This window comes from Leiobunum rupestre, chromosome 5, assembly GCF_980474605.1.
Source record: "Leiobunum rupestre chromosome 5, qqLeiRupe1.1.hap1, whole genome shotgun sequence".
Classification (NCBI taxonomy): Eukaryota; Metazoa; Arthropoda; class Arachnida; order Opiliones; family Sclerosomatidae; genus Leiobunum; species Leiobunum rupestre.
In genome coordinates this window covers 3,373,563-3,445,651 of record NC_143388.1, presented here as the reverse complement: position 1 = coordinate 3,445,651, position 72,089 = coordinate 3,373,563, and the positions used below count along the sequence as shown (strand labels likewise).

Sequence of the window (72,089 nt, the reverse complement as noted above, 5' to 3'; positions counted from 1 at the left end):
CCACCGGGATATCCGGTGCCAGCTGTGCCGGGTTATGCGGGCTGCTGTGTGCCCGCCGTTCCCCTTTAGGAGCTCTCTCCAATGGGCTTGGCTCCCTACCTTTCTCGGTAGGGTGTCGACTGGCGTTGCTAGAGCATCCGCTCTCTATCCCACTGCTGTGTGCGAAGTGGCGAGCTGGTCGCCCCATTGCTGCTCCTTCTGCTGGGTGGGGTTCTGCTACCCATGCTGGTTTTGTCACCTGTCCGAGCATGTGGACGCTGGCGTAGGGCATTCTGATGAGACCGGCGGTGTAGTAGGCTGTATGATCGCTTGGAGCACCGGGATATAAATTTCTGACCACATGTAAAAACATTAACATGACCGTGTTATAAATTTACGGTTTTCATAACAATAAATAATCCCTTTAATCACTTTCTAAATACTTTGTGTAAACATATCTAATACCTTCTTTATGGTACAGGGTCATTTTACATGGAGCTTGAAACACTAGGTAAGGTGGCAAGACTAGTATACCTTAAGTACATTAATTATAATGTCCATACTGAATAGTATCACGGTTAATATGTGAAATAAAAGAATTAAGTTAACGAAGAACCTGTGAGTTAAAAATAAAAATATCCAGGGATTATTTTTATCTTTAACTCACGGGTTGTTCTTAGTAAACTTTATTCTTTTATTCATTACCTTAATTGCTTTAACAACTTAATTAAAAAACTTTTTGCGGAATTTTTTGAGGCCTACACTTATGAACTTTTTTAAAGCTGTCGCTTGCTTTTCTGCTTTAACGGCTTCTCTTAATTTATTTTTTTTTAAAGAACCAGAATGCTTGTATTTCTCGGACATCTTAATTCAATTCAACGTGACTCAATTAATATCTATCTAACAAAAACTATTAAACTGAAACTAATAAATGGCTTTCTGCGCGTGCGCGTAAAATAGAAGAGAGAGACTAACGGTAACCACGGACACACGACAGATTAAATCGTACTGATAGACTGCTTAAGAACTAGCCATCGAAAACGATTTAAATGCATTTTAGAATATTAAATGCAGGTTCATAATAGTCTAAGAAACAAATAGAATTCTTGAAAATGGCCTGCTAGTTTATTTATCCTAAAGCTGGATAAATGACAACGAAATAGCTAGCAAGTACATATAAGTACTGTATTACTTTGGGGTTCCTTCTATTCTTGTGGCCCTAAATTGGTTAGAGTGTGCAATAACTAGTGGGTTTACCGGGGAGTCTGGGTCCGGCTCTTGTAACCCATAAGGGTGGTGGCGCACTGGTAGATGTTAGCTCTGATCAAATGGTCCTATCTCCACCTCCGACTTTGACCAGGTTTGGCTGGAAACTGAGCTTCGACTGAGGCTAACGGAGAGGGTCCGTTTAAACTAGCCACCTCGGCGGATTGGGTAGCCTGCTGTGGGGCGACGGGCCTCCGTGTGAGGGCACGTTGGTCCTGTTTCCCGGCCTTTTGGAGTCACACCGCGATCTCCGTGGTCAGCTGTGCCGGGTTATGTGGACTGCTGTGTCCCGTCGTTCCCCTTTAGGAGCTCTCTACAAAGGGTATGACTCTTTACCTACGTAGGTAGGGTTTCGGAAGGAGTTGCTATAGCATCCACTCTTACTCGCACGGCTGTAGTGAGAATTGGTCCGCTCATTGCTGCTGCACCTTCTGCTGGGTTGAGTAGCTTGCGTCAAAGGTCCGACCATCAGTAGTAGGGTACTACTACCCGAGGGGCTATCGACTTCCCGTAATCGGTGTACACCCTAGCTGTAATGATTACGTATTCTTCTGCAATCCTTTGTACTCATTTGTAATCCCGTTATCATTTGTAATCTTCGTACTCATCTGTAATCACTGTAATCATTATGAAATAACGCGTACTCATCTGTAATCACTTGTAATCATTTGTAAAGTGCGTAATAATCTGTAATCACGCTTATTCATTGGAATTATCCCGTACTCAATTACTCATCTGTAACAATTTTAAAGTTTTGGGTTGCCTATGTTCTCATCGTAATCATTCTGTACTCATCGTAATCATCTGAACTCATTAATGATTACGTAATCGGTGTACAGGCAAATTCTTACTGGCTAGACCCACGCTACTACCCATGCTGGATTTGTCACCTGTCCGGGCTTGGGGACGCTGGCGTAGGGCACTATGATGATAGGCCTCCGGTGGTATGGCCCCTGTTGCTAGGTACACCGGGCTAAAAATTCTGACACACTTATATTCTTGTAGTATCGCCCAACCACCTTTTCTTCTTCATATTATATACCCTGGTTTATAATTAAAATACCAGGGAAATGCTTTATCCGTCAGAACTAAGCACCGTAGTTTTATGGTTTATTTACTATTTTAAAATAAATAGTCGCAAAAAAACAATCATCGACGATGTTGGACATTTTGGTTGGGAAAACGGTTTGTATTTCTAAGTAGCTAAGGATTTTTCAAATTATGTTATGCTTTCATTAAAATTTTTATAAAGAAATCCAATTCTTGGTAAACTAAAAAGGCGCACAACTCAATTTTGGCGCCCCTCTCAAAACGGCGCCCCGGGCAGTTGCCCGGGTTGCCCGGCCCTTAAGCCGCCCCTGGCTACCTCTATCTGTAAACTTACCAAGATAAGAAATGGCATATAATGAGATTAGATAACTAGATAACGATCATTGATAATAAATTTCTAATCGTAAAACGCTAAACCTGTAAATCTTACATAAAATATCAAAAAATAGACAATTTTTTTGTTAAATACTAGTAACGTTTTTGTTACACACTAGTCTCAATTCCATGTGAAACTCTTTCAGTTTATTTAAGTTCCTTTTGAGTTACAAAATCGGGTTTTAGAAATATAGTTTTCCTATTTAATTAAATATAAGTATTAAAATTAGAATTGCTATATTAAATTATGCATTTGTACTTTAAACAATACCTGTATTTGAAATTATATAACATAAAACTAATGTTTAAAAATAAAATGTTACCCGTGCGTGAAGGGGGGAGGGCACTATCCGTGTCTCAACGTCTGACGTTATCATCTGGGCTATTTGACCATCAAAATTACCAAATACACGTATATTTGAACATTTCCTTGACTATATGACCGAAAAGTTGTTTTAATCATAGACTAAAAACTTTGAAATTTTAAAAATTACTAAGAAAAAACTTCAAATATTGTGGAACTGTCCTGTACATTTAAAATTTTAAAGAAATGAATAAAAACCACTATTGCACAGTAAAAGAGTTTTGTTTTTTAAAACGCTACGGCCGTTTCGGCGCACTAACCGGCGTATTCGCCTGACGACGACTAAAATGTTTTTAGTCTATGATTAAATATATCCTTAATAATTTGAAAAATAAATATATATATATTATTATTGCATAATAAATATAGACCAACTAAAATTAATGATTCTTATCATTGATTTTAAATCTATTTAAAGTCATGGCGTTATAATTACAAAATTTAAACAAATAAAGAAACTGTAAAAGTTTTGGCTTGAAGAGGGACCACGGTCCGAAAGCTCGCCGTGTTTATTTTAATTGTAAATAAATTTTAAAATTTTAGTCATGAAGTATCTCGACTCTTTATTATTTTAAATTTTTAATGATTCTTAACTAATTAAAAAAATTAATACATAATAATGTTATGTACTAATTTAATTTAATAACTGAAATTATTAGTGGTTTAATAGTTTTTTCATAATTTTTAGTTAGCGTTATATTGGTTTTTGTATTTGTGTGTGTATTGACAATATAATTACCAAAACATGCATATAAATGTAACATTTATTTTACATTAAGTATTTATATGCTTTAAATGCAGTCGAATCTTCTTTAACTAAGAACTCTCTGCATAATTAATTTTTATAAAGTAAAACAATACCCTTATTAATAGTTAATTAATAAACTATATAAATAATTATGCTTTATATGCGTTAAGTAATGTTTTTACTTCCATATTAAGCAATTTTAAATACCATTATTGGCTGAAGTACATTCCATAAATATAATATAGCAAATATAATCTTAATAACACTTGAAACTTTTAGTATTTTGTATAATAGTTTCCATTGATGGCTATAGATGTCAGCAAAGCATCTATTAAAATAGATTTATCGCTAGTTATAATACAGTATTTTAAAAATCTTTATTTTATGTAGAATTGAGTTTTGCTTTTAAAACATTACTGCAGTTAAGTTAAAAATATAAACATAAGGCATCTAATTTAATTATTTTTAACTGATTTGAAAACCTTGATATATTTTTATTTTCCCAACGCGACCATAATTAACATTTTTTCTAAAAAAATAAAAAATTTAACATTAATTATATTAAATCAAAATAGCTCATTATTGAAAATAGAAATAAGGTAAGTGAAACTATCAAATGGTAAGTTTAACTACCCTAAATTAGCTTGAAATTAATTTAAACAATATCTAATACACTATTTTGCTGTTAAAAATAAACTAAAATAAACTGAAAGAGTTTGTTCAGAAATTGATATTAGTGTTTAACTAAAAGAAATAGCGTTTAACAAAAAATTGTCTTATATATGTTAAAAATAATAGAATTTAAAATACACATTTTTAAAATTTAACTACACCAGCTCCAAGTCAGCTAGCGACTTTTCTTTTTTTAAGTAACTACTAACTACAATTAAAATCAAAGGATCTGCTATATTTTTCATGCTTTGCAAACAATTCATTAAAATCTCGAGTTTTTAAATATATGTAAAACACGAAGGAGCAGATCTTTTATTACAAAATTTCAAAAATTATATTTAATTTAGTTTATAATAATTTTAAAACCAATAATATAGGGAACTCAAAAATTCAAAAACGATAAATCCAAAAAGTTACTTACTTCATCCTTTCTCCCAGTTATTAATTTCGTTTTACACTTGGTTTACGTTTTAATTTTATTTTGCTATTCTAGAAAATTCCATAACAAAGAACACGCGAATAATCTAGCTAAAAGGCGCTAGAACAAACAGCTTCTGCCTTTGTCTAAGAAGTTTTAATACACACAGTACGAATAAGGGACGTGCAAGTTACTCTGTGGCCAAAAGAGAGGTGCCAGAAATAAGCACTAGTTCGGAAAATTCACAGCGTTCTCCTCTGATGGCCTTGAAACTCAACAAATTAGAAAAAGACCCGCGGTTATTCGGCCAGTTTGCCAACTATTTGAAAAAACCAAATGCATTTTTCCTATATTTTCGAATATTCGACTATTTCATCAAGAAAAACGAATATTCACGAACTTTCCCAAGTGCTATTCGATTCGACGAAACGAATATTCGATTTGGTATTCGATTGAATTATTTGGTCCAACCAAATATTTTGCACACCCCTAATAAAAACAGATATAATTGGACTGAAAATATTGCAAGATAGTTGGAAGAATGCTGAGAACTAGAAAGATAAAGTGAAACACGCGAACTAAAATAATTACGCTTTCTATGCGTTAAGTAATGTGTTTACTTCTATATTAGGCTATTTTAAATACCATAATTGGCTCAAGTACATACCATAAATATAATAAAGCAAATAAAATTTTGATAACACTTGATAGTTTAGAATTTTGTAGAATATTTTCCATTTATGGCTATAGATGTCAGCAAAGCATCTATTAAAATAGATTTATGGCTAGTTAAAATAAAGTATTTTTTATCAATGAACGTTATCTAGTTATATTATCTCATTTAATGCCATTTCTTTTTACGTTTCACGGATATTTACAATATCCACATATCAAAACCAATATATTCCAAATGGGTCGAAACAAATATATTCAGTGTCCGAGTTGCGAGAAACGAATACGTAGCTATAGATTAAGAACCCATAAATGTAAACGTACATCGTGTACAACGTGCAATAAATCGTTTAAATCACAACTGAGTCGACATATTAGACGTTGCAGTCTAAGCCCACACAAAGTAAACTTAGGCAAAGTAGAAATTGATAAACAACGAGTCCTCGCAGAAGCCGTTGCTCGATCTGGACTACCATCGCATCTCTTTGGAAATTTGACAAGTGGTTGGGTGGAACAAATGAAAACCCCTAAATGAATAAACAAAGATATAGAACTTAGACCATGGCAGAAAAGTTTATTGGAACATTTAATTCTCTCAGACCGAAAAATAATATTTGTAATAGGAAAAGATGGAAATGAAGGAAAATCGTGGATGTTAAATTACTTGAAATCCCGTAAGCCCAATTTTACACATTGTCAGCAAGTGACAGTTTCGGGGAGTGAAATGCTTTTTCAATTGAAAAAAGTTTGCTCTTGTGTGAACCACTTTTTCTTTAACACCTTGAGAAGTACAAAAATATGGGACGAACACTTGGCAGTATTTGAAAGTTTAAAAGATGGTGAAATTTTTAGTACGAAATATAATTGTGTAAGTAAAAATATTAGTACTCCAAATGTAATTTCTGTATTTGGAAATTGTATGCCTGAATCTTCCGGTTTTAGTTCTGATAGAATTGTACGATTTTATATAAAAATAATTATTTATGTAAATATTAATTATGAAATATGTATAGTAGAAATGTTAATATAAAATTTGCATAATTGAGGACGTGTGAATATAAAAATAGTAAACTTAAGGTTGTTTTTGTTTAATTCCCGATTTTTTTAGGTATATGTTCATATTATAGCCGTCCTCAGGTTATCTATATAAAAACAAATGGTTGTATAAAAAAATGATAAGAAAGAATAATAAAATTGTTGATTTAGAACAGAAAAGGTATGTCTGTCGAATGTTTGAGTTTTCTTAAATTTATATCATATACATTTCTACATGGTTTTATTTCATTGTAATAAAGTCTCTAACACTTATGAATAGATAATTGTATAATATGCAATTAAGTTAAAAATATAAACACAATGCATCTAATTTAATTATTTTTAACTGACTTGAAAACTTTGATATATATTTTTTAAACTGTGTTTTGATGTTATACAATTTCAAATGCAGGTATTGTTTACAGTACAAATGCATAATTTAATGAAGCAATTCTAATTTTAATACTTATATTTAATGAAATAGGAAAAATTTATTTCTAAAACCCTATTTTGTAACTCAAAAGGAACTTAAAGAAACTGAAAGAGTTTCACATGGAATTGTGGGTAGCCATTAGCACGTTACAATGTGGTTTTTGTTATGGAACCAATGACAATAAACTATAAACTTGGCTTATCTTTGTTAAAAAAAGTCTCTTATTCCCCAAGAACATGTATATTTATCGAGAATGTACTAACTCTATTTTATATTTTGAAGGAAGGGCGAACTAAAATTTATACTTGTTTACGAAATTAATAAGCGTATTTAAAAAAAAAACATTTATTCTTAACAAATGCATTCATGTTAGGATATGATTTATGGAAAATGTACTTTCATGGGTTAGGCTTAGAAATTTAGTCTTAGCTATTTACACTTTACAGGTTTTTAGGTCTAGCTTTAATTTTTTACTTATTGGAAAATGATTTTCAGCGTATTATCATAAGTAAAATTTTAGTCCTGTAAAAGAGTTGATACAATAGAACTTTACGTTAATACTTTTATTACTATCTTTTCTCCTTCTTTCCTAATTTTTATACATGTCTTAACCCTTTTTCGATCTTTTTTAAAACTCACTCCGCGAGACTCCTCGCGACATCTCGTTATTACCAAATCCACTCGTTAATCTCGCGCGTTTCTTTCTTACACAAATTATCACATATCATCATTAATTTTACGACTCAAGAACAATTCTAATTATATTACATATCTCCCCCCCCCCCAAAAGTCTCTCAAAATAATGTTAAAATCGATTTCAAACAAGTGGCGGGGTGAAGAGTTTAGAAATTTCGGAATATGGTTCCTGTTGACTTGAAACTTCTGTATCCAAATCTGTATTCACTTTCTCAACGAGGAAACGTTTGGGTAACGTTGTATTGACATGACATTTCTTTAACCGATTATGATGGACTACGGAAATCTTGTTATCGCAATCTCTTTCGATTTTGTAATTGACCGGTCCGATTGTTGGTATTACTGTGAACGGCCCAGTCCATGGTTTAAGAAATTTTTCGCTTTGCCCTGGTGGACAATATGGGTTGTTTAGCCACACGCGGTCTCCAATCTGGAAAGGTGTGAATTTGACGCGATTGTCGTATTGTTTCTTTTGGTACGCTTTTCTCTTGAGAATTTCCGATAAGACTGCGCGATTCACGTTTTTCATTTCGTTTTCCATATTACGAAGATATATATCTGTAGTTTGTGGAGACTCGTTATTAATTTCGAGGTAAAGGTCTGGAGGAAATCGCGCCTCCCTGCCCGTAGCTAATTTGAATGGGGTGAATCCGGTTGAACTGTGGGTACTTCCTCTCATGGACATAAGCATAAACGGAAGCCAGACATCCCAGTCGTTCTGTTCCTTAGAAATGTACATGGTTAATTTTTCTTCCAACGTACGATTCTGCCTCTCAGATAGGCCATCGGATTGAGGGTGATAAGGTGAAGTTCGGTTTCTTTTGATTCCTAAATTTTCACAAAAAACTTTGAACGTTTCAGACTCGAAATTTCGACCTTGATCGGTGATCATCGTTAATGGTATACCCCAAGAAGCGACATAGAGAAGTAGCGCTGATATTATAGTTTCCGTCTTCTGATTCGGCAACGCATAAGCTTCCGGCCATTTAGTAAAATAATCAGTAATTGTAAGAACGTAGACGTTGCCTTTCTTGGTTTCCCTAAGTGTACCTATTACGTCTATCGCTATTTTTTCAAACGGTTGTCCCACAGTTATGTTTACCATTGGTGCAACCTGGTAATGATGCGGTGATTTAGTTTGAGCGCATGAAACGCATTCCTTGCACCATGTAGTGATATCTTCAGCCATTAGCGGCCACCAAAAACGATATTGAATAGCCTTTAAGGTCTTCACGTTTCCACGATGAACGGAATAAGGAGCGTCATGGTACTCGTGGATTAGCTCCGGATTTAACTTCGCAGGTACAACAATTTGAGAAACCGTAGAATTAGGTTTCTTTCTCCACAGTAATCCATTTTCCAGTTAAAAACTACTTGAGTTTTTCCAAAAATAAGAAAATTGTCGGTTGTGATCTCCCTTTAAATCATCGGGTTTTGGTCTGATTCCTGTTAACAATATTCTTTTCATTTTCTCGATGTTTTTATCTTCCGATTGAAAGTGTTTAAGTTGTTCCGTAGTTATCTTAGGTAGACAGTAAAACGTAGCGTTGGTGGTCAGAGGCAAACCGGTTTCCGTAATATTTAGTGAGCTTTCCGACAAGGCGTCGACGTTGGCGTGTTTTTTTCCGCTTCGATATCGTACTTCATATTTGTACTCTTCAAGTTTCAGTATCCATCTTGCTAACTTCCCTCGTGGTTCCTTCATATTTCGAAGCCAAACCAATGGATTATGATCACTTATTATGACAAATGGACGTCCGAACAAGTACTGGCGAAACTTTTCAATAGCATACATCACAGCCAACATCTCCCTCTCAACCGTTGAGTAATTTCTTTCACTCTTGTTCAAGGATCGACTTTCGTAAGCAATAACTCTTTCTTTTCCTTGCTGTATCTGTGATAAAATTCCACCAATACCATAACCCGACGAATCGGTCTCAACCCGAAATTCTTCCTTGAAATCAGGATAAGCTAAAACTGGTGGTGTCACTAATAGATGTTTCAGCTTTTCAAACGCTTCCTGACAGTCTACCGACCAATTGAATTCCATTTTCGGTTTGAGCAACGTGAAAAGCGGCGCCGCAATAAACGCGAAATTCCGAATGAATTTACGATAGTACGACGCGAGTCCGAGGAATGATTGTATATCATTCGTAGAACGTGGTTGTGGCCAACTTAAGACCTTCGATGTGTTTGCCGGATTAGGTTTAATTCCCAGACCAGATACCAAATGTCCCAAATATTCCACCTCATTTCGACAAAAAGAGCATTTACTGGGTTTTAATTTAACGCCATTCGCTTTAAAACGGGCGAAGACCATTTCTAGTCGTTTTAAATGTTCGGCAAAGGTAGTTGAGAAAACTATGACATCGTCCAAATATATCAGGCAAATTTCCCACTGCAAACCACGCAGAACGCATTCCATTAACCTCTCAAAGGTAATAGGTCCATTCAAAAAGTCCTTGCTTTGTAATGAAAGCGGTTTTTTCTTTATCATGATTATCCATTTCAATCTGCCAATAGCCCGAGGCTAAATCTAAGGTAGTAAACATTGCTGCTCCCAACAAGCAATCCAAAGTCTCATCAATTCGCGGCAAAGGATAGGCATCCTTCTTTGTAACGTCATTCAAGGACCTGTAGTCTACGCAAAACCTCCAGGAATTATCTTTTTTCTTCACGAGTATTACGGGAGCAGACCACGGACAGATAATTCCGTGATTCAACTTAGAATTTAGTTTTGTATCTACAATATCTTCCTGTGAAATTGGAACTCGATACGGTCGTTTTTTAATTGGTTGGGCTTCCCCAGTATTAATTTTATGTTGGACGCTCTTGACAAGTCTCAGGTCATATTCATTTTTCGAGAAAATACTATCATATTGTTGTAAAAGTTGTTTGAGCTGTTGTTTCTCTTGAGGTCGCAATGTAGTACTTTCGAGATCTAAGTGTTCAGTAACGTAGTCGTTTGTTCCCTGTTTTGGGGTGCAGTTTTTTGGTGTACATCTGATGTCGGTAACCTCATGTAACGTACCAATAACGCAGTCCTTGAAAAGTTTGTTTGAAGAAGAACCCGTATTTATTACTCTAACATACAATGAGGAATTTGTTGTAACTACGAGACTTCTTCCGACATCCAGAGTGTTGGATTGACGAAAACTGTCAACGGGTTCAATCATACCACAGCCATTTTTAAAATGATTTAACTGTAATTGTGGATTATCGTTTATAATTAATCCCTTAACAATCATTTCGTGGTGAGCTGGAATTTCCACTTCTTCGGCCAAAGCCACTCTACATATTATCGTGTCAGTGGAGTGTGAAGACCTTATTAATGGTAAAGTGACATCTTGCATACGTAATATTTTCTTTTCAAAATCAATCTGCACTTTCAACTGTTCCAAAAGATCGCATCCAATGATACAATTATTAACTAGTCCGTCGGCAACGTATACAGGCCATGTTTTTTTAACTGATCCAAAACCATATACAATTTCCGTCACTCCCAGAATTCGTATTGCCTCTCCGGTGATTGATAATACCCGAGGTTGGCTTTCATCGCCAGGAGTTTCGAAAATTATTCCCAACTCGCGAGCCATTGATGATCGAAGGATGCTAATTGACGACCCGCTGTCAATTAAGCTTGACACAGGGCGTTTATTGATCTCAATCATTGAATAATATGTGACTCCAGAATGTTCTTTCACCTGCATCGCGTGATTCGGGGCGTCCGCGACCGTGTTAACGTCACTGCGATTATAAATGGTTGGACCCCTCGGACGATTTTCCCGCTCAATGTTCCCACCATGACTCTCCGTAACGTTTCTCTCCGTTTGCCAGCGATAATGACAGTCCCTTTTCCTGACAAAAGTAGCAAGTTGGACGTGGATCGTAATATTCCGGTCGGGACCAACCATGCTCTGGTGCGGCATAACGTTGCCGATATGATCGCGAAATTCTGCGACGTGGAGACCCATAACGCGAATGAACCAAATTACTACAAGTCACGTAGCTAGGTGCGTAGACACGGGGTGTATAATATTGATTAATTGGTGGATTCAACAAATGATACGAATGTTGGGCCGCGTTTGTATCATGATGATACCTTTCCAGACGTAATGCGGCCACTTCAGTAGCTAGTTGAGATACTGTAGTTCGCAACGAATCCAACTCTTCCTTCCCTGCCGAGCCGGTAACAGATGCTATTTCACTCAACCCCTGAAGTGTTTCTGGTTGGCGATAACGAGGATCATTTCTTCGTATTTCATGAAGCGCTTATAAACGTTTCGCGGCTAATAAGGCTTCGTTAAGATTATTAGGATTAGTTTGATGTACTCCGTCTTGTAGGCTAGGTTGTAATCCATACAGAAATTGTTCAAACGTTAGCATGTCATACGCCTCTGCGTCCAGTCCGGGATTGTCCGTTCGACTAGTCTCCTAAGGTCTTGACAAAAATCGTCTAGATGTTTATTTGGTTGTTGTAGTCTAGCGCGAAATCCCATTACGTGAATTATCTGGCGCTCCGGTTGTGAAAACGCTTCAGTCAAAGCTTGAACCAAATTTACATGTGTTCTTTTGATGAGGTAGTAGTTTATCATAGATGTTAAATGCTCGGCCGCTAAGAAAAGTAGGCAGAACTTTGCTTTTCTTTCCCTCATGCCATTCATTAGCAATTGCGCAGACTTCAAAATACTTTAGCCACACTCCAAAATCTCCATCCCCGTCAAATTTTTCTGGTGAAGCGTTTAGGTTCAAGCGAACAACATTGAGTTGAGGTTCCTGATGACGAGGCATTGTTTACAGTGAAATATTTTATCCCACTTCTGCCACCAATGTAAAAGAGTTGATACAATAGAACTTTACGTTAATACTTTTATTACTATCTTTTCTCCTTCTTTCCTAATTTTTATACATGTCTTAACCCTTTTTCGATCTTTTTTAAAACTCACTCCGCGAGACTCTTCGCGACATCTCGTTATTACCAAATCCACTCGTTAATCTCGCGCGTTTTCTTTCTTACACAAATTATTCAACTTAACACATATCATCATTAATTTTACGACTCAAGAACAATTCTAATTATATTACAGTCCTAACAAAGTCCACCAGTTAGGAAATGGTTTATGGATAGGAAAATATTTATAAATACTAAAGACAGAAGCAGAAACTAGGAGATCAGAGGAAAAAGGACCAACGCGATCGAAAATAATAATAATAAAGCCTTTAAATACGTTTTGCGTTCTTTATTGCATACTATTACCAGATTTTAGTTTGGGCTTACTGTATTTAGTACCATGGCACCATCTAAACTTTGAAATAATCCTTAATTAAATTTATTGATAAAAGGGCTCAAGTGATGGCACTTCCCCTATTTCCCGTGACGTACCGAATCTCACGTGACTCGTTCATTTTTCTGTGCGCGCGCACGTTTAATAAGATAACTGATCTTTGAGCAATGGGTTTTTTTTCACGTAAAATTTCATAGTACTAAAAATTCTCGATAGGGGCTCGTGACGTACCGATTCTCACGTGACTCGTTCATTTTTCAGTGCGCGCGCCCGTTTAATAAGATAACTGAACTTTGAGCAATGAGTTTTTTCCACACGATAATAGGTTCAGAAAAGTTTCGTTAGAGGTCCTCCTCCTGATAAACCGTCAGTGGGGTTTTTTTCCACTGGTACTTAAGATATGACGTCAGTGTAGTCATGGGAATCAATTCTTAGATGCAGTTTTCGTTATCTCCATAAAGAGTCTTATCTACACGTCACTTAGCGTTCTTTCTTTCAGTCATAGGGAATTGTCATTAAAGGTCACGCAGTTTTTGCTCCATTTTCAGCCGTTCGTCAGCTCTATTTTACGGCATAGGCTTAGGGTTTCCGACCGTCAAAGAGAAAAAAAAGTAAGTTTCTATTTTATTATATTTAAAATGAAATTTTTATGCGTTCTTTTATATATTAGACAGAAAATTAGGCCTAAATTAGGTCGTGTAGGGGTACGATTAGCGTAGAAAGTAAGTTACTATTTTTATTTTGTAGTAAACTATATATATATATATATATATATATATATATATATATATATATATATTAGACAATTTTCCAAACAATTTGCATATTTAAAAAGCGTTTATATTGAGAATTTTAGCGTGAATGTATCATTTGAAACTATAGAACATATTTTGTCTAGATCAACTATGGAAAATGAAACGTATCGACTTGAAACATTTCGTCACTGGAAAAACCGGCACGTCACTAAAGATAAACTAGCGAAGGCTGGATTCTACTATATTCAACGTGGAGATGATGTACGATGTTACAAGTGCCATGGAATCTTAGGAAACTGGGAATCAGGAGACGTACCAGAACTTGAACACGCTGTCCGTCAAGGGATAATTCACCCTCGGAATAAAAGTATCTCTCGCAAGAATGGGACATTCCACCTACGCCAAAAGCAACTACTGTCGCTGACAAATGCATCTCACCTGTACCTGAAGAAGAAGACGACGATTGTGACTGTCCCTCATGTGATAGATGGTACTGCTGTTAGACACTACAAATACGTAAGTTAGAAGTTGTAATTAAAGTATTTATACAAGTTGCTGAAGGTAGTTCGTTTCAACCCTTTAAATGAAATTGTATATATCCCTTACGAATTAATTACAATGATATAGATAAATTACGATTTAAACGGATTATATATAATATCGGATTAGTCGTAGAACCAATTTTACGTAATCATGTAAACAAAGTTCTAAAATAAAATAATTAAATTTAAAATAACTTGTTTTTATTGCCTATAGATTAGAAATTAAGGGGATTGGAAGCGATAAAGAAATTATAGAGTTTCGGATTTATAGCCATAAATTTATGGAGTTTGGGGATGGGTGGAAAAAATTACGGCTCTTCGTTTTCCAACTGCATTTCTGATGTACCCAAAAATGGACCAAATGTGCCCTTAAAATGACCAAAGTCACCATTTTCGGCCCTATGTACCCTATTTTGGACCAAAAGTACCCCAAACTGGACCTATTAGGTTTATTGTAATGTTAAACTCCCACAGAGATTCCCCTAAAAAGAATAAATTGGCGGTCCAATTTTGGGTACATGAATTATTTCGGATAAGCAGAGAGAATCTTCCTATTACAGTCTGGGGATTGGGGAGGGTGGAATGGGTAAAGCAGATAAACAATAAATCTTCCTATTACAGTCTTCGGATTGGGGAGGGTGGAAAGGGGAAAGCAGAGAGAAATTCTGGAGAACGGGAAGAGCAGAGAGAATCTGGTGATTAGATATTCGGGTGATTAGGTATTAGAAAATATAGCCATAACCCAGCAAACACAAATCGTCCCTGGGACGTCCCAGCATGGTCCATAGAGCCCAGCTTGGTCCCGTCCAAAATTCGTCCTACGGGACGAATAATGGACGTCCCATTTTAGTTCTCGTAGTACCAATTTCGCGACATCCGATATTCAGCCCAATCGACGTCGCATGGATCTCCACTATTCGTCCGAAATGTTTCGTCCATCAATGCTATCTAGAGGTGCGTTTATCAGCAATTAATTTTAATTTTTTTCACCTGTATTTGTATTTGAGCTGATAATGATTAATGAACCACAAAATATTAATTTTATGAAGAATATTATTATTTAAATTAACGAGTTTATTTAACATGAATTAATGAAATTACGTGTTAAATCAAAACTACTTAATTATTTAATTAATTTTATCTGTTCTTTATTTTTATATTTTTTATATTATTATTTTCTTAATTTTTATTTCCATTATTTTCATTTGATGAATTATTTCTACAATCACAGCCAATTACTGCAAAAAAGCTGATCTAAGTTGGCCGATATAAGTCCTTTTAAAATATCTGGTAGCCCAGTTTGTAGTTTCTTTTGTACGACGCCATTACTCGATAGTTTGGAATCGGTCACCATAAAGTCCATAATGCGTTCTACACAAACGTTAAAGATTATAACATAGTAATCTCTAGTATTGCTGATAATATATCATAAGAGTAAGTATTTTATTAAAAAACTGTTTGATTTTTTTAATGATTTTAACTCGATTTTTTAATGTCTTTTACAGAGGTAGGAAGAAAATATGTTTGATCAAAGTCTATTCATTTTGGACCTGTACATGTTTCAATTTAACTTTTTAAGTTTATTATTCATTACTCTCACTGAACGGTTCGCCTAAAGCTTTATTTCATACTGTTATATTTTATATATTGAATTTGGAATTCCAAAAGTAAGATTTGCGTTGAATTCTCCGAAAGTAAGGGAAGGTTCGCTGTTTTTAAAGTTCATTTTGGACCTGTACATGTTTCAATTTAACTTTTTAAGTTTATTATTCATTACTCTCACTGAGTGGTTCGCCTAAAGCTTTATTTCATACTGTTATATTTTATATATTGAATTTGGAATTCCAAAAGTAAGATTTGCTTTGAATTCTCCGAAAGTTAGGGAAGGTTCGCTGTTTTTAAAGTTCATTTTGGACCTGTACATGTTTCAGTTTAACTTTTTAAGTTTATTATTCATTACTCCCACTGAGTGGTTCGCCTAAAGCTTTATTTTATACTGTGATAATTTATATAGTTAAGTTGTAATTCCAAAAGTAAGACTTGCGTTGAATTCTCCGAATGTTAGGGAAGGTTCGCTGTTTTTAAAGTTCATTTTGGACCTGTACATGTTTATTATTCATTACTCTTACTGAGTGGTTCGCCTAAAGCTTTGTTTTATACTGTGATAATTTATATAGTTGAATTGTAATTCCAAAAGTAAGATTTGCGTTGAATTCTCCGAAAGTTAAGGAAGGTTCGCTGTTTTTAAAGTTCCTTTTTTACCTGTACATGTTTCACTTTAACTTTTTAAGAGTATTATTCATTACTCTCACTGAACGGTTCGCCTAAAGCTTTATTTCATACTGTTATATTTTATATATTGAATTTGGAATTCAAAAAGTAAGATTTGCTTTGAATTCTCCGAAAGTTAGGGAAGGTTCGCTGTTTTTAAAGTTCATTTTGGACCTGTACATGTTTCAATTTAACTTTTTAAGTTTATTATTCATTACTCTCACTGAGTGATTCGCCTAAAGCTTTATTTCATTTTGTTATATTTTATATATTGGATTTGGAATTCCAAAAGTAAGATTTGCGTTGAATTCTCCGAATGTTAGGGAAGGTTCGCTGTTTTTAAAGTTCATTTTGGACCTGTACATGTTTCAATTTAACTTTTTAGGTTAATTATTCATTACTCTCACTGAACGGTTCGCCTAAAGCTTTATTTCATACTGTTATATTTTATATATTGAATTTGGAATTCAAAAAGTAAGATTTGCTTTGAATTCTCCGAAAGTTAGGGAAGGTTCGCTGTTTTTAAAGTTCATTTTGGACCTGTACATGTTTCAATTTAACTTTTTAAGTTTATTATTCATTACTCTCACTGAGTGATTCGCCTAAAGCTTTATTTCATTTTGTTATATTTTATATATTGGATTTGGAATTCCAAAAGTAAGATTTGCGTTGAATTCTCCGAATGTTAGGGAAGGTTCGCTGTTTTTAAAGTTCATTTTGGACCTGTACATGTTTCAATTTAACTTTTTAGGTTAATTATTCATTACTCTCACTGAGTGGTTCGCCTAAAGCTTTATTTTATACTGTGATAATTTATATAGTTAAGTTGTAATTCCAAAAGTAAGACTTGCGTTGAATTCTCCGAAAGTTAAGGAAGGTTCGCTGTTTTTAAAGTTCATTTTGGACCTGTACATGTTTCAATTTAACCTTTTAAGTTAATTATTCATTACTCTCACTAAGTGGTTCGCCTAAAGCTTTATTTTATACTATGCTAATTTATATAGTTAAGTTGTAATTCCAAAAGTAAGATTTGCGTTGAATTCTCCGAAAGTTATGGAAGGTTCGCTGTTTTTAAAGTTTATTTTGGACCTGTACATGTTTCAATTTAACTTTTTAAGTTAATTATTCATTACTCTCACTGAGTGGTTCGCCTAAAGCTTTATTTTATACTATGATAATTTATATAGTTAAGTTGTAATTCCAAAAGTAAGATTTGCGTTGAATTCTCCGAAAGTTAAGTTAGGTTCGCTGTTTTTAAAGTTCCTTTTTTACCTGTACATGTTTCAATTTAACTTTTTAAGAGTATTATTCATTACTCTCACTGAACGGTTCGCCTAAAGCTTTATTTCATACTGTTATATTTTATATATTGAATTTGGAATTCCAAAAGTAAGATTTGCTTTGAATTCTCCGAAAGTTAGGGAAGGTTCGCTGTTTTTAAAGTTCATTTTGGACCTGTACATGTTTCAATTTAACTTTTTAAGTTTATTATTCATTACTCTCACTGAACGGTTCGCCTAAAGCTTTATTTCATACTGTTATATTTTATTTATTGAATTTGGAATTCCAAAAGTAAGATTTGCGTTGAATTCTCCGAAAGTTAAGGAAGGTTCGCTGTTTTTAAAGTTTATTTTGGACCTGTACATGTTTCAATTTAACTTTTTAAGTTTATTATTCATTACTCTCACTGAACGGTTCGCCTAAAGCTTTATTTTATACTGTGATAATTTATATATTGAATTTGGAATTCCAAAAGTAAGATTTGCGTTGAATTCTCCGAATGTTAGGGAAGGTTCGCTGTTTTTAAAGTTCATTTTGGACCTGTACATGTTTCAATTTAACTTTTTAAGTTTATTATTCATTACTCTCACTGAACGGTTCGCCTAAAGCTTTATTTTATACTGTGATAATTTATATAGTTAAATTGTAATTCCAAAAGTAAGATTTGGATAGATTTTAAAATTAAGCTTTGAGAAACAGTAATTTCTAGAGTACATTTTTCATTCGATAGTCTTAATTGGTTTTTAAGGAATAGTATTAAATGGCTTAGTTTTATTTTGCTTGTGATTTAAAAATTAATTTTATTGTTTTTTTAAATTTGTATAAGGAAGGTTATTTAATTTTTTAATAGTTTAATTCGAAATTTATATGTTAACTGCTAATACTTGCAGAGTTCGTGTTATTACAATCAAAATGTAAACTTGTTGCTGGATTTTTTCCATTATCTTGTATTTTAATGTTTTGAATAAAATTTTTATATCAAGTTTGGCTTTTTAAATTATTTGTTCAGAATACGATATCCAATGAACGTCCTAGTTTCATCCCTATTGAGCCATGATTGAACCAAATTAAAGGCCTAAAGACATCTCTAGGTTTTATAGAAAGACATCCAGGGGACGACCGCCGTAATCGCCGTTGGACATTCGAAAACTCGTCCCCGGGACGTACTACGGCTATAGACAAACCGGACATTTGGACGTCCTTTAACGTCCAACCGACGTCAACCCCGGATTTTGGGATGTCCTGCGGACGAAGGCAAGATCCGAGTGTGACGTCTATCGGATGTCCATAGGACGTGTTTGTGTTGGCTGGGAAATTTATGGAGTTTAGGGAGGGGGAAAGGGGGCGGGATAAGCAGAGAGTGAATCGGGTGATTGGAAATTCTGGTGAATGGAAACGATAAGAAAAAGCGATTGGGGATGGGAGAGCAGATACAATCTGGTGATTGGAAATTCTGGTGATCGAGAGGGGGGTAAAGTAGGGAGAGAGGATCTTGCTGTTACCATCTGGTGATTGGAATAAGATATCAGACTGATTATTCCAATCACCAGACGGTAATTCCCCTCTCTCACCCGAGCCGAGCTTGAGCCGAGTCACTTTTCTTCGAGCCTATGTCGAACCGAGTCATAAATTAGTTGAGCGCATATCGAGTTGGGCCTTAACTTCACCTCTCTCACCTTCCGCTAGTGCAAGTCGTCCCTTTACTTCAAACTCATTTTCTACGGGAAATCGCGGATGAATACATAAATTAAACTATTTAATAAATAATTAAACTATTTAATAAATAATTAAACTAATTAAATAGTTTAATTACTTATTAAATAGTTTAATTACTTATTAAAAAATAATTAAACTATTGATTTAAAAAATAGACGCATACTTTCTATTTCGAGAAATAAATAAATAAATAACGACTAACATTGTAAGATTACTTCCTGTGAGACGGGGACTCGAACTCACAACCTCGCGGTATATGATCATACTACAACGTCCTTAACCTCTCGGCCGATTTCGCCTTCAATACCGTTTCGAATTTCTTTTCCAGAAATTACCATGTTATCCAAGGCTTAGCTAAAAATCGAGCTTGTGCATGGGTAATTCCATGCCAAATCACCCGTTTTCGGAAAAGGTTTCCCACGGCACCATGCGCGATTTCGACGTTACTTTACACGTTAGTAATATAGATAGTTTTAGTGGGAAATACAAATTTTTAGCCCAAAATTCAACGTAGTTTTTAAAATATGATTTTTTGAAAAAATGATGTCTAGGGTGTACATTTTCGAAATGCCGAAAATCTTGGTATGTGCGTACGAATAACTCAAAACGTATTCAAGATAGACCCACGAAACTTTTTATACTATAAATATAGGTAACAGTGAGTAACTAGAAAGTTTTTTTCCGAAATCTATAAATTAAGTTTTAAAAAAAAAATATTTGAAATGGCGATTTTAACTGAAATTTCGTTTTTTGAGGTATACTAAAGATGATGTTGTCGCCAAGATATTAAATCGGAGATAAATATGAGAGTTGATATTATGTTAAATGGACCCAATGAACACGAAAATAGCGCTGAAAGAAATCTCAGGAATTTAGTTTTTGAGTTATAGCTACGTGAACCGACCTATTTTTTTGAAAAACTACCAAACATGGTAGTGATTGCGGCAAAATTACGGTACGTAGGGAGTTGAAAATCAAAAAAAAATTGCCACCGCTAAAAAGCAAAGGTTTTAAGCTACAAAATACGTAAGTAAAAAAGTTGTTTATGGGAGACCTAAATAACCAAAATCAAGATTCAATTTTAACTTATTTCAACTTGCTACGTAAGTTCCAAAACTTCGCACACGTGGCGCGGCAAACTATAACGTTTGTTTCTAGTTTCTACTCTTAGATATTCCTTTTTTACGGATTATGTCGTGGGCTTATCAGATTATAAACAGATAAACTAAAGATTTGGTCTGCTACAAACTTTCAAAATATCGTCTAGTCACAGTATACAGGGTGTTAACTAAAAAACGATACAGAGCCAATTACTCAAAATGTGTTTTATGTAAGAATTTGAAATTTGCAGGTTACATAGAGGGTGCAGGGGGACAAATGACAATGGAAATTTCAATGACCTTGAACCAGGTCTTCAAGGTCATTCAAATTTTATCTCTAGAATCGTTAGGATTAAAAGAATGGTTCCAATTCGAAATGTGTTCTACGTTTAATTTAAGTCTAAACAGCTAAAATGGATGTTTTTAACATTTTGTGTACACCACATGAACATTTCTTCAGGTTTTTTGTATTTGGGAGGTTTTCGTTAACTTTAGAATTTATTTCAATTACTTATTTAGTTTCTTTTGTGTTTAAAACATTTAAACTAAACAAATGTTAATAAAAGTATTTGGTACGTCTTAAATCAATTAATTAACGTTTATTTTGGAGTTTTATTGGTTTATTTACCTCGGGTAAAATGTAATTTGACTTAAAAAACCTTGGCGGGCATTTTCCTAATTAGAACCATTCTTAAGTTCGTTTATTGCAAAATGGTTCTCGAGATAAATTTTGAATGACCTTGAGCTAATGTTTCAAGGTCATCACAAGTTACAATGTACGAACTCAGTTTAGAGTTTTACGACAATTTTGATTCATTACATCTGGTATTTTTCGATTGATAAGCCCTTAAAGGTCGTGTCTTGATTAGAATACCACACACGACCTTATTGTTTTTTGGTCTAACATTTCTCGGCTTCCCATTAGTCAAATTAGATCGGGTCAAAGCTGTTAAGACTTAAAATTAAACGTAGAACACATTTCTAATTGGAACCATTCTTTTAATCCTAACGATTCTAGAGATAAAATTTGAATGACCTTGAAGACCTGGTTCAAGGTCATTGAAATTTCCATTGTCATTTGTCCCCCTGCACCCTCTATGTAACCTGCAAATTTCCAATTCTTACATAAAACACATTTTGAGTAATTGGCTCTGTATCGTTTTTTAGTTAACACCCTGTATACTGTGACTAGACGATATTTTGGAAGTTGGTAGCAGACCAAATCTTTAGTTTATCTGTTTATAATCTGATAAGCCCACGACATAATCCGTAAATAAGGAATATCTAAGGGTAAAAACTAGAAACAAACGTTACAGTTTGCCGCGACACGTGTGCGAAGTTTTGGAACTTACGTAGCAAGTTGAAATAACTTAAAATTGAATCTTGATTTTGGTTATTTAGGTCTCCCATAAACAACTTTTTTCTTAACGTATTTTGTAGCTTAAAATCTTAGCTTTTTAGCGGTGGCAATATTTTTTTGATTTTCAACTCCCTACGTACCGTAATTTTGCCGCAATCACTACCATGTTTGGTAGTTTTTCAAAAAAATAGGTCGGTTCACGTAGCTATAACTCAAAAACTAAATTCCTGAGATTTCTTTCAGCGCTATTTTCGTGTTCATTGGGTCCATTTAACATAATATCAACTCTCATATTTATCTCCGATTTAATATCTTGGCGACAACATCATCTTTAGTATACCTCAAAAAACGAAATTTCAGTTAAAATCGCCATTTTCAAATATTTTTTATTAAAAACCTAATTTACATATTTCGGAAAAAAACTTCCAAGTTACTCACTGTTACCTATATTTATAGTATAAAAAGTTTCGTGTGTCTATCTTGAATACGTTATGAGTTATTCGTACGCACATACCAAGATTTTCGGCATTTCGAAAATTGACACCCTAGACATCATTTTTCCAAAAATCATATTTTAAAAACTACGTTGAATTTTGGGCTAAAAATTTGTATTTCCCACTAAAACTATCTATATTACTAACGTGTAAAGTAACGTCGAAATCGCGCATGGTGCCGTGGGAAATGTTTTCCGAAAACGGGTGATTTGGCATGGAATTACCCGCATCGAAGACGGCCATTTTTTTCACAACATAAGCGAGCCTATCTAACATTTAGAGGCCTGTTCAGTAATGGTAGTATTTTTGGATTTTATCATGCTATTGGCATCTGGTGCTACTTAGGTTCAATAATAATTTTACGATGTTATTTTTTAACCCTTAATTTCAGTTTAAAATAAAACAAAAAACGTATCCTTAGATAATATTCCGAAGAAGGTTCCTTTGAAAATTTTTATCAGAAAAAGCTACACTTTTATAAACTAGAAATTGGCAAAAATTAGCATAGGGTAAATGGATTTCCCATAGCGTTAAGCCCATGTTAAATCTCCATAGATCAGGGAATGAATTTTTGTAACCCAAGGACGACTCACCCACTGCTTAACACTCACCATCAAATTATATAAAACACAAAAAACCGTTACCGAGAAAATAATAATTCGCCTCTATGTTGCTTTAAAACTTTTGAAATAAAGGGCGATGAGACAATTAATAAATGTGTATGTTCTTATCTCATTTCGGTCAACAGATAGTCTAGAATGAAAAAAGGGAACTAGATCGAATGTCGGAAAAGAACGTAAACTGTATCACTACAAAGGTTTTATATTTTTGTGAAAATAACAAATTACGTTTGTACCACACTAAAACCTAAAAAAAAGCAAATCCACGAGATTAAGTGAACCAGTTTAGCCAATCTGTCCCGATTAGTGCTTCGTACAGAGATGGGTTTTCCGTTATTTTGTCTTATAATAATGAAAATTAAGAATTTTTTGATGTTTTAAACGAAATTGAAAGTTTTTTAAGTGATATATCATATAAGAAAGTAAACGTTAACTTGACATAACGTAAGGTTAAGCTTTCTAGTGTAAAATTTAAAAATTGGTTTTGAAAAAAGGTAATGGTTAGCTGATTCATGAAAGCATTTGTTTATTTTATTTTTTGTTATATAAACTAATCCTTGAACTTGGCATCCAAAAGAAATGGGTCCTTCCCGAGAGAGTATATCCTGATATTTTCACATTTCTAGCAACTATAGTTTTTGAGAAAACGCCTGGGCCGATCAAATTAAGACACCCTGTATAAACTAGTCCTTGAACTTGGATTCGCTTACTTAAATTGGCTTATTTTGTTTCAAAGACAGTAAAAGCTGAAGACATTCGGATGAGCCGTCGCACTTTGGGAGACCAAGTAATGAAAAAGCATGTCAGTCCTGTGTACCAATCAGATTTCCACCACATCTTTAATTGTTTGGAAGATGAAGGAAAGGATTCTCAAGTTCTGATGCCCGCAAAAGCCTTGGGAACCTTAAATTGGACGCTTCTTCTGCTATCCCTCATAGCAATCTCCCTCTTTTCGGCTGTGGTTCTCCAGTGCAATGGAAATTGAGGAACTGACACTTTCCTGGCGAGGATCGGGAATAGCTGCTTCATTTATTTATCTCACCTCGTTTTGAACCGTAAATGAAAACATTTTATCTGCTTTCATATATCAAATTCAATGAACTTTTCTCAAGTTTACCGAAACTTGATGAATTTCAACCAAAATTGTTAAAATTTAGCAATTTAGTTGAAATTTAAATTTTTTTTTTTTTTCAAAACTTTTTACATGGTACCCCCTGTGAAACCGTGAAAATCCCATTCTTTTTTAATTGTAGATTTTTTCATTTTAAGTTGTCAAAAACATTTTCGGTTGCCATAGCAAAACGGAAGCCCAGCGTAACTTTTCCCTTGGTGAAAATTCATGTTGCCCCAAGGTCTACATACCCCCCGAGTTTCATCAAAATCGGTGATTTACACCTCGGGTACACTCCTCGTTAGTGTAGTCTTCGCACGAGCGATTTGCACGCACGCTAGAAAAAGCTATTCTCCTCGCGAGTGTAGCACGCGCTCGTAGACTTTTTAAAGTAAGAGCCTGTGACATAAGAGCAACATTGAAACAAGGAGGCCAAGTAACAGATATAAAGGTAGAAACATAAATAATTAACTCATTGTCAACATCCTAGGTAACCTTATCATTAATTGCTTGTTTCATTTGTTTGGGTAATGCCAGACAAAAAATGATACCACATTGATAATCTATTGTTTTGAAGTTCAATATTCAGATTTCTTAAGACAAGCAATATTAAGTTTTCTTCCGTAAAAACCAATTGACTCACCATTTAGAGCTATTAAAAAGGCCTGTGGCGTAATAAAGCCGCAGCGCCACCTGTTTTGAAATTCTCTAACGCCTAATTCTTATGTTAGAAAAGTACACAAGGGATCGCTTAAAGCTATTATTTCGGATATCAGAGCAGTGAGGTAGCTTAGAACTTTAGAGGTGAGACTCTATACTACATCTACAATCTTTAAGGTATTTCTCAATGTTTGTCCTTCTGCCTGTCTGTATGTTTGTCCCATTAATAACTTTTTAACTCTGCTAGGTACCTTGCCGAAATTCTGACCGCGTGCTCAGCTCCCTTTTTCTAACTCTATGACAGCGCTGTGGCCTTCTGTGCCCAGGCTGCGAGTTTTTTTTACAACGTTCTAAATTTCCTTTACAAGATAATCTCCCCGGGTGAAGCCAGGTACAAAAGCCGGGTAAAACATACTTCATGAAATATTTCTCAAAAACATTATATGAATAGAGATATTCGGTAATAACATCAGTATAATAATAAAGAACAGTCTAAGTTACAATCCACTCATAGACTAATGTTAACGGCGATTTTCCCCAAGTGGTCGATTGCGCCATCTGATAACGGGGAAACGAAATACTATGTGCACCACTTATGAGCGCGCCGAGGTTTCGAAATCGTTAAAACTCTCAAAGCTCGTTAAGCCTAAGAGGCGAGTTAACGCGTTTAATTAGTTTAAAACTTCAACAATTACCATCATAGACTTTTGGTAAAATTTTTAACTGAAAGCATCAGGATTACACACTCATTTCAAGGTAAATAAATAAAGCGTAGTAAATGACGGTTGTTAGTGTTGCTTAAATTACAAACAAATTTGTAGTTTTTGTTAGTTCATTAGATTTGCTGGTTCGTCCCTTACCCATTATACCCCAAAATTGAAAGATTCTAATGTTGAAGTGATATTTGACACTTAACCAAAGGCATTTCTGAGCTTCGACCACCTACTAAGCGGACATGTTTGTTATTATTTTAACTGTAAGCCGCCCACTGACTTTTTGGGAAACGGTTCACGAAACCAGAAGCGATTTTTCTTCTCCTTCCATCAAAAAAGACCTAAAATATAAAAAAGTCGTTTTCCATCGCAATCGCTTCCTCCTTCGCGTCGCGTTCGCATTTGCTATCGAAAGGGAGTTGCGCTATGTAATAATCGCTTTCCAACGCGAAGCGCTACGTCCTCCACGTCGCGATTGTGTCTACACTCAATAAAGATCTAAATTATGAACATATCGCTTTCCACCACGAAGCAGTATCTCCTTCGTCTCGTGATCGCTTCTTCCTTAGAAGTAGAGCCAACATTCTTTTCAATCGCCTTTTGTCGCGAATATATCCCTCTTTTGACTTACGATCGCTTCTTCGTTCCAAGTCGACCCACAATTGTTTTTAATCGCTTTCTCTCATAAACACAAAGCCCTGCCTGGCGATAAAGCATTCAACATTTAAAATAAGCAATTGTTTTCTACGTAAAACATTTAAAGATTAAATAATTTTTTCATTAGTTTCCTAAATCATGAACTGCAATCTTAAACAAGAAGGATTGCTTCACTAGGTGCAAATATTCAAAAGAGTATATAAGTCCCACCACTGATCCAATCTTATTTAAAATATAAAGATGCGGTGCATGGTTTAAAAGATTGACGTAAATTTCGAAAGGCGATTTTTGATAAATTCAGGTTTGAATAAATCCCACGCTTTTTTTGTGAAAAGGCGATTGAGATTGGCAGATTGAAGCGAGTGCTTTTGGCCAACATTCGTGCAATTTATATCGAAATTTTGTTCTCCTTTTCTTATAATTAATGAAGCATTTAACCACTTGAATATTTTACGCTAAAAAGCCGAACGATTATTTCTGACGTGACAAACTCGATCTGTCAAAGTCATTGAGTCAAAACATTCGTTCGATAACCAGTAAGGAGGTGAATTCCACGGCAATGGCCGACAAGGAAAATAGATTCCGCCAAACCACACTTGGAAGATGGGCGCCAGAAAGTAGAGATACATTTTTTGAGGTGGAATATTTGTCTAACAAGGCAGCGTTAGTGTGCTCTACATAAGAATATAATGGCCGTTTCTGTCCTGTCTCCACATAGCTCAAAACTCTGAATTATTAAAAACTACAGACTGATTACAAATAGCCCAACGCATTTTACAAAAATTACCCTAGTCATCCAATAGTACGAATAAAACCATAGTTTGAAATAATTCCCGAAATCGGTTGTACCCTAAGCTTAAAATCTGTTAGTTATCAGGGTAAGTGGACAATCAAGCATTTTTCATAATCCGCACAGGTTTTTAATAACCAGCGGATGATATTGATAATTATTATAAAAGATAAATTATAATTGTTTTTCTGAATAACTGGCATTTTGGAAACCGAAAAAAGGAAAAATTTTACTTTTGAAGTATTTTTCAGTATTTAATCACTATTTGACAGATTTTTTTCTTCCATTTAAAAAGCTCAGGATACTTGAAATTTTGAAATATACCAACAATTCTTCAACGAATCATTTGTACAATTATAATAGGATGGCATACTTGGTAGCGAAAGTTCGTCTGCTATCCGATTTTCATGACACTCTGTTATATTTCACAGCGAGTACCGCCATCTATATTTGCCTTTTAAGATTAAAAAACCAGAAGAAATGAAGCTTCAAAGTATGCGATGATATTAACAGGGGTTTTATACTCTTGTTTGTACTTACCGAAAATCAACTGCCTCCTTTAGCCACGGTGGCACGGTTGTGGAGAGAACCACGCAATCTAACTGTTCAAAATACTTCAGAGATAAGGGAGTGCGTATGCCGATAAGGGGCACCTGCGGGCGGGGGAAACGGGCCCCTATAGGGGCCCCCTTTTGCGGCAATATTCGGCGGGGTCAAAAGGTTAGCTGATTTACGAGGTCAATAGGTTATCTGCCCCTATGGACACGATGCAAACAATAAATAGGTGTGAAACGGACCCCCTATAGGGGCCCCATTTTGCGTACATTTTCGGCGGGGTCAAAAGGTTAGGTCAATAGGTTAGATGATTTACGATAGGTTATCTGCCCCTATTCCGCAGGTGGTGTGGACTGACACGATGTTATGCAAACAGCCGGCCAGTCATAGTTAATAGCTGGAGGCACCCCATTTTAGGTCAAAAGGTTAGCTGATTTACGATGTTAGGTCAATAGGTTATCTGCCCCTATGGACACGATGCAAACAGCCGTTAAATAGGTGTGAAACGGACCCCCTATAGGGGCCCCATTTTGCGTACATTTTCGGCAGGTCAATAGGTTAGCTGATTTACGATGTTAGGTCAATAGGTTATCTGCCCCTATGGTGGTGACACGATGTTATGCAAACAGCCGGCCCGTCATAGTTAATAGCTGGAGGCACCCCCATTTTAGGTCAAAAGGTTAGCTGATTTACGATGTTATAACCCATAAAACCCAGGTGCTAACCCATTATAGGTCAATAGGTTATCTGCCCCTATGGCGGTGACACGATGTTATGCAAACAGCCGGCCCGTCATAGTTAATAGCTGGAGGCACCCCCATTTTAGGTCAAAAGGTTAGATGATTTACGATGTTATAACCCATAAAACCCAGGTGCTAACCCATTATAGGTCAATAGGTTATCTGCCCCTATGGCGGTGACACGATGTTATGCAAACAGCCTACCCGTCATAGTTAATGTCGGGCACAATTCGAGTTGGTTTTCGCCGACAAACACTTTCGGGCCCCTAAGCGTACCGTAAAATAGCGGGCGGTCATCGGTAAAAGTGTTTTGGGAAAAAAAGAGAAGAGTGTATACAAATTATAAGGTTTTATTAAGATATTTTTCGAGTACAGGCTGTATAATACGATTTACATTGAAAATACGTCTTTGGAAATGTATTTTATTTATATCATGGTAATTACGTCGATCTTCGTAGGGTATATACCAAAGTTCACTCAAAGGGTTGAAACGAACCATCTGAAATTAGCGTTTTTACGAGCATTTTCATTAAATGTTCTACCTCGAGGCGTTTGATGGTAAGAGTTACGTTGTCGCCGGGTCCCTCGGGGGTGGTTGTGGTTCCGCCGGAGATGTATTTTTCGGATGGCGGGATATCTTGGCCATCCAAAGCGGCGGGTGACGGACAGTTGGGATAAAATTTGTCGTGTTCCGTTTGGGGTACGTCGCCGGATTCCCAACTGCCTAACTGTCCGTGGCAGAGGTAGCATTCGACTATGCCGTCCGAGTCTACGGCGAAAAGTCCTGCGTGGGCCAAGTCTTCCTTGTTCACGTGTACGTTGTCCCATTGCTTGAACGTTTCTAGCCGACCGGTTACGGTGGTGAGATCCTCGTGACTAGCCATCCCGATTCTATTTGAGCTACGGAATAATATTTCTGGGTCTAAACCCCAAAATGACGTAATCTATAAAAATGACATAATTTAAAAATGACTCACTAAAGATGACGTAATCTACACCATGAAACGTAAAGATTACGTAGATGCGTTGTGGTTTTCATAAGCTAGCCGCTATGGGAAAGAGGAAGATGTCTCCGCTTAAGCTACCAAAGAAATGCGGGATATGCTCGGAAATATACCGGTCCGTGAGAGGTTTCAAACAACATTTAATGACACATTTATCTTGTAATACAATGAAAGAAGATTCGGATCTGGCGTGTGATTGTGATGAGAGTGAATCGCTCCATTACACGGAGGCCGAGGAAATGTCAGATGATAAAATTATCGATTATCTTAACGAACTTATTGGGACATGTAAAAAGCGCGGTGCCACAATGGAATCAACCGAACCAACTACATCTAACCTACCAGCCGAATTAAAAATGCCGACTGAAAAGGAAATGGCTGCTCTGATTTATTTTCAAGAATATTGTAAAACTAATCAAATTCATAATATTAAAACCGCTGTAAAGAAAATGTGAATAAACGTTTTTATATTGAATACATTGTTATTTTTAAAGGTGACCGTATAAAGTAAATTTTACATTGATAAATTGACACTTAATATTTTTAAAATACGTTTATAATATTTTTCCAATGTGGGCGAATGAATGGACACAATGAACTATTAATTACGTAATCTTAAAAAAATGACGCGTGCAATGAGAAATAACGAGTCGGATTTATAAGATAATAAAAAATATTTATTTTATAAGATGATATATTACAAAAATTATTTTTCTTTTACGAGTCAAAAAAATATTATAGTGTGATACAAAAAAAAATTAAAATGGACATCGTAATTGACTGTCTATTTCAGCGCGGTTCTGGGTAATCCATTCGGCGAAAAGTAGACTTCGTTCCAAAGAACACGGTTGTCGGGTGTTTAGAGTGTGATGTTGGAATAGCCAATTCACTGGTGGGGGGGGAAGTCAAAGTCTACAAAGGCCATTCTCGCCATGCCACCGACACGATACTGAGGGTTTAGTTAGGAATAAAAACGGGGTATAGTCGCGCGACGGGAATTTATACTCCGTTTATGATGACGTAACAGGTTGTTAAATTTTCTAGTGGCCATTATATCATTGTTGACGTCTCTTCGTGAAAAACCCTTAAAGAAGCTTGGGTGACTTCTACGTTTTGATCGGTGACGTATATAAATCACGCAATAATGTCCGCAAATGACGCTCGTTGTCGATTGAAGTCGCCGCTTGGTGGGCGTGATTTTTCTCGAATTTTGTTTTAAAAAAAGTTTAATGGCTGGCAAAATGGGCCGTAGCGCCAAAGAGTCAAAATACCAAGCCCGTTTTAATTTATCAAGGTAAATCGCGACCCAATGGCTGCCGGGTTCATCGTGGGGGTCCAGATTTACAACCAGTGACGCTGGAAAACTATTAATCTTATCGGGTAGACAATCCGAAGCGAATACCCCCATAAAATTGCGCGTACGTCTCAAAATGTTTAAAATCTCGGATCCGCGCATAATTACACGTTTTCAATAGAAACGTTACGATCTTTGTCTACGCTAAAGCTGGCTTGAAATTCGGCGAAAACTACGCAGCTTAACGTTTGCGGGACTGGTTTAGCGAACGAAAGCTCCAAACGCATCTGTCCCTGTCTGGAGGGGTTCCAATAATGACTCTCACCCGCGCTATGGTCGTTTGAAATGTCGAAGACGTAAAAAGCGTAGCCCCCGGCATAATCTCCCCGGGAAATATCGATCCCGGTGTTTCTATAATGAATTCCGCTACCCGTGAATAAAGTATGATAGGCTTGAATATATTGTCCCGCGTCGTAGTTTGGCGTAATAGGTTTCGAATCCACACCGTCAGAATCCACGTAAAGAGCTAAACTCGATAAATCTTGATGTTCGAAAGCGTACGGGTTTTTTGCCAGGGTTCCATTGTAGGCTTCGTGATCCACCAGCGCGACAATCAAGCGAACCGGGAGGGTACCCAAATATACGTTGGGAATAACTGTGTTTCGGATATTCGAGTTGATGGTGAATATTTTTGTTTCGGTGCGTGTAAAAGCGTACTTTGCTGCTGCTCGTGACAAGGCGTTTTCGTGAGCGATAAGTATTTTGGGTGCAATTTGTATTCGACGTACCAACAAGCTCGCGTCCGTAATGATAATTTTATAGTCAACCCCGGGCTTCGGCGTACCCATTAACGCAAAACTCGCTTTACTTCGCGATAGTTTAATACGTAAATCTACGCCATTAATTAAATATTTTTCGACATTGAGCGCGTCAAGAAACAGCGGACCAATTAAATCTATTTCTTTCGACTGATCCGTGAATCCTTTCCGCTGTTTAAAACCCTCGTTGGCAGTGACCGAATTCATTTCGCCGGGGGTATCCTTGTACCACAGCGCGCCTGTTAAATGGGACGCTTTGGCACCCTTGTCAAAATTTAACAAAGTTTCAATGTACGCCCGATAAGCGTACGAACAAGCTGACGGAGACAGTAAGGTTCCGTTAAGGTAAACTTCCGCGTGATTAAATAGCGTGTGCAAAAAATTGTTACACCCCCCTACAACATCCGACGGTAATAAACTTTTGCCCGCGTCATCGGCGACGATTTTAGCTTTAACAAGTAGGTACGTAAGCGGTAAATCAATATACTCGTGCCCGCTTCCAGGAATATTAAACTCGATGGTATCGCCTCGCAGCGACGAGATGGGTTTGAAGGTGGTCCATTTTCCTCCCTCAATTGACGTTTGGATAGGCGCGGATTGAAAAATATCAAGTTCACTTTTTAACGCTTCGCAATGACCCATAATTTTAGGAGAAAATATCAACGACCTTTCTAGCTCGTTTCCTGCCTACTAATGATTTTTTTCCACCGCGTTTTGGTCTTTTCTTAATTGTTTTAGTTTTGCGTTTACGTTTCCCAGTCCCGTATTGTTGTTTGAGATCATCGTACTTTTCTGTGAGGCGCCGTTTGGTAGCTTCACGTATGGATGACCCCGTCGAGACATCAGCCAAAACTTGTTTTCCCGTGGAGAGGGCTTGGCCCCCCAAAAATTTCGCCCCCCGTAAAAGAAACGGTTTCGCTAGCTTGTACAAGCCGGAGAAGAAACTCCCAAACCCGCTTCCGAATTGCCCGTGCCCCCGCTGATACGGCGATCCCACGTATACGTCGGGAATAGCGCCACCCGCCTGAGTGGCATAATATTGAGCGTACGGGCACGCTACGCAGCGTCTTTTTTCAAGAACGTGTCTTAAGGGCATCTTGGACGCAAATGAAGTTTTACTGTTAGATTGCCAAACTCAAAAGGAGCTGGTTTCCCATAAACATCGCGTAGATCTATTTGGATAGTATCAAAGTATTTCTTCTCAATGGGCACGTAATGCGGCGAAATGTATGTTTTCTCGATATGAGTACCAAATCGGGCTGATTCGTCAACCGCTATTATTCTTAACAATTTGACGAGCGACGAGCCCACCACTTGATCAGCGACGATATCGGAATAAACGAAGATTTGGGGCGGAATGTGGAAATTTAAGCGAGCCGGGTTCTCGCTTCTGCCCGCGATAGTTTTAGTTCTTTCAAATCCTAGCGTGTTGCTCAGTCCGTCACTCATAAATACGCCATAGGGGGTAATATTTTTTCCAACCAGCGCCACGTGTCCGTTCAGCGGATCGTGGGTAAGACACACATTAGCGGCGGTGCATAGCGCGGTGTCGTTTACTACTTTAAGTAAATGGTCTATACTCAAGTAATGCCCCGGAGGGATTTCTCGCATCGTCCCGACCATTTTAGGGTCAGACTGTCCCCCATGTTGGGCGGGATTAACGCGGAAATAGACGTAATTGTCATAGGGCAACACGTTGTAAAACGAAAAGGGATACAATATTTCCACCAACGCAACTTCCCACCCCCCCTTTAATTCGATAGGTTCGGGTAATTTTATCGTGAAACAGGCTACCGTATTATTCGGAAATATCTCGAGATTTGAATTACTGGGTATCGTTAGGTAAAAGGCTTCGGACATCTTTAGCAGAAACCCAAGAATTGAATGTAGCCGGATACCCTAACCAAGAAACGAAATATTCGACTTTACCCTTTGAGCGTCGCTTCTTTAATACTTTGTCAATTGTATATTCTTCCGGTTTTATAACTCGTTGAATTTCTTTGAAATAAAAATATCCCGTGATGGGTTCGTCAGCCAAATCAACGAGCTTAAATTGAAGAGGTCTTTTAGTATTCTTGAAAACAACTTTAAATATTTCGGCGCTCCAATTTTGATCGCTGTATCCTTTTAAAAACGGTCTGGCAGTTCGGGTAATCCTTACGTAATCGCCGACTTTGATACGGCATTTTCGGGGCTTGAGGGCGGCTGGCTGGGACTGCCCTGGTTTGTAAATATTTCTATAAACTTGAAGAATATTTTTGTCGTTTACATCGAAGGGAGCCATTTTAATTGTCGTATGATAACTGGCGTTATACGAATCAATTAAATTGGGCAGCTCGTCGAGATAGCGTCGCGTGTTTTTATGAGTAAAAAAACGATACATGCGCTGTTTCAGGGTCCTATTAAAACGCTCTACCATCGCGGCTTTAACATCGCTATTTTCGGAATGGTAATGTCTAATGCCCTCCTCTTTTAGGAGTTTTAAAACAGTCGAATTAACGTACTCCAACCCACGGTCGAACTGTATAGCGCGGGGCTTGCCCCGCTCTTTAAAAATTATTTTCAGGGCGCGGGCAACCTCAGCGCCGGTCTTACGTTTTAGGGGGACGGCAAATGCCACTCTCGAAAAGCAATCTATACAAGTAAGAATAAATGTGTATCCGGAATTGTCGCTCGCTAAAGACCGCATATCTGCCAAATCAGTCTGATAGAGGTCTAGTCTGTTTCCTACACGAATCTTTCGTCTTTGGAATTTTCGAATAACTGGTCTATGTAACGTATAGGCGTCGTGAGTTTGCAAAAACGTTTCAACATTCTCCCGAGATATTCCGAGCTCTTTGACAGAATCGTATAATTTTTCAACACCCCCGTAGCTAGCTGGATTACGAGAATCGAAATATATTTTTTCAAGTCTAGTCGTTACGTTTATCGGTAACTCTCCCATTTCAAAATTTTGGCACTCGGCGTTTTTTTTTTACGTAAACGGTTCTTAATAGTAGGCGACCAAAGTTTCGGTGACTGTCGAGGTGTCGCGAAAGAATTAGGCCCGACCGCTGACGGCAAAGTTTTCTTTCGTTTGGAGGAGGCGAGCGAAAGATGGGGGCCCGGGGGGGCGGAAGCTGTTAGGAACGAAGTAGACGGTAATGGGGTGGTGGTGGGGAAGGCTTGAGGGGTGATTTTCCGTAGTTTACCCACCAGGTTATTAAATTTTGACCAACTCTGGGGTCTCGGCGCGTGGGGACTTATTAGATAATATACTAAATCAACAATATCAGAATCCGTTTGTATTTCACCGTCTAATAAAATCTGCCCCTGGCTGTCCCACCGCAGTCGACCGCTGTCCGAAATCAAATGATTAAATATAGCTCGGGCGCTCGCTCTGTATCCTAGCGGGAACAGATTGACTAATGTATCGTAACTGGGCGTATCGTTATTTTCAATCGGTTTATTTCGAGCGTGCTTTTTTAGTAGCATCTCTTCGTATATCTTCCACTTGGTCCTGTCATCGAGCGCTTCGCTTTTTAAAATATCCGCCATTTCCGTGTCAATATCCGGTTTGAGTTGTTGATGGGGTGGCGTAATCGGCGCTAAAGTCATTTTTTTCGAGTACCTTAACATTTTTTATGTTCAACCTGTTAGGGCTCCCACGAGCGACGACACAATAGGCAGAAGAAACGAGAAAAATCCGGCACCTTTTTGATTTAATAATATTCGTTTTTTAGTTTGCCAGCCCAATTTTTTCTGCGCAATTTTGCGTAACGTTTTACGGTGTATTTTTAATCGTAGTTTTTGCCGCGTGGTTAGACGTATATTCCCGATAAGAGTATTATACACGCAATCAGATATCGCTTCGATCAACTCTTTATTGGCGTTAATTAAAATATTACGTCTCTTAACGCCCTTTAATTTGCCGATCGATTCGAGCAGATGTTTTTGCGACCTGACTCGTCGAGACATTGTACATCGAATGAATTCGACTCGCTGGGGGGGTGTGTGGTAACTAACCACCCTCGGAAAAGTATTATTTCGGAATGTATACCGAGACTTGCTCGCCTGGGAAAATATTAGTTCTGATCCGATGTGAGTCGGGGCAATCTTTCTGAAGGTCGATCAATACGTAAGAGTTTGGTTCCTTAGTCGCGTCAGAAATCGCTTCGATAACAAAGTTGGAATTATCAGGGGCCATTTGGCGCGCCAAGCAATTAATCTGTGTTTTGTCCCGTACATTTTTCGTTAAAAGTATGTAGTGCGCATTGAGGGAAATTTCGCGACACCCGCGACCCTGATGAAATAAATTTTGACTTATGTAGATAAAGCTAACATTACGATGATGCGAGACTTTGGTGAACAATTGGGCAACTTCTCCTTTTTGACCCGCCCCCATTAAATCGTCTAAAACCGCCAGTATCCGTTTCGAGCCGTCAAATAAGTCAGGATCGGGTAAACCCTTATGAAATATAACGTTATATTTTTTAAGTTTATCGTATCCTGGCTGATCCTCGCCGTAAAACCAGTGGATTTCTTCAATTTGAGGTTCAAACATTTGTTTTAAATGTTTAATCAGTTTTTCTACGAAATATGTCTTACCACTTTGGCTAGGCCCGCAAAGTATGATGTTACAACTGTGATAAAAAGGGTACATTATCACCGCGTAGCTGAAACCAGAATGAAATAAAATGGACATTTTGTTTTTATATATAATATTTTTTATTTTTGACAATAACAAAACACGTTTTCCCGTGACACACCCCCTTGCCACGTGGAAAGCGGCCGGCGCGCTAGAGACACACCCCCCTCGTGACCCCGACGCGCGCGGATAGCTGATCGAGAGAGAGAACGCGCGCGCCTCTCTCTCTCTCGAACGCCGAGACGGCGACCCGCGGAGACCGGTGCCTCTCGACCCGCGGCTCGACCGCATAAGAGCGAAGGTTTTTTTTAAGCGCGTATTTTATATCCGAATGGAACTGTTCGGTAATTCGATAAAACCCGAACTTTATCCATTACGGGCCGATACGCTTTTTCCAAGTCGACGCTAACGAGCGTATGATCCGGAAGTCGACGGATTTGTTTGGGCAGAGGCACGGCAAACGCCGCCGGTATTTCAGTTTCTTCGTCAGTCACTCCTAGCATAGTTTTTAAATTTTCGCCGTTAATGATATGCTGATTACCGACATTAATTCGAAATCCTTTCACTTTCGTAACGTTAAATTTTTCGCCCGTATCCGGATTTTTCACCCAAAACGAGTAATTTTTTGGCCCGCCATACGCGGCTTCGTAAATAAACGAATTCTTTCCATAACCGGATAACTCGCTGACCATATCGCCCAAATAATTGCCCGTAGTTATAAGGGGTTGTTTCGAGACGTACTGGAGGGCGTCAGTGTCCAAATATAACGCGTTCTCTCCGACTATTTCAAGATATTTTAATAAAACTAATCTCGCTTGACAGGTTGTATAAGCGGCAATCACGCAATTTGTATGTTTTAGAGGGATTTCCGCTTCCTTGATGGGGGCTGATTTCACTAGAAGAGTCGTATCGTTGACTGTCAAAACCGATTTTACGTTGATTTCCGGATTTGATAGCAGTTCAAAGAACACTTTGGGTTCGCGAACGATTTCAGTTTTGGTCACAATGGATCGCTGACCGAGTTTTCTGGAAAAAAAAAGTTTTAATATCTATTACGCTACCCAATATGATTTATAACCCCAATGGGGGGGGGGGGGGTAATAAAATCCATACAGACCCCCACATGGAATTCAGCATTAATTTCGAGATGGCTCGAAGACCTTCGTTTTTGGAGACTTTGGTAGGGTCCAATTTGACCCCTTCATGACGTTCGAAAGCCGCAATGTATTCAGCCTGGGCTTCGGGGGTCTGACAATCTGACGGCCAGCCGCTCGCCTCCACCTTGGTTTTTAGGAAACAGTCAACGTAATCTCGAAAAATCCCTCCACTGTCCGTTGCAGGATCGTATTGCGTCACCGTGTATGACCAGGCCTCAATTTTTTTTGTAATTTTGTATCCGCGATTTACCGCCCATCTTAATTCGTCGATTACCCAAACGCCTTTAAGCATTCTTTCGTCGTCAGAATGCTCGCAGTCACCCTGATACCGTAAATCGGCACACGTCCGGCATAGGGTAAACGTTTACTTTTTGTTAACGGTCCGATACGGAAGAATAGGATGGAATAAATTGGTTGGCGGGAGCACGTTACATAACAATAATCCCTCAAAATCGTCAATGGCTGGAATATCGCTACCGAGCAGAATTGTCGGATGACCAACGGGGACTTTGCCACTATAAAAAGGAAAACACACTTAAATATTTGTTTTCGTTATATATATATATATTTTTCGATATAATACCGTTTGTTTATAAAAGGGTACAGGCTGCAAATGTCCACGTAGAATATTTTATCGTCGGTCCCTTCAACGTTACAGTACGTTCGTAAGGCTGATACTCTGCCCCCGAAAAAAGCGGCTCGCGGGTCTAAACGTTCAGTTAAAGTTTCCGAAAAATTAGAATTTTTTAAAAATTCATTTATGGCTGGATTTTGTTGTTTTTCCAAAATCCAATCGCACCCCCATTGTTGAATGACGGTATAACCCATTTCTTTAAGTTTATTGGTTGTCCGCATCGTGTTGGAAAATCGTGTATTAAGGGTATCGCTCGCGTTAGCGTATAATGGCTGGTTCCTATTTACAGAGTCCCCGAAGCAAGTCCTACAACCGTGATACCTTTAATGAAAAAAAACCTGTTTATATTTTGTCTCTTCGAACTTTTTAAAATAATACTTACCAACAGCCCTGATATTGTAGAGCGTTTTTCTCACCGATTAGACCATCAATTTTAATTTTTCCAGCACGCGGTTCTCGACCATTCAGCGTTGACACGATGGTAACATTCCGGACATGCGCTTCCCAAGCCAGCCATTCTAAAGCCTCGGTGGATTGAGGCTCGGATAACCGATACAAATTAGCCGGTATTATGCCAATCGTTTCTGGCTCCAAAAATTTTTTCCTTAGCACGTAACTACACACTGATGCGATAGTCACGCCCACGCTAAACGGATTAACTTCGCACAAGTCTTGAAATAGTTTCATAAACTTTAAACAACCTTTAGCTAATATGTGGGTATCTCTAGAACAATAGAGTTTTAACGTTTCGAGGTAATTAAACCCCGAACTCTTTTCGGTTTCGAGAGCGTACCATTTGTTAAAACTTTCGCGGTCTTTCGCCGTGAAATATTGGGCACCGTAAGCTTCCAAGGGGGGCAGCGAGTTCTCCGAGACGTAGTTTGTTTGTTCGGGTTTGTAAATGTCAAAATTATTATCAACTACGTTGAATAGAAAATGGGGGAAAAAATCTTTCGTATATTCGCGACCCAGCTCGAACGTATCCGCGAATTTCGACAGAGGAATGGGTATATAATTATACGAATCCGATAGAGTTAAATTGTGTAGTTTCAGTTGCAAGATGCGAGTTCCATTTATTATCGGATCGGGCTCAAACGAGTCGGCACTCTCCATTATAACTTGTAATAGGAGTTGCGTATCATAATTACTGGCATTATGTCCCAGCGCGGTCACTCTTCTTATCCGAGCCAGTGTTCTTAAATATTCGAAAAAGTTTCGCGCGGAATCTGAACCCAGAAATTGTCGTTGGCGAACGCCGCAAAATCTGCATGCTACGTCGGGGGTATCAACACACGCGACACAATAAGTTTCCGACACGCATAAAATGGGTTGATGAATATAACAGTTTTTCTTATCGGGGTGCCGTTTGGTTTGGACCGTTTCAAAATCGTAAAATATCCACATTTGCGTGGGCTGACCGTTGGAATCGAAACGTGGTGGGGGGTGTCGCGGGTCTTTTATTACTTGGATGTAACATTGATGTCCCGAGGGGGAAAACTTACGACAAACGGTACAATACTGTTCGGTACACGAATGCAGCTGGCCGTCGCGTTTAGTCAAATCGATTAGAATCGAACATTCCGTGCAATGAAATAAATTTTGGCATAATGATAATTTATCGCCGGTTAATTTTATTTTATGATGAGCGTAGCAATCGACACCCGTAAACTTACGTAAACAGTCGGGACATTTTATTATATCTCCGGTACATTTTAGGGCCCTGCAACACGCGAAACAATAGTCTGAACACGCGTGGGTGCTATCTCGTCTGTACCCCTCTAGACACTTTGAACAAAACTTTTCTTTCCCGAATAAGGGAGCCAGCTTTTTAACTAGATTGAAATGCGCCCCCTCGTTTAAAAGTACAATACGTTTTCTGTCCATACCTCCCCGTACTCTAGAATCGTACACCAAGGTCGGCCAGCTGTTTTTAATTTGATAGATTAAAATATCGTATTCTTTCAGATACGTTCTAAATTTTCTAATCGATTCGGGCGACGCGCATTCTTTATTAGGTCGGACACCCGATTTGGAGCATAGGAGGAGCGCCTCGGCTCGCTGAGCCACATTGTTTTCTTTGGAATGCGACAAAGTTTCATAGACCGTTTTTAGTCTTTTGTTTTCGGGCTCGTTCTGATATTTACACAGTGCCACACCGACGCAAAGAGCTCTAGCGAGACAGATTGAGTCGCTGTTCGCAATACGGACAATTGATCGTCTATTTCTAGAAAACAGGGCAAAGGTCTCTAGTCGTTTCCGTTTTGTACGGCCACCGCCCTGGGGGAGACGGACAATGGAAAAAGTTAAATTAACGGGTGCCAGGAAAAACGCTTCTTCCTCATCTGAATATATAGATTCGGATACCTCGTCGAGAAGGGCCTCGATATCAATTTGGTCACGTCTCCTAAATGAAATGGTTATATCGGGATGCGCCGCACCCAGCGCCGAACTACGGATTACTAGTTGTACCATGTCAGCGGGGTTTACATCGCGTAATACCCGTTCAGTGACCCTGGCAAGCCCTTCCGCTATATTATTAGATATTTCAGCTTCCAATTCAATTCCCGTCATATTGAAGTTCGGGAACTGTTTTTCATTCTGACCCAAAATTACGCAATTAGGGTCCTCAAAATCAATATACCCCACAATTGGGAAATCTCCCTCCGCCTCCCCGTAACCGCTTTGGTTAAGTAGGTCGTTGAAATATTCGTCCACCATTTCGACGGATTCACGGGGTTCAGCATCATCCACCGGGACAATTTCAGGGGCGTCTATAAAAAATAAATATATATTTTAATTTCTTAGATATTTTTCGGTACGAGAGAAAAAAACTTACTCTTCAGGTAGTCCAACACAGGTTCGTCATATTCGGCACCCAACATGGCATCCCACTCGAGTTCGAGTAATTCTTTTTCCCGCTTATTATATCTAGCTTCAATAATTTCGCCTAACCGAGGCGGTAATGCTTGATTAAATAATCGGAGTTCGGCTACCGTTTGGCACGCTTCTGGAACGTGGGGGATAGCTTGAACAGTTTCAAAAATTTCAATAACCGTCAAAATTAATTTAAAACTCAGACGGCTAAAGATTGCGGGTAACTTATTTGGTGCAAACCCCGGGTCTAAATTTAAAAATAAACATATTCCGTAATAAAATTGCAGTAGTTGCGGTACGGACCAGGGTCTATTTACCTCCAAATCGTCTAGAAACCAACATAAGCTTTCGCTATCCATTTTTTCTAGGTGCTAAGAAAACGACTTCCAACTAGAGAATTCCGCTGATTAGTGAAGTTTCTTTGACCGATAGGGCTCTATTTATACGTATCTTTTGAGACTGTATAAAAATAATATCACGTCGTTAAGTCGAAACTCTATTATATAAAACTCGATTGTTTTCTAAAAGATGGACCCACTGTTTTTTAAGCCCATAAATTTAAGGATGGATCAATGGCTACTTTAATGATAGCCCCATAAATTTGGTGGCGGTTCATCCTTTTATCGCTGACACATGTTGTTTTTCAAAAGAGCCGCAGAAAACTCTTTTGACTATTTTGACAAAGCTGGGTGAATATACGAAAAAAAAACTTTTTGACGGTGCCCTTCTTGTTCTCCGAGCGGGCCCAATTTTTTTTACGAGCCGCTGTTTTATTAGACACCAAACCCTTAGGGTGGAATCCTTTGGGGGCCACGCCGCTCGAGTCTTAATAGAACAATGTGGGCCCCTACGGTCTTTTTCTTTGAAGGGAAAATTGTTTAGGGGCTCTTTTTTTGTGTCAACCCTAACCTTTTTTACGATGCAAATTAAGACCCACGCGCGACTCCTGAATTTAACATGACGCGTCAAATCGGGTATTGTTAAAATAGTGTGCACCGAAATGTTTATAAAAAGCGATTGTTTTCACAGCTGTTTTTAAGCGTAGAAGGATGGTCATGGTAAAAGAGTTATATGCTCAAAAACTTTTAAAAAAAAGACGTTTCAAACTGTTAGATATTTTTTGGGGACAAACGTTTTGTTGAAAAATGGTTATAAATGAATGTTGTTGCGCGTAGAATTTTATGTAGCCCCATAAACTATGTGGAATAGATCCTCTTAATTATTGTATATATTTTTTTCATTTCTCGTTTGTATTTTTCATTTGTAAATAATTCCTTTCTATATATTAGTTATTTGTCAATATTTCTTTTTGTATATTTTAGTCATTTGTTTATTTTAGTTTTTTGTTTATTTTAATACTTTGTATGTCATTTGCGTTTTTATAAAATATATAACGTTTAAATCCCGTTTTTGGTTTATTGATAAATTTAGTTTAACGATAACTTCCGGTATGGAAGGTTCTATCCCCGCCTCTCCCGTTAGTCGGCTTATCGCGAACAATCCTAAAAACGCATTACTAATCGCGTTGATTTTACTTTTAATGGGACTTGTGGAATTTCTATCTCTTTGGTTTAGCAATATGGGCGTCGCTATACACATAACACCGCAAAATTTGACTAATCGCGTGAGTCATTGAGTCAACCCATTACATCATCCTGATTACGTCATCAAATTATTATCGCTATATAAGGGATTCATCCCCGTCATCCATCGGCAGTACACTACAAACCGTTTCTCGAGCATCATGTCTAAACGAAGCTGTGTAGATAACGTTCCTGGGCCCACTAAAATGTCTAAATTTGATCCGACTCAGCGGAAAGTTAACCCTCGGTATTCACTTTCATCCGAGCTTTTCGTTACTACGGGTTTTACGTCTGAGCTCGATATATCTGTAGCTCTATGCAATAAAATCACACACCAGGTCTTTGAAATGTCTTCGCGCGCCTGGGATGATTTATACGGCCACTGGGAACAAATAAATGATCCCCAACGGTTGCCCTTTCGATCACCGTTCCCGCTATCTGATGCGCTAGTGACCGCCGCCATGTCTGACCAAAAAGAATTAACCTTGCAAAGTACGATATCCGAAGCGTCGGTCGTAATCAAAGCGCCGGAAACTCGAGAATTGGACCGACTCAAATATTTCATTAATTCGCACATTCAACTCCTTAAAGTGAACCAAAAACTCTTTGAATTAATGGGTTACGTTATAACCGATAATTATCGTAAAATTTACGAAATATTGTATAAAGAACCATGTGCACCCAACAATTTATTTCTATCGGATGAACATGAAAGGTATGATACCGTTGTCCGCTACGCGTCCAATTACGTAACAGCATTTAAAATTATTGACGATTTTAAAGAAACAGTGGCCAACCAAAATATGTTTTGTGTATTTAACTTTTACAATTTGTTTAATATGGTATCTACCAACCATAAATATATTAAAAATAAATTGTTTTATCTTTAAACGTTTTCATCCGCTTAATGTACTGTAACTTTGAATGTATAAATAAAACCTTATAATTTGTATACACTCTGCTCTTTTTTTCCAAAACACTTTTACCGATGACCGCCCGCTATTTTACGCTACCCTTAGGGGGCCCGAAAGTGTTTGTCGGCGAAAACCAACCAACTCGACATTCACTATGACGGGTAGGCTGTTTGCATAACATCGTGTCACCGCCATAGATAACCTATTGACCTATAATGGGTTAGCACCTGGGTTTTATGGGTTATAACATCGTAAATCATCTAACCTTTTGACCTAAAATGGGGTGCCTCCAGCTATTAACTATGACTGGCCGGCTGTTTGCATAACATCGTGTCAGTCCACACCACCTGCGGAATAGGGGCAGATAACCTATCGTAAATCATCTAACCTATTGACCTAACCTTTTGACCCCGCCGAAAATGTACGCAAAATGGGGCCCCTATAGGGGGTCCGTTTCACACCTATTTAACGGCTGTTTGCATCGTGTCCATAGGGGCAGATAACCTATTGACCTCGTAAATCAGCTAACCTTTTGACCCCGCCGAATATTGCCGCAAAAGGGGGCCCCTATAGGGGGTCCGTTTCACACCTATTTATTGTTTGCATCGTGTCCATAGGGGCAGATAACCTATTGACCTCGTAAATCAGCTAACCTTTTGACCCCGCCGAATATTGCCGCAAAAGGGGGCCCCTATAGGGGCCCGTTTCCCCCGCCCGCAGGTGCCCCTTATCGGCATACGCACTCCCTTATCTCTTACTTCATTTGGCCTTTGCAAAAACTCTGACAACGCTCGGCTTCAATATATTTAATAAAAGTAGAAAATTGAATTGGGGTTGCAAAGATGACCGCCTCACGAGAGAAAACACGGTGGTGGTCCCCCAACATTGGATTTAGCGCTCTCTCAAATAATTGTAACGTTTCTGGGCCCTGTAGAACAGGAAAAAAACATTTCAGATCGTTAGTTTAGTTTATCCTGGTTTAGTAGTTCGGAAACTTCATAAATGTAATATAAAATTAAATTAATAAAACTTCAAAAGATATTTTGTTTTGGATATTTCGAATATTTGAATAATGTGTTTCAGCTTTTTACTCAGCCCAGTCGACCATAAACCTCTAACCTCACCAAAATAATGGCCCGAAGAGAATAGGAGCTGTCCTGGACAAATGCGCCCCCTGAAATGCCGCCGGTTGTTATAACCCCTCGCTTACGTGGTTAAGAGTCGTTGTTAGCTTCATGCTTGTTACTCTTGTCTATCTGAGTATCTGTTGAGAAGTAGGTACCTCTATTTTTGTAAATAGATTAATAGTTAGAAATAAATATCTGTGACAATAGTATACTGTAGTCATTATCTTAAATATAGCCTAAAAGGGTCACAATATCGATAACTAACGCTTTTATTGTTTCTTTGGATTTTAACTAAATTTTATGTCCCCGTCTTTGTTTTATACCCGTACGAACTCTGAATGTTTGTGATTGATTATCGGGTGCATGTCAATTGAATTGTTACTACTCGTTAATAAAGTCGATTTATTTTGCTTAAAAATTTGTGAACACCTTCAAAAACGCGTATATCCTATAATTGAAGAAATTAAGTTTAGGATAACTTTTCGTTGACTGATTTGGAAACTTAAAGTTAAGGTTTCCGTGTTCTTAAATTATCTTTTACAGAAAAGTAAAAAAAATCTCCTTTTTTTGTAAACTTCAATTGATGACTTAAGATCTCAATTTAGAAAACAATATATGTATGTTGGTATTGTGCGTGTTGTGTATGTACGCGGTTTCTACTCTCCAATTTCTATATTTTTACTTTTGGGACTGACCGACCGTTAAGGGTTGTGTTTAACGTGTAGGGGTACGGGAGACCAAGGTTTGGCCACTGAGTTATTTGTTGTCCAACCGAATTGAAACCACAGGATTCATTCTTAAAAACTCTTTATTAAACCAACCGATTACAAATTAAACTTAATACAGGAGGTAAGTCGATCGTTGATCGGTCCCAGGATTCGCAATGACCTCGGACTCTCCAGCACGTTCTTTATATCCATCCGAAAGCCCGCCGTTGTTGACCCTTGAACTCCAGATACGGCCGACCGCCGCTGGGTACTATGAACGTAAACAAACCCACCGAGGCTTCCCGATACGGCTCTCCGTTACATCTCCCCCCCCCCAAAAAAGGGAAGCCTCGGGAAAAACACACCAAAGAAAAAACCACAGACGAAGTAAAGGGGAAAAAACCCCCACCCGAACAATTCTCAATCTGACAAATAAAGTCCATAAAATTCCTGCAAATTCCGTACCAAAACCGCCGCCAAAGGATCCACCTCACATCCCCTCAAAAACGCCAACCGACCAATGAGCACACCCACAATCCCCGGCAACGGAACCGAAATGTCCGCAAGATAGTCCACTATAGGTTCGGAAAATAACCCAAGAACCTGTTCCGCGTCCCACCGGGAACCAGAAAAAATATCGCCGACACCCCTGGAATCAACCAACCGAATTACCACAAGGACCTTCCTAGCTATCCCAAAAGGAAAATCCCCAACCGGTTCAAACGGAAAAAAAAACCCCAAATCCAACACTCAACCCTGGCTAGGAACATCCCGCAGACCCATCGCACCTGAGGAAGCAACCTTCCCCGAACCGGCCCCGAGAAAACCATAGACATCGCGCCAACGACCCACCTTCCGATCAAGTCCCAGCAAGAGAACCTAAACAATGGCACAGCTCAGTGCATTATTCGTATAGCCGATCGTCGCCCGAAAATCGCCGATGATCCCCCCGGATACCGTCGAAACAAAGGTTTCCCATTACCCAGCAACAACTACCCGTCACCTTAGTTTAAGGTGGAACCAGGCCCAAAAAGAACCCCCGGAAACCTCAAGGCATTCCACCCGGGACCCCAGAACGGCAAAAGTAAGACCAAGAGAATCAAAGCCATACATCGTCCGGAAATCGTGAATCGAGATCGGGACACAACACCAGTAAGTAACTACCAGCGGGACGAATAACCCCAGCCCTGATCCCCGGACTCCCTGAATCCTTTGAAAGCCTGCAGCCCGACGTTCCCCCGGTATCAGCTAAACCCCCAGTTTGAGGATACCCACCAAGATGTCACGCCGCTGTCCGAACCACCGCAACCAATCAGCTCCGTCCCCGAGATCAGCGTGTACCCGTTCGAAGTCCCCAAGATTTCCCATTCCAAACGACAAAAACCCCGCAAACTCCGTCCCACTAAGCTACCGCCAAAGACCCCTTCATGCAAAGCCAAAAAGAAATTTCGTAACTCGCTACGTCCTGCCAACCAGGCCGCCACGGGAAACCGCCCTCTGCTCTCTCCCGAACTCGCGCCTTCCTAGAGCGATGAACCGTCCCGATGCCTTCCGGAGGACCCAAAGGAGACCATTCCCCTCCAAAGCCCGAACAGCCACCCGGATTGTCAGCTAAACCCGGCTCAGACCCGGAGCCATTCCAATAAACCAAAAATAAAACTGTCCAAAAACCCGCTTCCTCGCATATCTCTTCCCGTAGAAACAGGCCACAAAAAAAAACTCCCCCAATTAAAACACATAATAAAATGAGGAACAACCCCAATAAAACGAAAAAACCAAAGGAATTAACCTACATTAAAAAACCCATAACGATAAAAAGTTAAGTTAAACCGGCCCATTCACCAAGGGAAAAACATAGCGAAAAAAAACTCCGGAAAACTCCATAACTCACGATCGACAGTATCTCGGCGGTGCGTCCAAAAATGTAGGGGTACGGGAGACCAAGGTTTGGCCACTGAGTTATTTGTTGTCCAACCGAATTGAAACCACAGGATTCATTTTTAAAAACTCTTTATTAAACCAACCGATTACAAATTAAACTTAATACAGGAGGTAAGTCGATCGTTGATCGATCCCAGGATTCGCAATGACCTCGGACTTTCCAGCACGTTCTTTATATCCATCCGAAAGCCCGCCGTTGTCGACCCTTGAACTCCAGATACGGCCGACCGCCGCTGGACTGGTGGCGCCATCTCTCCACTCCCGAGGGTACTAACAAACCCACCGAGGCTTCCCGATACGGCTCCCCGTTACAAACGTCTTAGCATTCAAATGGCATAGTTTCGACCAATTGTTCACGGCTTATGTCTTACTCCCAATTTGCAAAGGCGTCAGTTGGGTTTTGAACCAGTCCGTGGAAGGCGAGACAAACATTTAGCAAAATTAAAAATTAGAAATTCAGCTTAAACCGACGCGTATATTAATAGATAAAATAGTTCAACATTTTGGTTTTATTTAAATTACGGTTGTGGCCAGGAATCGAACCCGAGTCATAATTTAACAGGTGAATATTTTACCAATTAGGTATTGACCTTTGCGTCAGCTGGTTGGGAAAAAAACGCTACAACGATATTTTCACCCGTGCATATTCATTTACCGTTGAGCCATTGACTTCCACGTGTACAAAATTATAATAAATAATATCAATAAAATAAACCATGGAGGAATCATTTAATTAGTTGGTTCATAGTTCCACAAGAAAGGACAGGTGGAAGGGATTGAGGATCGTACAGACATTTCTCTTTTAACGTTAATCGATAGCGCTGCTAGTGTCAAAAGCTTCTTTTTTTATCCTTTTTTTTTCAATTAAAGCGACGCTAGCTCAAAGTTTACCCGATTTTATGTTTACATTTTTCGTGTCTTTTTTACCTTAAATTCTTCCATGTTTACCATTTCAGCATTGATATATTTGATATAATTCGTCTTCAATAACTGCGGGAGGCTGTCGGTGAATTATCTTTTATTCGTGGCCAATTCTCCTTTCATATTGCACAAATAGAACCGATTCATGAGGAAGGCCGCCCCTAACAACCAGCCGGTGAGGATGAGTCTCCTGGTCGGGTCTCGCCCTCGACATTCATCAATTGCTGATGGACAAAAAGGAAAAAGTTACATTAGAAGAATTTCACGAAATACGTCGAACATGTTTTACTCCATTTATTTTTTTGGTTGAAATCATTGCGCTTTATATTTTAATCGTGATATAAATCGGTAAAGCAAATTTTAAGTTTTATTTTAGTTTTAGAAATTTAATAACAAATGTTATATTTCATTTGTTTACTATATTTATTTGTAATCGGCTTAATCTTAATTTAATTGGCTTAATCACTAACTTGATTTAATCAGAATTAAATGAACTGATTTCGCGTATATCTAAGCAATAACTTTATATCGGATGCCAAAAAAACCCTGCTTTTGGTAGTGGTCTTGAATAACAGTGATACCGAGTATTAGCGGCTTTCGTTACAGTTTCACGACTACTGGGCGCACTTGCTGTTAGAGGGGCTCTTTTCGTTAGTTTAATTAGTGACGTCCTAAGTGAACGCCCAGGATTTCAAACAACGCTACATGGAAGCTTAATATTTTCATTTAAAAATTAAAACTAAAAAGGGTTAATTACACAATGCTTCACCTAGATTTCAGTTAATTTTCAATTTCAATCTTTCCATGTAAACAATTTTTTAACAACAAAGTCACACTTTAACTAATTCGAGAAATGTATTTGTATTTAACTGAATACTATCATTTTAAAATAAAACTATCAAAATTTCTTATATTACTTGCATTTATCCGAATACACGTCCAGTAACCATTTGTAAATGCATTTACCCAAATTTACACGCATTTACTCAATGTAACCTAAATTTACCCTGGGTATAATGTGTTTAATATAATTTGTTATTTAAACATTTTTAGTAGAAATTGGATTTTAAGTTGTCAAAAACAGTTTTGGTTGCCATGGCAAAGTGGCAAAACTAAAGCCCGTCGAATTTTTTTCTTTTAGGAATTTTTAAGTAACAAAAAGGTCTACTTATCCCCGAATTTAAACGAAATAGGTCAAAATCACCTAAGGTCGTCTCCTTATCAGCAATTTTTTCTATAAATTTTCATACTAGGTATTTTCAAGTTAGTCGCGAGAGGAAAACGAGTTAAGAGTAATTAGACTTTTTTGGAGGTTTTGTCGTGACGCAATTACTAACGCTAGATTTATCCTAAATATTTAATATTTTGGAAAAACCACAGTTGATGTACGTGTCATTGATGTTTAGCTTTGGTATATTTTTGTTAAATAATTAATTTTTTCCCATCCCCATCCAACATTGAAATGAAATCGATTTCTACGATACAACGATTGATCGCACCAATGGTTGTATCGTCGATACAAGTAAATCTTATTTGTAAGTAATTCGTTTTTAGGGATTTAATCTCTAGTATGAGATGAGCGGGAGTTTTCTTAGTGCTACGAAATAAAGTGGATAGTAAATATATGAAAAGCAGATGAAAGGTTTTCATTTACGGTTCAAATCGAAATGAGAGAAATAAATAAAGAAGTTTTTCCCGATCCTTGCCAGGAGAGTGTCAGTTCTTCCATTTCCTTTGCGCTGGAGAACTACAGCCGAAAAGAGGGAGATTGCTACGAGGGACACCAGAAGAAGCGTCCAATTTAAGGTTCCCAAGGCTTTGCTGGGCATCAGAACTTGAGTATCCTTTCCTTCATCTTCCAAACAGTTAAAGATGTGCACTGAGACAAAAATATTGCGTAGAAATTACATGGAAATCCTGGACGCACAGTGGCCAGGAATGTTCTGTATTTTTTACAGAAAGTTTCGTAAATATCTTTTACTTGAGATTCCTGTAATTTATACAAATAGCTCATAGTAAAATTTTCAACCAGAATCATTGTATTGTATACAACTGAAATAATAATTAAAATTTCCAACACGCCTGTAAATTTTACGGAATTTACATTTAAAAACTGCGTGAATATACACTCTTTTTCTCGGTATTTTCCTGGGCGCGTCCATGTTTGTTTTTCCCCCTTTCAGCCCCATCCTCCATTACGGATACCCAAAGAGTGGATGTTAGACTCCCTGCTTAGGGCAGAGGCAATGGCCGACGACCGGGAGGCAAGTAAAAGGGGTAAAATAAAGGCGCGAAAAAGAGTGTATAGCCAGGAAATATTATATATTTTATTTGTTCTTACTACCTTTTTTAATATAATTTTATGTACCCTAACATTTACGTAATTAATTTTTAACCAATAAGGTACTTTAATTGGAAAAAATATTCAAAAAATTTGTTAAATATATACCAATGAGCTCCAGCAGAACTAGAATCCAAAGCAAGAGCCATAAGCACGTGCACAACCTAGTAATGCAACTCATTGGCTCGGAATTCAGACACGTATTAAACTTACGTCGTTAGTTCAAGCCATAAACACTAACGCGATGAATTTGCATGTAAATGTATAAACATTAATTGGTTTTCATTTGATCGGTAATTAAGAATATTATTCCATTGGTGCTTTTACGAGATGTCGCTAAAAATCTTTTCTTCATATTAGTTGATTTACAACAAATAATTAATTTTTATGGATTATTACTGTTTAGTAGCAATTCAACTTCGACCACAATAACTACAGGAACTACCTGTATTATAAATAACTTAAATCGCCTTAATTTTTTACTGTAAATACATAGTTAAATGTATTGTACAAATATATACATATATAACATTTCTACCATAGAAACTACATGGCTGTCCTCTATTACAAATATCAGAAACAAACCTCTACTTTTTACTATAAAAAAATAGTAATATCTACTGAAAATGTATGTATATATTACTATTCAACGATAAATACTACATGAAGCCCCTGTATTTTAAATACCTAAAAACATCCTGAAATTTATACTGTAAATATTTCTTGAATATAGTAATGTAACATATTTCTGTAAATTCTACAGTTTTTACCTCTCCGAGGGGACAGTCTGTGGGTCTGTCTGTGGGTCCGTGGGTCTCTCTGTAATCACGGCGTACGCAGTTTCTCGAATGGTTGGCGAAACCACCGTGTGACGGTGAGCGTTAACGGATTAATTTGCAGTTCGGTTTGGTTGGTCTTTTTTCGTCGACGCTCACCGGATATTTCGTTATTGTTATGTTGTAAGTCGTGAATGTTGAGTTCGTGTTGTGTATGTTGTGGGTGTTGAGTTTGTGTTATGATTGTTGTGGATGTTGAGTTCGTGTTATGACGGTTGTGAGTGTTGAGTTTGTGTTATGATGGTTGTGGATGTTGAGTCTGTTGTGTTTGTATGGGCGTTTTCTCTCCAACTTCTTCTTAATGACTTTGGGACGGACCGAGTGCTGAGTGTAATGCTACCTCTCAACGTCCAATGGCAGGGTTTCCACCAGTTGTACACGGTATTCGTCTTAGTATCCATTTGCGATTTTTTGGCGCCGGCCGGGAATCGAACCCGGGTCTGCCTCGTGGAAGAGATGTACTCTAACCACTCAGCCACCAACGCTTGTTAATTTACGGTGTTTTTCTAAAAAACAGCTTTGGCGAATGTCCTTTACAAAGTTATAACGTTAGGTACTATAATTTATTCTACATCATTTAAAATATTTATAAATTAAATCAATCTTACATTTAATTAAGTATTTATAAATGATATTAATCTTATATTTAATTAAATATTTATAGATTATATTAATCTTATATTTAATTAAATATTTATAGATTATATTAATCTTATATTTAATTAAATATTTTAGTATTTTAATGTAAAATTTGATCGCGATCAGGAATTGAACTCGGGTCGCACTGTTACAATGCGAATAGTTCACCGCCGATCCATTGACTTCCTTAGGGAAAATATTCAAGTAAAGGAACAATTATGATAAGGGGGTTTTTTACTAAACGGATTAATACAATCACTGTATATATTGTTTATTGAATGATAATTATTCAAAACTCCCGCGGAAACTATATCAAAGTAATAATATAGCGCCACCGTGTGGAGAACTATCAATCAAACCGGGTAAAAAATATAATCTCTTCAATTTTTCGAACTTTAGTCAAATCTTTACGGGTCTAAAAAACGCCAAATAAACATATATAAAGCCGTTGCCGTCAAAATGGAAGATTTAGTCTTTCTTAGTTCTTGGCTGTCAGACGAACTACTACAGGACGGGGTCCTGTTGTCGGTCAAAAGTTATGAGGTAACTTTGCGGTTTTAATTAGTATGTTCGGTCTTCGGTCAAGGAAAGAGTAAAATTGTGTTTCGCGTTTGGAACGCGAGTGAATGGATTTAAGTGTATGAACAGTGCGTGTGTAAGACTGAAAGTGTTAAAGTAACTGTGAACTAACTCAAGTCAGCTGTAAGATAAAATTGATTGTTTTTATTTTTTGAATTGGAATAACCTAATTATACCCTTGAAATTATCAACTCAACCTGTGAGGCTAATTAAGTAGATTGGAAGTAATTAGTAGCGAACAGCTCTCAGCTGTTAATTAAGATAAGAGTTTATAGTAAGGTAGTTTGAATTTAGTTAAAATAACTCAGTATAATTTATGATATTTAAGTGTAAGTGTGTTTTGGTTTATTTTTCAATCACGATGAACTTAGACAAATCTAGTCTTAGACACTTTGTGACCTTTTTAAAAGACTCTTAGGTTAACTAATTAGGTCCGGGTGGCTCGCGTCAATTTCACTATTGGGTTGAGCGAGGAGGCGTTAGTAAACGAATGGAAATACCTTAAATGAGGCACGTTGATTGTCTAGGGGTTTGATCTTTGAAATAGGCTTAAGTTAAAGAAAGGGGCTGAAATGAGTTGCCAATTTACCATATTTTAATACTAATTACTATCGGGTAACAAAACCACAAATAACAATAAACAAAATAAAAAGAACATGCACTAATAATACACAATAAAATAAAATAAACATGCATAGTAGTTTTAAGCTTAGTACTTAAAATTATCCAAGTAAGGATTTAATTAATCAAACGTTTGATGTTAAAGAAACTAATTTTAACATGTCCAAATAAGGACAGACTCCAAATAAGGAGTTTATATTATAGGGGGAATATTCCCCAATCAATTTAAATATTGTCCAAGTAAGGACTTAACATTTTAATCATTAATTCATAAGAATTAATGATGAATGGAAGCAAGATAATATAAAATAATTACGAAACAGTTTTTCGAGTCCATGTTGACATCTCGTCGTTGGTTTCGTGATGAAACGGTGTTCCGTGCGTCGGAGACTCCGTAGGCGCCGCGCAGCGAGTTACCGAATGGGCTATTCGCCTCTTTTTCAAACTGTATTGCTGGACGCGCAAATATTTTAGAGTCCGAACTTTTACTGGACGCGCAAGTTCGAAACATTAAGTTTTCAGAACATAGTCGAGTTTCTATTCGGGAGTGGGACTGATTATGTCTTGCACGATAGATTGGAAATTTTCATCTCTCTGTCCTTTTCTTGAAACGTTCGTTGTTTTTATATTTCTTGTTGAATCAGTTTTTGGCGCGGGTACCAACGTGGTTACCAATCAGGTTCCAGGGGCACTGATTAAAATAGGTCACGATGGACATGACGTGACCCCTTACACTTAGGATTGGTGGGTTCATTGGGAAGGCCAATAGCCAAGCCCAACCCTTTAACTAAGTTCTGGTTCCCACACTCTGTGAGAAAAACGACGCGCACATTGGGAAATCCCAATTATACAGAGGACCCTCGTCAAAGTGGTCATAAAAGTTTCCAAGAAGAGAAAATACATTCGCGAAAAGAAAAATATATATATACCGACAATAAGCAAATAAATCTTTCGTGGTAAAAATAGCTACTGGGTAATTGGCAACTCATTTATTTTTATAAAATGAAGGGAACCTGGGGCAGAAGAGGGGAAAAACTATCTTTCCATAGAAAGAGTAAGAGAGAGCTGTAAGATCAAAGCCTTTGACAAAAGCTAGACCTGCCGTCGCGTTTAGCGAGCGGGCGACGTTCTCCTGGTTGATCATGGTCATCCCCGCCGAAGGGTTAACGAGAGAAAACCCTGACCAGCAGGTAAATTGCTCTCGCTCCCCCCAATAGGACGACTGGGGGTCAATAGAGGCACCGCGCGTGGATCCAAAGCGCAGAATCTCATACATCACCCAAAAAGAGGGTTACTTTGACAGGTTTAAAAGAACTCTTTCACAAAAACTACCCTTTCTATATTTTTACTCGGGAGGTAAAGTTTGCAATTAAAATAATTTTACCCGTTTGAAAATTAAAAATTGCTAAATTAAAATAAGCCTAATAAATGGCGTTACAACTTGAGTACCAGTTCTGTACAATTACGTAGGAGGGATATATATTGTTGGGTTATTGATGAATGTTAAATCTAGAACGTTCCATAGACTGTTCTGAATAAAAATAAACATTTTTAATTTTGCATAATTCTGGTTTCCATTTTATTTTCTAATCACTCGCCCACAACATTAAAGTTCTGGCAATCGCGAATCAACTAAATTGTCGATATAACGGCGACGTGAAATAATTCTCGTAAATTTATCGCGCGGCCTTAGGGAATATTCTTTTAACAAAATTTCGATAAACTATCGTTTAATTAAAATCAGCCCGATTCCGTTAAAATTATAAACCAAAAAGCGAACGGTCGTTATAATACCCTCTGTAGATATATCTTTCATTAAAATTTGCTTAGTATTATATTCAACTGACAAACTTGTACTGTAAATAGGGTTAAATTCAATTGTGTATTGTTATAGTACGTCTAACTCACTGTTGTAACTACTTAACTTATTATGATATTCTGAATAAATTAAAATTGGTCGTTTCGTCTCAATTATTTTAATTATAATTAAAATTTTATACCGGGCGGGATAGAACTGGGATAACATTTTTAACAAATAACTCTAAATTGCGGAGATATATCTTTAAGGGTTATTTCAAGAAATTAATAGCACTAGGGACAATTCTTCCGAGGAGAGGTATATTTTGGCTTGCCAACTTGTTTCTCTCAGTGTGGCGGAAATCTGATTGGTACACTGGACTGACATGCTTTTTATTACTTGGTCTCCCAAAGTGCGATAGCTCATCCGAATGTCTTCAACTTTTACTGTCTTTGAAAAAAAATTCAGCCAATTTAAATAAGCGAATCCAAGTTCAAGGACTAGTTTATACAGGGTGTCTTAATTTGATCGGCCCAGGCGTTTTTCTCAAAAACTATAGTCGCTAGAAATGTGAAAATATCAGGATATACTCTCTCGGGAAGGACCCATTTCTTTTGGAAGCCAAGTTCAAGGACTAGTTTATATAACAAAATTGAAATAAACAAATGCTTTAATGAATCAGCTATCCCTTACCAATTTTCAAAACATTTTTTTAATTTTACACTAGTAAGCTTTACCTTACGTTATGTCAAGTTAACGTTTACTTTCTTATTTGATATGTCACTTAAAAAACTTTCAATTTCGTTTAAAACATAAAAAAAATTCTTAATTTTCATTGTTATAAGACATAATAACAGAAAACTCATCTCTGTAAGAAGCGCTAATCGGGACAGATTGGCTAAACTGGTGCACTTTTTTCTCGTGGATTTGCTTAATTTTTTTAGGTTTTTGTGTGGTACAAAGGTAGTTCGTTATTTTCACAAAAATATAAGACCTTTGTAGTGATACAATTTACGTACTTTTCCGACATTGGATCTAGTTCCCTTTTTTCATTCTAGAGTATCTGTTGACCGTATTGCGATAAGAACATACACTTTTTTAATTGTCTCATCACCCTTCGTTATAAAATTTTTAAAGCCACATAGAGGCGAATTATTAGTTTCTCGGTAACGGTTTTTTGTGTTTTATCTAATTTGATGGTGAGTGTTAAGCAGTGAAATATTTCTCCAGAAAAAAGATTTCACTATAGTAAATAGTCGGCAAATTAAAAAGACATTAAACACGATTTGAAATAGATCAATTTTGGGTGTCAAAGCTTAAACAAAATTAGCCTTTAAAAACCATTATGGACCATTAAGCCAAAGACACATTAGAAAAACCGTAAACATATTATGATTATGAAGTAATTTTGTAAGAATTTTTCTAAGAATCATGAGTAATTTTCTTCACTGGTTAAACGTTTCAAGGATAGAGTAAGTGACCAACAACTGTCACCTGATTGGTTTAAGTGAATACGTAAATCACAAAAAGGATGGTAGAAAGGGTAATGATATAGTTCAATATTCATGGTTAAAATTAATACATTCATGGTGGTGTATATGGTCATAAACAGCAGAATTCAATGTTATTTTTTGAAAATAAAATAGTAAAATGCATAAAATGAATGCCTGGGCTTATGAATTCCAAATTGTATTTTTGCGATTTTTAAAATAATGGTTTAACGCTTAAGCCAGATCTATTTTCATCAAGCACGAGTCCGAAACCATAAATTGTTTTTAATGATTTGAGTATTCACTCTTAAAAAGAGAGAACGTGATCTATCAATCTTATAGCCTCGTGCATTCCACTTATCTTGGAGAACCCTACCCAGTGTTTGACTTAGCACTGCCTATGAATACCACTCCATTACTTTACACTGACTTTAGTATTCTCGAGGGGTTGGACGTTCCCAGAAATCGGACCGGAATCCAGCCTGGATTTCTTTAAATTCCGTTAATAAAAATCTCGAAATTCGGCAAGAAATCCAACGCTAAATCTTAAAATCTGGTCAGAATTCTAGAGATACGAAAAAAAATCGATAAATACTAAAATGGCAAAATCCGGCGAGAAATCCTGAAATCCGAAATACAGTGTGTAATTTCATTCATATTTTTGGAGAATCTCCGATCTCTGAAGTATTCTTCAATTAAAAAAATACGCCTAAAATGGTCGCCTTACCATGGAAAAATTCTAATAACTATATCCTTCTTAACGCCATGCAAGTTGTTCCGTCAAGGCATCGCGAGAGCTGAAGAATGGTTAAGGAATCATAAGTGAGCAACTACTAGTGTTGAGTCGACGCAGAAGTGAGCGACGGCCAATGTTGCGTCAATGCAGAAGTGATAAACCGCCAGTGTTTAGTCCGCGCGGAAGGGAACGACTGCCAGTGTCCAGTCAACGCGGAAGTGACCGACCGTCAATGTTAAGTCAACGTGGAAGTGACCGACCGCCAATGTTGCGTCAACGCGGAAGTTACCGACCCTTCGTGTTCAGTCAACGCGGGAAGTGACCAACCGCCAATGTGGGATCAACGTAAAAGTGACCGACTGCCAACGTTGATGCAACGCGGAAGTGAATGACCGCAAGTGTTGACTCAGCACGGAAGTGACAGACCGCCAGTTTAGAGTCAACGTGGAAGTGACCGACCGCAAGTGTTGAGTCCACGCGTAGGTGACTGACCGCCCGTGTTAAGTCAACGCGGAAGTGGCTTACCACCAGTGTTGAGTCAACGCGGAAGTGATTGACCGCCAGTATTGAGTTAACGCAGATGTGACAGACGGCCAGTGTACAGTGTGTCAGAATTTATAGCCCGGTGTACCTAGTAACAGAGACCATTACACCGGAGGCCTATCATCATAGTGCCCTACGCCAGCGTCCACCTAGCCCGGACAGGTGACAAATCCAGCATGGGTAGTAGTACCCTACTACTGATGGTCGCACCTTTGACGCAAGCCACTCAACCCAGCAGAAGGTGCGGCAATGGGTAGACCAATCCCCACTTCGCACACAGCAGTAGGATTAAGAATGGATGCTATAGCAACCCCAGCCGACACCCTACCTATGAAGGTAAAGAGTCAAACCCTTTGGAGAGAGCTCCTAAAGGGGAACGACGAGCTTGCAGCAGTCCAAATAAACTCTCACAGCTGGCACCAGAGATCCCAGTGTACTCCAAAAGGACGGGAAACAGGACCGCCGTGCCCTCATACGGAGGCCCACCGCCCCACAGCAGGCTTCTCAATCCACCGAGGTGGCCAGTTTTTACGGACCCTCTCCGTTAGCCCAAACCTGACCGAAGTCGGAGGTGGAGATAGGACCATTTGATCAGAGCTAACATCTCCCAGTGCGCCACCGCCCTTATGGGTTACAAGAGCCGGACCCCGACTCCCCGGTAAAGCCACCAGTTATTGCACACTCTAACCCATTTAGGGCCACCGCCAGTGTACAACAAAGACCAATAACGACGAGTCAGTCTTTGAACTAACCAACGAGGGCAGATGAAAACCAGAAGCCCAGGGAAATCTGTGCTAATTACTTCAAACATTTTGTAGGCGGCAAGCCTTTATTATTTGTTGTAAAACCTTAAGAGGTGAGTGGAAACTTAGTCCGGCAAAGCCCTGTTCTGCAGCACACTAATAACATTCGTAATTAGGGCACTGTACCGTTTCTTTTTCGGGCTGTAATTGTAGATATTATATAAACTGATAAGGCCGCTTACATTCTGTACCTTGGGTATTAGCCTAGCAGTACTAGCCTAGCATTGAGATATCACTTATCGACCTTTTGGTGATGGTTTGTTGTAAAAACATTTCACTAATAAATGAGCAGTGTTTCTCTCCCTTTTCTACATAAAATTCAGTAAAAATGAGAAGGTCAACCTATCAGAAGCCTAAATTTGACCGTTGTAACATATATGAAAATAATTAACCACGTTCAATCACTGCGCAGACAGCAATGGCGCGGGGCAAAGTCTTATGTAATATCAATAGGTTTATGTAGAGCCTCGTTTGACTTTTGTTGAAAAACTATTTTGAAATTAGAAGGCCGTTGTTTAGTTATTTTGTAAAAATAATTTAGTCTTACACACCTTGAATTAATTATGCCTCTAAGTAGTGAAATAAGCCTTTTTAAGGTGGAATCTCTGTTTTGAAAATGTGATTCCAATTCACAGGAAAATAAAAGAATTGAAAAATAAATCTGACTCAGCGCGAATGAAACTAATTTGGGTGGGGGGAGGGTAATTTAAGTAGGTGGAGCGGAAAACGATTTTTTACTTCTGCGGGTCTGCGCGGGGAAACGAAATTTGTCTCTCTCTAGCCCTGCAGCAAACGGGATTAGAGAAACGTCGGCTTCTTTAATTCTAGGTTGTGTGAAGGCTACGTTTATACATGATGCAGATAGTTATTAGGCCTATTTGGATAAACATATCCGCAATACGCAGTGCTTAAAGTCTTTTGACTATTAAGAGGTATCATGCTATTAAAGAAACACCTACAACGTTTTATTCCAAAAGCATTGTTATTATTTTGTATTAAGAATGGCCATTCTTATTTAAGGGGTCAGCGCGATTTCCTATGGCTAAAATTTATACAGCCAAGCGCAGGAGAATCAAAAATCGGGTCGCTAAAAATTTTAAGACTTTATTTTAAGCGATTTTCATGCCCAAGATTCAGTATTGTGGATGCCTAGCGGCATTATTCTTACTTTCAACAATTATTGTCTACCAGTAATACAATTAATATTAATGTATCAGCGTTGGTGTACATACCGATTTGTTGCTACTGGCAACTTCAGCGAGAAACGTATTAGAATCCCGTCATTTAACGAAAGTTAGTAGACTGTAGATAAGAAGCTTCGTACGGTTATGACTTAGTGTACCATTTTTGACATGGAAGGCCAACTGATCAGCTGGTAGCCAGTTTCCCGGAAAAATGCAAAAATCAAATTTTGTCCGTCTTCGAGTTAACGTTGATTTTTGCACTTTACTCAAGAAATAATAATCCATTTCTTATGGGAACTTTATTTAAATCTCATTATTTATACGTAATTAAGTATTTTTTAAGTAAAAATTTTCATTATCGTAATTAATTTAATTGCAGTTTAATAGTACTTAACATTTAACCGTTAAGCCTTCGCTTCATAGGGAAAATTAGCCTGTAGAAGTAGAACCCGATCATATACTCTAGGTTAAAAAAAACGTATTTAGTAGTATCAGATAGAATTTGGTGGAAAGTGAAATTTAGTTTGAAGTTAATTATGTTTTATCTTTTCCATAAGTTTTTTTTACCCAGCTGATTTTTTACAGAGTTAAAAAAATAAATAATTGAATTTTGATTTAGGTGTATCCATTTAGCATTGTGAAAATAATTTTGAGAATTTTAATAATTATAATAAAGTGTGGTAAATATTTGAATAATTTTTTATAACAATAAACGTTTTGGGCATTCAAACTTAATCCTCTATGTAAAGGCGTCTTAATTATTCAAACGCTTAAAGAGTGAGTAGACTTAAATTATTGTTAAGTTAAAAGGAACCACCTATGGACTGCATTGTACAGGATGAAAAAGGTGGTTCCTTTTAACTTAACATTACGTATATAATAATCTCCACCACTCTCCCCCTATTCGGCTTTCCGTTGCTATGCAACTCGTTTTGAAATTTTTAATATTTAGGCTTAGTTTCTCTATTCGGTGTTATAGTCGCAAGCCAGATTTCCCGCACGGTACTGACGAGTCCCAAATAGGACGAAACCGGTCTACCGTTGGATTTTCTGGCTATTTTACTTTATTTTATTTTATTTAATTTAATTATTCACTCGAAGATCTATTTGGTCCGAGTTTCGCGTTTTCATCCGCTCGAAGACCTATCGGTACGAGCTATTAGTAAGTTTTTAAATTTCTTCAAATTTGTTTAGGGTTTAGCTTTATTATCCCTTTTCATTATGGACTTATCTACTTATTCACCAATTTTTCATCCTGTTAAATTATTGTTATTTGAGGATCAGTAGTGTACGAGCCATACCGTTGTAAGGTAGTACAGCCAGATTAGGGCTGGAGACCCACCATTCAAGTACTGTTGATAAATGTGCTTACTTACACTAAGCGCGTTAGAATTTTTATTTAGATTTTTAATATAACATATATTTCTATTAATTTCCTTTGTGACTATATTCATTTACAATGTCTGTGTTCTGTACCGCATTCTATTTATATTGCCTTGTGGCTATAAATTACACGATGCCTTCATGAATATAAATTACAAATGGTTGGTATTTTATTTGAAAGCTCGGCAGAGTTAGGAAACTCTTGATACATAATAAAAATAAAAATAAAAGTTTAATAGCTCTTCACAAATCATGCTATGCTACCCATAAACACTATCTCATCAAAGGTCTGTTTTTGATTGAAAGTTTTACCAAAATTAGCATATTTCACTTGCTAATTAGAACCAGTTTTACACCTATTATCTTGTTATCTAAGTCTTTATGGCAAATTAAAACTCAATTTGACATAACCAATTATCATCATTATTTCCCAATGTTAAGTAAAATATTTAAAATAATATTCTATGTATTAAATTATATTCAATAATATTAAAATGTCTGTTGAAAATATTTAAAATTAAATCTATTTAATTTCTAACTTATGGCTTTTATTTTAAATTATTAATTTTCGGAAAAAAATGCCCTGTGAGGCAGAGCAAAGGGACAACTATTCAATAAAAAATGCTTTAATCAAAGCAGTTGGAAGTTTGATTTAATGGGTACTTGGGATCTATAAAGACACAGATATTGGAAATGTTTTAGAATTAAAGAGTTATTTTTTGGAATTATTTTAAAAAGCAAAATTTATTTCTAAAATAATTTCAATCAATTTTTCCTCAACTTTTATATATTTCAAAACCCTTTCCTTAAATTTGAACCTTGAAACTGTAAAAGTAAACTGAAAAAAATTTAAATTGTAACTAATTATAGAAAATAAACTAGTAAAAAGGTCATCAATAAAAGAGATTTGCAATCAATTTAATCAAGAAAGTTATTAAAGTTAACAGAAAAGGTGCAGTTATAGCCTCTATTTTCAAAATAATAGCCGCCTATAGTTAAATCTAGGCGGCTATGTCACAATCAACCGATGATATTCTCTACCTATAGAGAGAGCCTGCAAGTGCAAGGAGAACAATGTCCTTGAGCTAAGAAAAGATAAAACATTAATTTTCTTTTATTAAAGAGATTTTCAAGAGACCTAGCTCTAGTTTATTTAAAATACGTAATTCAGTTGCCGTAAATTGTGAACCCAAAGTTACGACTGAATGACATACTTCAATTAGACCAGGTCTTTCTTGAAAGTCCCTTTAACAATTCAAACAGGCTACTGCAGTGTAACTGCACACATTTCACCAGCGGGTACTTGACTTGTGAGGATCTCCAGTTTTTCATGATGCATGCCAAATTTAAATTATACTGATGAATAATTCTACTTTAAACCGGAAGTTTAAAATAATAAGTGCAGACTTGAATAGATAGCTAGGCTAATAATAAGCTATGCTAATACATAAGGCACCACCTTAGGCCTAAGTCATCGAGCGACATTTAAAGCCTTTAATTCAGGTGGTAGAATTTAGTACATGTCTGTTTTATAAATTCATCAAGAGAATTAGCTTACATAGAAAGTTGCAAACTCCTTTGACCGTTTAATTTCATGTATTTATACAAAATTTTAATTTAACATATAAAACAGCATATTAGTTAAGGTTATAATATTTTGCGAGTAGTAGTTTTAAACAAAACTGCAGAATCCAGTTACGACAGCATAGCAGACGTCTATACAGGGCTTCCACATTTGATATCTAAAATTTTTCTCTTACGATAATTTCATTAAATGAAAAATCCATTGAGTTGGGAATATTAATCTAGAGGTCCAATCAAAACGTCGGATTTCAGTATTTCACGAAAGAAGTTTTTAAAAAATAATCCCCAGTAGCAAAAAACAGTCGGGCCGACTACTTCAAATTAAGTCGGCGGGCCTGCGATTTTCGAAGTCGGGCCATAGAACTCGATGTCCAAGCCAACGACTAGCTAATGCACAGTCGGTAATGATGCGTGAAGTTTCTTTCTCGACTTTAAAGCCACGTCCTATTTGTGGTCGGCTGAGAATCCGTTGAGATACCTTGTTGACCTCCAGCCGACTCGAAAAGAACTACTCATGGGAAGTCGGCAGAGAATCTGGTAACATCCATTGTTGACTTCGATCCAACTTTAAAACGGATACTAATAAAGTGGTCGGCTGAGATACTGTTCAGAAGCCTGATCGACTTTGACCCGACGTTTAAACTTATACTGATTGAGTGACTAATATTTGACTTTCCGACTTCGAGCCGACTTAAAAAGTATATTCATTTATTGCTCTGCCTAAAAGCGGCTTAAAAGCCTACCAAGGTTAAACCGACTCTAGAAACGCATTTACCCACTACTCTTAAGAACGCAAGCTAACTTTTAAATTGTAATAAAAGTTAAAAATAGACAAAAATTTAAAACCAAATTTCTTTTTTTTTTATTTATTTCCAGCAAATTTGAGATAAGCCTACAATTGTGCGCTTCTTCCTTCCGCCATTTCTGTCCTTAGAGTGCTTTACCCAATCCTTAATCAGTTGCTCTATTTCGTTGTCGGTTGCACGAAGACATTTGTGGTTAGAACGTACAGCGTCTACAAAAAAGTTTATTTAGTTTCAATTCTGTGTATGATTGCGATAAAAGTTAAAAATAAAAGATACTTTATGGGTGAATTAAAATGATTAAATTAAATATTGTTCCCTCTATTTTATACTAGAATAATCTTAATATATTTAGTATGTTTTGTTATAATCATACCAGAAATATCAACTAACCCTTAAAATTATATTTAGACTTGTTTGAATACACTACTCTTAACAATCTAAATTTGTCATTTTTTCATTTGAAATTTAAATAAATGGAGTTTTTACATTAAAATAGGTTTGCTACTTGTTTTCTCAGTTACAGACTGATATATCAGACTAGAAATATGATAGTTTACCCTTAAAATTTGATTGTGGCATGATGAAGTAGACTGAATCTTGGAAAATTGTCAATTTTGGTGTCCGACGGAGGATTTAACAAACTAAAGTTTTCAAATTTGGAGAATAGAAATTAAATTAATTCTAACACAAAGTGCTATTAGCTTTCTCAGTTACAGACTGATCAGACCAGAAATATCAACTCTAACCCTCAAAATTATATTTGGACTTGTTTAAATACACTATTCTTAACAATCTAAATTTGTCATTTTTTCATTAAAAATTTAAATAAATTGAGTTATTACATTAAAATATGTTAGATTTCTCAGTTACAGACTGATATGTCAGACCAGAAATATAAAAGGCCCTTAAAATTTGATTGTGGCATAATAAAGTAGACTGAATCTTAGAAAATTTAAAATGTTTGTGTGCAACGGAGGATTTGGAATGACTTACTTTTTTCTGTTTCAGTTCCATAACTTCTTACCAATTATTCCAAAATATCCATACACCTATTTAAGTATACGCGACTTTAAATTATTAATTATACCTGATATTTAATTAACATATAAAAATAACTGGGTGTCAGCAGGTAAGATTAAAAAACAAAATAAATTTTTTTAAACCAGTTTTTAGTTTATTTAGCTAGATCATGGCCTTAGATATTTTAAATCACGAAACAGGTGTAAGTAAAATACAGATTAAAGTTATTAAAATTTTTAACCAACTCACCATGGCAACCTAGATTAATCTAGGTTGCTATGAACTCACCCATGTGGCCTACCGTTACTGTACAGTTAGGCTTAATGCGATACGGGTCTAAAATTATGGTCTCATAGGCTTAGCAAGATGAATTTATTTGGCAAATGTTAGGCCTTACACAAGAAATATATAAAATTATGTTTATCGAAAACCCTACATCATAAACCTGCTTTTCAACAAATAGGTTTTAAGCAATAAAATAATCAATCTTACCTTAAATCCCGCAAGTGCACAAAGGACCTTTATGCGAAGGCCATGAAACTTCCTCCAGTAGTCCAGTACAAAGACAAATTACGCGCACATGGATGATGGAACCATAGACAATAATGGAACAACTCTGTTCCGGCAGCGTTGCCAGATAGCCAAAATCAAATTAGAGACACAAGGACTAAATTTCCATTCCAAATTATTGAACAAATTGTATTTGATTGTTATTTCAATTTTGCATAGGATATCCCACTGATGTTTGATGGAAATTCAGTTTTAAATAAACCCATTGACGTATGTTAAAAAAACTTTTGAAATAAAAAATTAAAATTATAGGATGTCTCGCAACTTTGTTCTCCTGACTTCTAATTGCTATGGACTACGGGGTCCCCAAAGTAAAATCAAAATCACGCTACTTGTTTATTTCCGCATTGACTTTTTTGAGTCGCAACCCGACTATTCCCCGACTGTCGGGTAATAGTCGAACTTCGACTGCACGCCATTTTAAGGTCTTCCACCGACTCAATGCCGACTTCGACTCCTACCCGACTGTTTCGACTGATAACCGACTAAAAAACGGAAACACAATGCTACTGGGGAAGAATACTGCCTTCTGCTCCCAAATGACGAGAAAACTTTATCATTTTACCGGTGGTGCCGTCTATCTCCCAATGTTTCGTTCAAATAAGACGCGTTTTCGGGCAAAAATATTTTTGATGGATGGCGCCACGGGTCATATGATAACGTTTTCTCGTCATTTTAGAGGAAACGGCACATTCGTAATTTTCAAAAACTTGTTTCGCGGGGAGCAGATTTGATTGGATCTCTAGATTAATATTCCCAACTCAATGGAAAAATCCTGTTTATCGCGTTTTTGACCTAGAAATTCCCATTTTGTATCCCTCGTTCTTATTACTAATTTATATAGATATTCAGATTAATTCTGAAAATGAATCCAAATTTAGGGTTTTATTTATTACAAAATTACTTACATTTGAATAATTTTGCATAAACATATCCTCAAAAGTTGCTTTAGATATTTAGATCGTGACTTTTATTACTTTTATTATGGCCTTTTATTAAATTTCCATCGTTTTCCCTCTTAAATTACATTATTATCTTTTAGCGTTTTAAAGGTTGAAAATTCCGGAATAAGGAAAAATTCCCCGTATATAGAAGCACTGCGTCTATAGCATTGAAAATCAATGCCAGAAATAAGCCTTTCAAAAATATGGTGCCTTATCAAGCAACATAATTCAGCTCGTAGTATATGTCTTTTTCTTTCGAATTTTTTATCCCACAGCCCTATTTTATATCCATGGCGGCCGATTTTAAAATTAATTTTAAATATTTCCATTAAAATATGCATAATTCTGAACTAAACACGCGTACTCCTTTACAATTTAAAATTTTCTCAGTTTACTTTTACAATTTCAAGACTCAAATTTAAGGAAAGGGTTTTAAAATATATAAAAGGTGAGGAAAAATTGATTGAAATTATTTTAGAAAAATATATTTTCCCTATTAACATAATTCCAAAAAATAACTCTTTAATTCTAAAACATTTCCAATATCTGTGCCTTTATAGATCCGAACTACCCCTTAAATCAACTTTCCAACTGCTTTGATAAAATCATTTTTTATTTAATATATGGCGCCATACAGTAAAATTGGTTAATAAAAAATTAATGCATTATTGAAAAAACTAGTTAATTTAAGAAACTAAATTAACAGGTTTTTCCCTGACAAAGATAGCACCACCTGTACAAAGTATTTGGTATGAGTATTTTCGAGTAATTTTATAATGAATGTCAAAATATTATTTTTGTAACTCACTTCGTTCGTCAGAGAAAAATCCGAATGTGTCTCATAATAAACAATGCTTATTAATCTAAAATAGATTTTATACCATAGCTTTAATTAAGATGATTGTATCGTCAGGAATAATAATTGCAATGAAATATCAAGATTTTATAAATGTATTGAAAACTAGCATTAAAATAATCCTTTGAATTTCACTATTGAAATTAACTATTAAATATGACGATTTCCAATCCATTTCGAAAACTTTGATTTAAAGAATGTATTGAATATTAGGACCTAATTCATCAATTGAATATCACGATTGAAACAAGTTTTTAAAAACTAGGATATAATTAATCTGTCGAATACCATGAATTCAGTAAGCTTTTCAAAAACAAGTTTGTTGATTACCACGATTGCAGGAAAGGGTGTCGTTAATTGACCCGATAATAAATTATTACCAAAAATTTTAAAACGAGTATTTATCAAAAAAAATATTAATCTAATAAGGAAAGAACCGTTAAAATAGAAATATCCCGTTATTTTTTTAAATATTTAAATAATACATTGATAACAATATTGATCAAAAAAAGCGAACAATGAATTTTCGATTGCTAATAAGAAACCTTCTTAACTTTTTTTGTAATTTATAAAAACCTGTCACACACTGAACAAAAACTACACGGTCTTTTGTTCCTTTCGATCTAATTTCTAAGATTTTCAGTTTCGATTTGGATTTGAGTTAAATGCTAATTTATGATTATACCTTTTCTTCAATAGATCTCCAAAAACGATAATAAAACCTGCATATTCATTCTGAAATTAATTATATTTTAAATTCTGCACCCAGAATAATAATTTTTGATGCAGCTGAAAGATATAGACAAATTATACCGCATTATATTTCCGAAAACAGAATGAGCTCTTTTAAAAAGCCGGGCACCATGAGTTATTTGAACAGGCTTGACACTAAGTTCTTATTAAAAGCTTGGAAGCCTAAGCTATTTTAAAGTGCGTTGTTATCTGATTTTTTTTAAATGCGTGGTTTTCTTAGCGGTTTCAAAAGACGTGGTATTCTGAGCTATTTTACAAGCTATTCAATTTAAGTGGAAGCCTGATCTATTTATGAGATAAACAATTAATTAGATGTGTATGAAAAATTTAATGCACGTACCATTACTTGCACAATCAGACCAGAAGAACAGTTCATTTTTATTTAGGAATATCTGTTCAGGTAAGAGCAGTGTTGTAGTGATAAGTAAATACTTATTAGACTGAAAGTAAGGAAACAATAATAATTTTTTGAGTGACTTATCAGTCTTTCTTTCTACTGATGTTAACAATTTAACTCAGATAACTATATATATATACACAGTCTTGAAATTTTTGCTCACCCCGTAGTTAGTGAAACTCGGCTGCAATAATCCAATATGTCTAGTTCCGAATAAAAGATTGCTTACCCTCTGTGATCTTTTAAAACCATCTTATTTCGGGATTTAACATTGATCTAGATTATTTTCTTTTAGATCATGACAAATTCGTTTCAGCAAAAAAATCAAAATAGGGATTTCATAAATTCATTTCCATTAAATATTTTTATTGAGTTGTGGTTTCAGATAGAGGAATCTTTCTTTTTCCACGCATTATTAATCATAGCCTAAAAACTAGTTTGATTTATCGACACTTTGAAAATTGAATAAAATTGTTAAAACCGCTTAGTTTCGTATTTAATTGATTCAACTTTGTTCTGCTCTCATCGCACGTATTGAAAAATTCGCGAATCTCAGAGAGTTCCTTTAATTACGAGGTGGCTGATAACAAAGCTTTATGGTTTCCTAATAAACATGATTACCCGATTAAATGTTTAATAATGATAGTATCATTTCCATTAGAATATAAAAATTTAAATATCACTTTGATCTTTAAACCGTTAATTTATTTAATCCATTTTATCGGGATTTTAACTAATTTACTATCATTTAATCATTTTTATAGTGACAGTCACAATTTCTCAACATTCGTAATGTTGAACTGAAACACGTTGTTGCCAGTTATGAACTGGTAGAAATTCTCAATTATAATCAAGCGATAGAACATTTCATTTAAAAAAGTAGGACAGCATTTACTTTAGGGATTTCATAGCGATACTTTTGTTTAGTCACGGAATGAAGCCCGAAAATTACCTCTGGCTGGCGCCTTTCAAAGCTTATTTCTTTGCAAGGCTAACATCCATTAAAAATAACAATTTCTTTGTAGCTTAGGAACCGTAAAAACATATAATTGCAACTCTACTCTTAACAAACCTTAACACCTTTTTCTTAAAAAATTTTGCACCTTCCAGATACTTAATGTAAACCCTTTTGGGATACACAGTTCACCTTTTGACCAGAAAATACACCCGTTTGCAAAATAAAGTTCTGATGACTACGCATAATCGGTGTACAATTATGTAGCTATGAATGTACTAAAAAGAGTACGCGTACCGTGTACTACCAACAGTGGTTCTCTGAAAAGTCTGTTTACAAAAGTCTTTGACAAAGGGAGTTTTGGCATTTTTCTTAAATTTTCTCGAAACGTGAAAACGGTAGAATAATTAAACCAAATGCATTTTTAATTTTTTTTATTTCCTTTCCACGGGAGTTGTCGGTTTTTGAAAAGCAACAATAGTTTCGGCAAAAACGCCAGATGTCGTTTTTGACACTTTTACAATAATGGAGTTACGGCCCTGAAACCGGCATTTTTGAAATCAGGGTGATCAATTCTTTTTTTGAATGTTTCACTGTTATCGCTTTTTCTACTTTCAATGGTTCCATTCTCGTCGAGTCTCTACTCCAAAAACGCGTCTCTAAAATATTAATTGTCGTAGAAAGTCTTTTTGTTTTTCCCAAATAAAAAAACAAAAACTGCAACCAGCTATAGCTCAACAACCGTTGGTCGTAAAGCGATAACAGTGACACATTTAAATCTGGCGTTTCCACCGAACCTATTGTTGCTTTTCAAAAACCGACAAATGCACTGGAAAGTAAATAAAAAAATATTAATAATGCATTTGGTTAAATTTTTCTACCGTTTACATGATTCGAGTAATTTTAAGTCAAATGCAAAAACTCCGTTTGTCAAAGACTTTTGTAACAGATTGTACTCGTTGTACAGAATTTCAGAAGTGGTTAGCCCCTCGGCTTAAATGGTGTTAAATCTCGCAGTTAGAATTACGAAACGCACGAGCGTTCCATTGGGGAGATACGAAGAGCCCCCGCTTTAAATTTTACCGAGCAGCCCTTTCTACCTTACCGCTCGAGCTGCTCATGACTAAGAAACTAGGCGATTTTATTAAAAAAAAGTGGTCTTTAAGCAACTTGTTTTCTATGAGGCTCCTACGTCACGAAATTACGTCACAAAAACGTAATACCGATGCAAGTGACATCCTACGGTTCTTTCTTAGAGATATTCAGCCGAACGTTTCTGGCTATTTTTTTAAAGCCTAGGCTTGGTTTTAAACGCTAGTTTTCAAATTTAAAGTAAGTATTGTATTCCTGGTTTTTTATTTAGTTTCACTATGTTTGATATTTCATAACTTTTTAATTGGTTTTCTAGACTTTTACACGTACGCAGTTGGGTTTAGTTCTTAATCGAAATAACAGACTAACAAACTGACCAGCATGGGTCCGAAGAAAAAACCTGCTGTAAATAACAAAATAGAACTTCCTAAAGGAAATTGGACGAAAGAAATGCGTATTGTGCCGATTATGTTTAAGGAAAGTGCAATTATAAAACATCATCATAATTTTAAAGCTAAATAACATTTATCTCTGGGCTATAAAATGTTCAAAGCCAGCAAAGACACTGATGTTTTTTGAGTTCTGGCCCCATAACTGATTCTACTGCAAGTCAAATAATTTATGTTAAAAGTAAGGTTGAGGGATCCTTTTCTTTACACACCAAATACAATGTGGCTATCAAATTGAACTCATAAAATGGAACTGTTCACTCCGCGTGGTGTAGTTGCAAAGCCGGAGGTGGGGGGGGGGGGGGGGGCATGCAAGCATGTCGGAGCTGCTCTCTGGTATTTATTGGACTGTAAGAGGGAGGCCAAAACCTTTGTTCCAGATGACCAAGCATGTACCCTAAAAGCTCGTACTTGGAATGCTCCGAGTGATAAAAAATCTTTATCCAAACGAATTTTTACAGAATTTGATTTTATAAAACATGCACCGGGGAACAATAGTGGTGTTTTGAAGGACTAACTTAAAAAACAGCAATCGTATAACTCGCTAACAAATAATGGGACTGCTGAGGATGATAAACAAATGGAAGGGCGAATAAAAATAGCTACGAATAAATTTCAGTTTGGAAAACGGAGAGCTATGTTACGTGCAATTCAAGAAGAGAACAATTATCAGCCTAACAGTAGATCAGTTCCTTCGAATGCACAAATTATAAAAGTTCCTATTGTAGTTGCAGATGAAAATATAGTATTTCGAATCTCACTTCCAATATCCGCTTTGAATCTTGAAGACAGTATTAGAGATAAGTGAGTGTGTATACCGATAAGGGGGCACCTGCGGGCGGGGGAAACGGGCCCCTATAGGGGCCCCCTTTTGCGGCAATATTCGGCGGGGTCAAAAGGTTAGCTGATTTACGATGTTAGGTCAATAGGTTATCTGCCTCTATGGACACGATGCAAACAGCCGTTAAATAGGTGTGAAACGGACCCCCCTATAGGGGCCCCATTTTGCGTACATTTTCGGCTAGTTCCTTCACGACAATGTCGGGGGGCTCTCCGCCGGAGCGCGAGGCGGATTTTCCTAGTAGAAAGTCAAATTCGACAACGGCCATTCTCGCCATGCCACCGACACGATACTGAGGGTTTAGTTAGGAATAAAAACGGGGTATAGTCGCGCGACGGGAATTTATACTCCGTTTATGATGACGTAACAGGTTGTTAAATTTTCTAGTGGCCATTATATCATTGTTGACGTCTCTTCGTGAAAAACCCTTAAAGAAAATTTGGTGACTTCTACGTTTTGATCGGTGACGTATATAAATCACGCAATAATGTCCGCAAATGACGCTCGTTGTCGATTGAAGTCGCCGCTTGGTGGGCGTGATTTTTCTCGAATTTTGTTTTAAAAAAAGTTTAATGGCTGGCAAAATGGGCCGTAGCGCCAAAGAGTCAAAATACCAAGCCCGTTTTAATTTATCAAGGTAAATCGCGACCCAATGGCTGCCGGGTTCATCGTGGGGGTCCAGATTTACAACCAGTGACGCTGGAAAACTATTAATCTTATCGGGTAGACAATCCGAAGCGAATACGCCCATAAAATTGCGCGTACGTCTCAAAATGTTTAAAATCTCGGATCCGCGCATAATTACACGTTTTCAATAGAAACGTTACGATCTTTGTCTACGCTAAAGCTGGCTTGAAATTCGGCGAAAACTACGCAGCTAAACGTTTGCGGGACGGGTTTAGCGAACGAA

The 72,089-nt window shown here is 37.0% G+C and overlaps 2 protein-coding genes across 2 annotated transcripts; both read right to left on the bottom strand.

Moving 5' to 3' along the window:
- Nucleotides 1–36,334: 36,334 nt before the first annotated feature.
- On the bottom strand, nt 36,335–37,609 carry LOC149943355 (uncharacterized). The gene is made up of 2 exons (XM_090175365.1): nt 37,219–37,609; nt 36,335–37,127 (listed from the first exon to the last, which is right to left on the bottom strand). Exons 1-2 carry the CDS (start codon nt 37,548–37,550, stop codon nt 36,410–36,412), a joined length of 1,050 nt encoding a protein of 349 aa, XP_090031491.1. The 5' UTR covers nt 37,551–37,609; the 3' UTR covers nt 36,335–36,409.
- On the bottom strand, nt 37,601–41,118 carry LOC149943354 (uncharacterized). The gene is made up of 6 exons (XM_090176046.1): nt 40,729–41,118; nt 39,862–40,663; nt 39,779–39,816; nt 38,275–38,563; nt 37,842–38,213; nt 37,601–37,773 (listed from the first exon to the last, which is right to left on the bottom strand). Exons 1-6 carry the CDS (start codon nt 40,772–40,774, stop codon nt 37,623–37,625), a joined length of 1,698 nt encoding a protein of 565 aa, XP_090032172.1. The 5' UTR covers nt 40,775–41,118; the 3' UTR covers nt 37,601–37,622.
- Between the last annotated feature and the right edge of the window lie 30,971 nt (nt 41,119–72,089).

Excerpts from the sequence above, each read along its gene's own strand:
- LOC149943355 (XM_090175365.1), bottom strand. The coding sequence starts at position 37,550 with ATGCTTAAAGGCGTTTGGGTAATCGACGAATTAAGATGGGCGGTAAAT. Across the intron at positions 37,128-37,218 it reads ATGCTGAATTCCATGTGGGG|AAAACTCGGTCAGCGATCCA; the intron begins GTCTGTATGGAT and ends TTTTTTTTCCAG.
- LOC149943354 (XM_090176046.1), bottom strand. The coding sequence starts at position 40,774 with ATGTTGGGTGCCGAATATGACGAACCTGTGTTGGACTACCTGAAGA. Across the intron at positions 39,817-39,861 it reads TCGATTAGAAAATTTAGAAC|CTGGCCGACCTTGGTGTACG; the intron begins GTATCTGAAAGA and ends AATTAAAAACAG. Across the intron at positions 37,774-37,841 it reads TACCCTTTTATAAACAAACG|TGGCAAAGTCCCCGTTGGTC; the intron begins GTATTATATCGA and ends TCCTTTTTATAG.